The sequence below is a fragment of the Rhinichthys klamathensis genome, unplaced genomic scaffold, assembly GCF_029890125.1.
Source record: "Rhinichthys klamathensis goyatoka isolate OS25496 unplaced genomic scaffold, OSU_Roscu_1.1 h1tg000254l_1, whole genome shotgun sequence".
Taxonomy (NCBI): Eukaryota; Metazoa; Chordata; class Actinopteri; order Cypriniformes; family Leuciscidae; genus Rhinichthys; species Rhinichthys klamathensis.
In genome coordinates this window covers 1,116,048-1,188,136 of record NW_026606776.1, presented here as the reverse complement: position 1 = coordinate 1,188,136, position 72,089 = coordinate 1,116,048, and the positions used below count along the sequence as shown (strand labels likewise).

Here is a 72,089-nt window from a genome sequence, read left to right as displayed (position 1 = left end):
TAGTATTAACAGTGGGATATTGTATATATGCAGAGATATTGTGATTTACACTGGGGTGCGATGGAATAGAATACTGAATACTAGCCTAATACAAACAGTGCTGTTATTTTAACTGGGGAGCAAATAGTATCTACATGTTCAATATAGCTCCAAAAGCTTTTATTCATAGACCTGAATCATGAGACCATTGCTTGATATTAAATGCTTGGAAACATGCATTTTCAAAAAGACCATTTTTAGATAGGCTACCATTAGGCAATGTTAATTTTCTTAGCTGAAACATTTTCATTTTCACTGATACATTTTCATTCATATTCACAATCACTGTACCAATAATGATTGACTCGTTTTTTGTTAATAGATAATAATAGAAAATGTCTCACAAAAAGAAAAAAATAAATAGCCTCAAAGGACAAGATTTTTTTAATGTGTAATATTTATTTATTAAATTCACTTTTTCAAGATTCCTTTGTTTTTGCCATACCTTCCACAAATGGTGGATTTGAAAGAAACGACACTGTAAAAAATAAGTTATGACAACACGTTTTTACATTGCTTTAACTCATCAAAATACAGTATGTGTTATTTTTTAAATAACTTTTTTTTATAAGTTATACAAGATTAAACTCATTTTTTAAAGTCAGTTTTAAAATTTAAGCTGAAATGACTTTCATTTCTTTCACCCATTTTTTTTAGTATAGAATTAGAAACACTCAATTTCCAGAAGTTTATCCTTTTTTCTTTGATAACACTTTACAGAAACATTCTGTACATTAGCATTTTAGTTTCTGTAATAACATGAAATAACAATGAATAATTCTGTCATTTAAAATGTTAATTTCATATGTTAATGTATTTGGAAAGAACATGAATTAACAATGGGCAAAAGAATGTTAAGAAATTAACATGAATGTTGTAAAATTTGACACAACCTGATTTTATTACTGCTGTGTTATCGTTTCTTTAAACACTGGGTTACACAGCTGAGTCTATAGGAGGCCTTATGGGTCTGACGGTTCTTGAAAACTGGCTTCCTTGTGTTCCTCTCCTCCCTCTACTCTCTCTTCTTCCTCTTCTCTCACTGTATGATTGGTGTGAAGGAGGGATGAAGACTGTTGTGGGTCTGGACGAGACGGGCAGCATGTACGTACGTCTGGTACGTGCCGTCATTTTGGTTGGGGGTCTTATGAGTTGTTTATTGAATCTGAGGAAGAAAAAAAGGTACCAATTTAACCACATATTCATTGCACCCCCCTATTCAACTTGTTTCCACGTACAGTAGATGTATACTGTGTGACGGGTCAGACCTTTTGGGGAATGACTCTTTCCCAGAGAAATAGCACATGACTGCACTTCCACATATAACCAGACACGAACCTCCCCAACCAATGAAGAGAGCGGCACCGAGCTCAAACCTGAGAAATAAATATTTTAATATATTTTACATATTTCTACATATACATATTTCTATATTTTTCATATTTATCACATATTTTAAAGGACCATCAGACCGATTTCAGAATCAATCGATGAAGTATTTCAAAGTTATTTTAAATGAAATGCAGAATGAAATGAAATTAGTTCAATTAAATTTCCATTTCAAGTTTACTGTTCAAAGCAATATCTTTTGCAATTGAGCTTGTCAGTTTTATCAGAGGTTGGCTTGAGGCCCGTCCCCAAATGAGATGGTTTATTTTTAGTCTATAAAAACATGACTGATGTCTTTGTTGCATCATGTCTTGCTCTCTTTCAGCAAGCCGAAATGAATCTGCAGCAGTCAGGTGGTAAAGGTCAGTGCTCTTTAAGTTTCTTCTGTTCATTATTCTTGTAAAGTATGTGCTTTGAGGCACGAGGTAGTTTAACCCCTTCTCTCATGGCGCTTTTGTTTGCTCCCTGATCCAAGTACACCTGGCGAGCCAATCAGAGTAAGTGTCAGAGTAAGCAGCCCCGCCCCATTCTGCAGGCTGCAGCCAGATCCTTCTCCCCCGCTGTGTGTGTTCATGTGTTTGGGAGGAGCCGTGGCTTTAGGGCCGCTCTGAAGGCCCATCCACACTACTGCGTTTTAGTTTAGAAACGGATAATTAAAACGAATACGATCTCCGTCCACACCAGCGTTTTAGCTGCGTATTACTAGAATTGATCTCCGTCCACATTAAAACGCCTGAAAACGCGGATCACGTGACCATTCACCAACACTGGGCATGCGCGTGCCGGTGTAAACACAACTTCATTGATAAAATTATCCCACCATGCTCTGGGTTAACCCCAAACCGACGGTCCATGTACGATCAACGCCGCCGCTGCACACGGGAATTGTCACAGATCGCTCGATTAATAGCTTGACTCCGGCGCATGTAGGCAGTTATAGCGTTGTAAAATGCAGAAATTACTTGTACAACAGCTGCTAGCAAAGATATATGCCATGACTGATGACACCCAATCATAGAGCCGAGCGTGAGCCTCTACTACGTCATCGTTTCTAAAGTCCTCCGTTTTGACCTGTCTACACTAAAACGCCCTCCGGAGATTCAAAATGAAAAACGGATCGGCAGCGTTTCTAAACTTCTCCGTTTTGGGTCTCCGTTTTTGCCGTTTTAGTGTGGACGGGAGGTGCAAACGTAGCAAAAGGTCTCCGTTTTTAAACGAAAACGCAGTAGTGTGGACGGGGCCTGAAGTTAGGGTGGGATCTCATGCCTTCAAAGCTAGCTCGCTATTGCTAGCCACTCCCAAAATTGCCTACCCTACCTTTAATCGAAATGTCAACAGTCACCGTTGCTTCACAACACCACTTAGATGCATGTATGTATGTATGCATGTAGCGGCTTCATTTCAATAAATGGTATTTTTGGACTCAAAAGACCAAAGATATTTGATTCCTCTTTATATGACCCCTATAAGACCTTTGGTATATCATGACTAATATTTTACATCAACCACTATAGTGGTAAAGTAATATGACAAACACAACTGTCATAATTACGTACTTTGTTTCTAAGAAATATGGATCCACAAATTCTGAACGCACTTTATCTCCCCACCAGGAGTAGACTATCATACCACTGAACCCTGCAAAACAGACACCAGTTAATGATACTTAATTTATGCTTTATGGAAAAAGGATTATGAAGAAATATTCATACCGCATGCCATGTACGTCAATGCTGCTGCGAATGTAACTCTGGCGTTGGCGAGTTCAGAGCCTCCGATTTTGGTACATTTCATCCCAATGAGGGCAAGCACAGCTCCCCAGAACCCAAAGATCACAGAGACCACAGACAGAGCCCTGCACACATGCAGGAAAACTAACAACCACACAAAGAGAGGATTTTAATTATCCCTTTTATATCAAATCATGAAATAATGTCTCTGTTTCAACAGATGTTTTCCTCACCAGGCAGGTCCATCATGGAAGGGAAGTATTTACAGTCAGATACTCCTGTGGCGTCTGAGACACAGTCCATCCAGAGGTTGGAATAGTAATCCCCGGCGCTGAGAACGACAGAAGCACTTTCTGAGACGACCCAGAACTCAATGGCCAGAGTGGAACAGATCAACATCCAGCCACACAGACAGGACACAAAGCAGCCGATCTCCACATACATCACCACTGTTCGCTGCCTCATGCTGCCGGCTTCATGAGAGAGAGAGATGTGTGCACTGCTGAGAGGTCAATGTATGGCAGTGTGTCTCCTCCTGCCTCTGGAAAACCTCCTTTTGCATTTTACATCTGGTGAAAATACCTGGTTTTACCTCATCATCAGTTTTTCATCCCCAGAGGGCATTCCCAGGCTATCACAGATTCTTAGTATATCTAGGAAAATGGTTTCGAAGAGCTTCCAGTGCACTATAACGATCTAGATCAATTTAAAGTGAGCTTTATACAAACCAAGCCAATATTAAATGATGCCAAAGCTTATTTCTTAGTTGAAATTAATAAGAAATTAAATGAATGATGGTTGAAAATGAAATGAAAAAAAGTATGAGTTCTTTACATATTAAATAAAAAATGTTGTGCTAAAACTGACCATATGAAAATATATATAGGCTAGGTATAATGGATGTTACACAAACACTGGGTTCAGAAGCGATGCCAGTTTAATATCATATGTATATTCATGTTTTTTATTACCTTTCATTTTTATATTTTCGGTTTCATTTTAGTTTTGTGGTATTTTGTACTTTGTGTAAAAATGATTTATTTTATTTTTTAAAGATTTTTATTAAGCTTTGAATTTTATTTAAAGTTTTTGTACTTTTAGTATTGACTTAAATCGCATTTTAGCCTTATTTTTATTATTTAAGCCATGTATTTTAATAGTTTAATAGTTTTGTTAACAATATCAACACTAACTGATGCCTTTCCATCTCTGTTTACTGCTTTATAAAACAAAAAGTGTCTGTTAAATATTTCTCTAAATATTTTTGTCTGTTAATATACTTCTTGAGCCTCTTGACTTGACCCAGTTTCTGTTGACGCATTCTGTTCCTGATCGTACCTGTGTGTGTTTTCATGATCTTGTGTGTACAGGTTGTCTTGTTTTTGAAATATAATCTCTGACAGGACATCAGCTATTGAATATGAAGTGTCCTGGGAATACTGGGAGTTAAGATGTTTATCTAACAGATGCAATGTTCGCAGTGTTTATGTATAAACAATATTTGGCTATTTCAGTGCTACCAGCATAAAGGAGAAAAACAATATAAATAAATAAAGAGTCAAATGAAAAATAAAAGATGAGTCAACTTAACACTAGTCTAAATTTTGTTCGGATAAGAATCGCCTGAGGAGTGTAAACACTTAGGCTCGGTTGCGTTTTCAGCAGAGCTGTTTTTTTAATGAAGGGGTCGAGGTTTGGCTGGTTAGCATGGCCTAGTTAGTTAGTAGCCAACTGGTAGATGTTGTAACTACAGCATCTGGCTGAAAAAAAAAAAGCATCTTACAACAAGCCATGTGCTGTGCTGCTATGTATTCTATTCTGAAGAAATAAAGTTTTAAAAATGAATAAAAACGTATAAATCACAAAAATGTTATTATGCTATAATATGTTTGATCAGTGTAATCAGGACTTAATATGAAATTGAAATGATTAAGTTGATAATCAAGATGAAGTAGGTCTTAGTAGAATAGTAAAACAAGAAAAAAAAAACGTATCATAGGCCCTGTGATAAAGGAGTGTGTGTGATAGGATGATACAAACATATTTTGAGTTTGTGAAAACAGCTATTTTAAAATAAACTATTTTTTAAAATATATATTTTTTAATTTTCCATCTGGCATACCGCATATATTCCGCCAGGTGGCGCATTTCTGCTTCTCTGTAAGCGTTATTCTCCCCAGTTTTAGTGCTGTTGAAATCATGCACGTTGTTGTGGTGTTTGTGTAAGTTGTTTTCTCATTCGTGTGCACACACCTGTATCCCAAATGGCACACTTCATATGCACTATCGGTCTGGTCCACTTCATTTAGACTACTGTACCTTTAGCTTTTTATTTCTTCTGGCGACTGCATTCAGGCTTCAAAGTTCATAAAAGTTGTGTTCATCTGTGAAATTTTCTTGATGGACAAAAAGTGCAAGTAAAATAAACTTTTGTTGATCACAGAGCTTGTTTTTAGCTATAATCCAAAAGCCTATGGGAAAATCCTATTGGTTTTTTTTCTCTCTCGAGGATACCACGATACCAGTGCGATGCTAACTGCCAGTTGGCCTACAAAATGACGTCTTACCAGCACCACATTTTAGGTTTCAGAAGGGTGCTCGCGAGCGCCCCCTTGTGGTCGATATGCGCCCTCGATGCGCACTTTTGCCAGGAGACTTACAAACAATTCTACCCATAAAACATAAAATAATAATAAAATAAAGAAATTTTAAAAATAATAATAAATTACATAGAAAAAATTATACAAAAACACCAAAAGCCAGGAGACTTCTTCCCGACAGTCAAGGAAGCGGCGTTCCGTCACGAAAGTGCGGACTCGCAGGAAGACCGCGAGTGTTTAGGGTGCCATTTGAGACAGGGCCTACATTCCGAACCATAATATGGTACTTTTTATTATGATAACTTACCTCATTATTTTGAACAGAAGAAATCGCGAACAGGACATATCCGCAGTTTCCGCACTGATCCAACAGCTGTTCAACTCAACAACTAACTGATTCAACGATCCAGGGATATTGAAGGTGCGCGCGAAGGCGTGAAAGGTAAGTTAGCCTATTCATTTTAGTTGGCTATTGAAATCTTAGGTCAGTTATTTGATAACTGTTTTGTATTTGTAGCCACATATTTAGGTGGGCTACACAAACTTAGTTTTTCCTCATTTATAAAATACTATGTGGTAGCCTATTGTTTCATTGGTTTGCACACTTGAATATCAATAACTTAAATGTATATTTTAGTATATCAAAGTTTAATGTTTTAATTGTTTTTAATAAGTTTTGGTAATAAAATAAAACGTTTGCATATTATAAGCTATATATAGGCCTACTAATGCTGGCTAAACATGGTTAATTGATTAGTATTTTTTTTACTTTTAATACTTGAGTGCATTAAAAATCAAGTACTTTTGAGATGTACTGTGATTTATCTAACAAATTATTTTCTTTAACAAGTCAGGAATTGTCACTTTTTAAAAACAAAATGATACTTTAGTTTATTCTTGTTGCAGTTCCCCATTCAATTCTTTGTAGTATATCACAGACAAATGACCCAAATAAAGAGAGCAGCTTCTCCTCAGAGGAAGTTGTCAGACAGTGTCTCTGCGTTCTTCTTCATACCAGCATTCATTTTACTTGAGAAAACATTACACTGTAATAAAAAGTATTTGCTGCCTTAAATCAACTTGGATGTTTAAGTAATTTCCACTTAAATTACATTAAACTGACTTAAAAATTAGTTGAATCTGGTATAACTTGTTTAACTTATTTTGATGGTAAAGCAATACAAAAACATATGTTGTCATAACTTATTGAACCTTTTTTTTTTAAATTATTATTATTTTTTACTACAGCGTACTGCCAAAGATACATCAAAAGAGGACAGTCCGGCCTTATTTGCTACTATCCTGTCAAGCAAAATGACAGCATTTTAAATGGCTCGATCAATTCTGATATGAATCTCTGTTCATCAGTAACGCAAGGAAGCTTTCGCTGTGGGATACTTGGATATCACACTAAAGACTGCCCCCCAAAAATGAGGTAAATGTTCTTTGACACAGTCACAGATTACAATTATTGTGAGTTTAATGGCACACATTTTAATTGTCTACAATAATCAGCTCATTAAACTCTTCATTCAGAAAACATAAGAGCATTAAAACAAGCAGGGACCTACAGATTTGTTGACCTCCTCCTGCAGATCCAGGTAAGGTCAGGGTCACGCATGGGGCAGCAGGAGGAGGTCTTTTCCTTAATTTGTTCTGAATCTCATATTGTGGAAACCCTGGTTTTTAAATTTCACTCTGGCAGAATTTCAGGAGCACTGTTGCTGGACCCGTTCCAGCCAGCTAAAGTGTTCCCATTAAAACCAAACAGACATCAGCGGCCAACCATCATTTCTCAAACGACTCTTCCCGTTTTCCCTTCCTGGAATACTCAATTATCTGGCCCTTATTTAATAAAATTCAGCTTTAAAATGATCAATCTCAACATGAAGCTGCCCATATTCCTCCCCAGCACTCCGACCCCTTTTACACTGACATTTACGCACCATTTACTCACAGCACACGCTGCTGCTCGGCCACATTTACCATTCATTTAGGGCCATTTCCTCCTTAAAGGCTTGAAAACCCCTCTTTTTGAAGCATATTTGTAGAAGATAAACATTGTCCATTATGTTCAGTGTGGTGAGGTCAGTGAAGAAACTAGAAGTAGCAACAGATAAAGTCTGATCTTACCGTGTTCATTCTTTCATGGATCGTCTCAGAGCTCAAGACACACTTCATTCTCATTCCCTCCTGAAGCTGCTGAGACCCTTAACTGAAATCTGAGGTGCTTTAGTTAAGATGACAAGAAGACATGCGGAAATATAAACACACACACAGTTACATTCATGTACAATATATGATACCTTTTTTGTGCAAAAAAAAAGCAGTTTGCAGTGAAGAAGCTTCATTTGGAGGAAAGAAACGCTTCAGTAACCACATGACTGTTCACCTGTGTTCTGACAGCCACACACACACATGCATCGTGTGTCTTATTAAGACTGACTTTGGTCTCGTCAAGCAAGAAAAGAAGAAATATGAACAGAAGGGGTAAACACTCTAACCTCCGAAACCTTTTACTTTTCCTCAGTAAATATTTCTTAAACTGTTCTTAAAGGCATCACTGTATAAACGGAAACTTTCATCCTTCGTATCTTAGAGTGAGTTATGTTGCGGATGGAGTTTTTAATATCCATGTGACAACAGCAGTCGATATTTCATTAAGATGAATGTAAGCAACAGTCTAGAAATGTCCCATGACAAATCAGCGTATATGAAATAAAACAAGATGTGCAGACGGACACTGAATAACCTGCTCTTCCTCACCGCACTGATGAAAGAAATATTATCCAGATCAGTCAAGATCATATCAGTGCTGACACTCGCTCACACATCCTCACACACGCGACACGAATGATGACTTTGAGATTTCTGTGACTTTGAGGCTGTTTTTGAACAGCATTTCTCCGTGTATGAGTGTGTGTGACCTGAGAGAAGAGAAGGTGTAGCGTTGTGGAGCGTCCACTGCTGTCAGAAATGAGAAATGTCTTTGTCCATCCCAGCTGACTCAGTCCTGATGAACTAAGAATGAGTCTTATCCTCAAGTAGAGACACGGCCCAATAACATTTTATAAGACATCAGTCTCGCCTCTGTAAACTGAGGGGAAATGAACAGTTTTATTACATCCATCTTCACTTAAAGTAAACAATGTTTTGACTTGTGTTTCCAACTCATTTTTATCTTTTTCTCCTGGAAGCATCATGACGCATCACTTTGACATGAAGAGCAAAAAGTGAAAAAACTGCATGTGGATTCTTGAGACTCTAAAGCCATCATCATGATGTCTAAAACGGGTAATTAACACAGCAAACATAATAAGTGCATTAGTGGTTCTGAGTGGTGTCTTTAGATGGAGTTTGATTTGCATAATAAATGAAGTCAGTTATTCCCTCGTTTCTTCAAGACAATTATCTGTTCATCTGCCTTATCTGATCAGCTGGATTTTCCTCATGTGAAACAAGATAAGAGGAACTCGGGTTCAAATTCCCTCCAGTACCAACTTGTGTGAGAGCCATGAACTCTCTGGCTGCTCTGATATGATCGGCAGTATGAGTTTATTAAACAAGAAATTACAATTGAATAACTTCCATTTTAGACACAGTAGCCTATTACAAGTTACTTTGTCTAGTTTTGTTTAGCCAATGAAAGTAGTTCCAAACGAAGCTACAACAGATTTAACTCTGCACATCTTTGAGAAACACAGTGGTGCTTTGTTCCTGAATTAATCATTGTTTTTGAGCGTTACACAAATAGCCTAATATAACCAAATTACATTTATTTTAAACGTCGCAACAGATATTTATCATTCAGTGTAGTGCTTTCAAATGTGACAAATTTATATTAATTTATATTACAATTTGAAATAAATTAAAGTTTTAATATTTATATAAACACACATGTACTGTATATGTTACAGTTGTGGTCAGAATTATTGACACCCCTGGTAAATATGATCAAAAAATAAATCTGCATTGTTTATCCTTTTAATCTTTCATTCAAAAAATTTGCAAAAATCTAACATTGAAGTAAAGAATTGAAAGTCAGGGGGAAAATCACATTATGAAATAAATGCTTTTCTCCAAAACACGTTGGCCATAATTATTGGCACACGTTTATTAAATAATTTTTGTAACCTTCTTATGCCAAGATAACAGTTTTCTCTGGGATGAAATGCGGGATGAGTTTGGAAAACACCTGACGAGATCAGAGACATTTCCTCCATACAGAATCTCTCCAGATCCTTCAGGTTCCCAGATCCATGCTGGCGCTTCTTCTCTTCAGTTCAGCCCACTCATTTTCTTTAGGGTTCTGGTCAGGGGACTGAGATGGTCGAGGCAGAAGCTTCATTTTGTGTTCAGTGACACATTTTTGTGTTGATTTTGTTTAAGGATAGTTGTCCTGATGGAAGATCTAACCATGGCCCATTATAAGATTTCTAGCAGAGGTTTTGATTTTTTATCTGTTGGTATTTTCTATGATATATGAAACCATGTATCTGAACAAGATGTCCAGGACCTCCAGCAAAAAAATAGGCCCACAACATTAAAGATCCAGCTGGGCATGGGGTACTTTTTATCCCTGTTTGCACCAAACAATCTGGTGTGTTTGCTGCCAAAAAACAACAGTTTTTTACCGTACAAAACAGAAACGCTGCGCTGTTACGTGAACTCACTCAGAGGCCCACAGAGAAGGAAATGAATAGTTGAATAAAGTCGTTATTTTTGTGTGTTTTTTTCCGCACAAAAAGTATTCTCGTCGCTTGATAAACATAAGGTTGAGCCACTGTAGTCACTTGGACTATTTTAACGATGTCTTTACTAACCTTCTGGGCCGGCAGGTTTTAATTACAATAGAAGCCTATGGAGGAGTGATCCAGCTCTCAGATTTAATCAAAAATATCTTAATTTGTGTTCCGAAGATGAACGAAAGTCTTACGGGGTTGGAACAACATGAGGGTGAGTAATTACTGACAGAATTTTCATTTTTGGGTGAACTATCCCAAGACAAGACACACGACCTCTTTCAGGCAGATTCATAACATCTTTAGTTAATTGGAACTTCTTAATTATTGCCCTGATGGTGGAAATAGGAATTTTCAATGCTTTAGCTATTCTCTTACAGCCACTTTCTGTTTTGTGATGGTCAACAATCTTTTGCTGCACATCAGAACTGCATTCATTTGTTTTACTCATTGTGATGAATGATTAAGGGAATTTGGCCTTTGTGTTTCCTCATATTTGACTCCTGTGAAACAAGAAGTCATAGCTAGACAATTTCATATTCTTAGTCACCCAGGTGTGCTAAAAAATGTAAATATCAATGGGAATAGAGATATTTTACTCATAAAGAATTCTAGGGGTGCCAATAATTGTGGCCAACGTGTTTTTGGAGAAAAAAATTTGTTTCATAATGTGATTGTCCCCCCCCACTTTTCAACTGCTGATGGTTTCACTTTTACCTTATAGAAAAATATAATGTGGATAACCAAAGACTGTTGTGTCTTGTTTTATTTTATTTGGTTTATTTGAGCTACATAAATATTGATTCTTTAAATCTCCTCCTGTTTATTGTATTCATAAATGAATTAAAACATTTAGCAGAAATGATACTGCACCCTTTTCCCTTTTTTTAAATTAATAAATTTTCATTATGTTGTTATATTTTATTATTTATTTATTTTTCTTTTTTCTTTATTTTTCTTGATCTTTCTTGATTATGCCATTTTGCTGACATAAAAAAAAAAAAAAAAAACGTCAATGGAAATTCAACAGATATCCGGAGAGTACGGTGCAGTGAACACTGCGTAGGGAAGGGACCCTGTCAATCGGAACGCAGCTGGTCACTTGAAGACTTGAATGAGTAAATTGTTATGAATTAATCGGCTGAGTGAATAATGGCCCTGTCTGAAATGACACACCTGTGCACTTATGTTCTTGCAAAAGAGGCACTCACAAGCACCTAAATGACAAATGGGACACCCTACGGTCTTGTGGACTTAACGGACACATGCAGACGGCAGCCATTGTGAGGCCACAAGACCGTAGCGTGTCCCATTTGTCATTTTAGGTGCTTGTGAGTGCCTCCTTTGCAGCCGATATGTGCCCTTAAAGGGATAGTTCACTTTGAAATTAATTTTTGGTATGTTTTAGCTTACCTCAAGGGTATCCAAGATGTAGGTGTCTTTGTGTCCACCACAGTATTTTTAATTTTGATATTTTTAGGTCAAACCGTCAGTCATATAATGCAGGTCTATGGTCACCACCTCAAAAAGCATGCACAGAGAAGTCCAAATTAAACATGATTTAATGAGTCGTAAATGTAAGTACACATTGATGGCCTAAGACACGAAACGAGCGGTTTGTGTGAGAAAACGAACAGTATTTATATCGCTTTTACTTCTTGTAAACACAGCCACGTCCAAGTGATCTGAGGGCGCGGGCGCTTCGGTCTGCGCAAGCGCCGGAAGTGATCTCTCGCGCGTGTACGTCACTCATTGTTTACACAGAGATTTCGGAAGTGTTACCTTTCACTGTGAAGTGAATATATGTTAGATTAGATATACAGGAAATCGCAATGGAAGACGATTCCGATATATCAACAGACAACGTTGAATTTTTTTCACAATGAGTGATGTACACGCGCGAGAGATTACTTCCGGCGATTTCCGGCAAAGAAACAAAAAACAAAACACCTACATCTTGGATACCCTTGAGGTAAGCTAAAACATACCAAAAATTAATTTCAAAGTGAACTATCCCTTTAATGTGCACTTTTGCTTCAGACCTCTACCGAACTGTCAAAGCGGCATTACATCATGAAACTGTGGACTCTGAGGAAGATCGTGACGGTTGCATTTGGGACAGGGCTAATGAGTGAGTGAATGTCCCCTTTTATCAGTCGTAAAGACCATTTGGTGCCACTTACTGGCGAACTAATGTAACAGACTGACAGCATACCTGGAATGTGCAAACACCGTTCAGTGCTGTTGGACTGTATCTCAGAGACGCTTCTCCAAGATATCCAATTCAACGACTGAAAGTCATTTTTGGATGATAAACGTAAAATCTCTACACAGTGGCACCGAGTCAGCAGAGGTAACCATTTGGCCCGATGGTGGAAAAGCAATTATAGATATTATTCCTGAAATGTGGCTTAAAATCCATAAAAAGTTATACACTTTTGACCCATAATTGTTTTTATTGCTCATGTAGTAAGCCCACCTCGGGTTTGATATGTGTGAATACAAACAACTGTTTATGTCTCAAACATAAAAAACACGAAAATGTGGGCACTCTAAAGTATGTGCAAAGGGAATACTTTATTGACAGAACAGTTTTCAGAGCAAAGAAACTTACACAGTAGGACATAATGAATATTTCACTGCCGGTTGGAATGGAGAGCAAAAATTCAGTCTAATTCATCTAATGATCAGATTGCACTGAATCTTGAATCGATTTTGATTCCACAACCGCAAATAGTAGAATATTGCCCATCATGCACAATATATTGGAGTATTACACATGGTTGCATATTATTTTATACCTACACCTTCTTGCTGTAGAAAAATGTTTTGGTTCCCATGAACCTTCATGAAAATGTAAAGAGTTAGTGGTTGTAAGTTGTATCTCTCAGTGTTTCCTCAGTAATTGAGTGTTTGCAGTCTTTGATGTATACGCACGTCTGCTGAAGTTACCGAGGCAAGGCTGACATAACAAGCTTTTTCTATCTCAAAAGATACAGTCCAGAACGCTCTGCCTCCTGAATGTGTGCCTGTGCTCAGTGAAAAGGTTTTCCTTTGAAGAACTCCCTTAGGAAAGGAAAACCCCAATGTGTTTTTCACCGATAATGATTTATAGGGATTCATTCTCAACCTTCTGGCTGCTTACCTTGCCTGCTGAGATCTATAATCTTCTAAAACTCCTGTAAACTCTAAATTCCTCCAATAAACATTCATAAAACAAAATAATGACTCATAGCAGAGTTTCGACAATCTACTTCTTATTCAATGGAGCACAGGCATGATGATACAGCCTTGACATGCTGTTAGACTGAGTTTTTTTAATGATGCTTTAGTGGCGCTGCAAGCCGCAGAGGAGTTTCTGTGACATAAATGGGCTGACAGAATTTTTTTATATATATATAACAAATACTTACTGGAGGACAGGATTATTCAGCTGGAGCAAAATCACTCTGAAAGGCATCAAATACATTTTTAGAAGGGATACAGTTTGCATTTGTGGACCTAAAGTGAATTTTTGAAGGAATTTATACTGACTCTCTTGTGTAATATGCCAGTGGACAGAAATATATATTTCAGGTGACAAGGAAATTAATTCCAAACGTGGCTCACGGAGTATCCTTTAACAAATGTAATATTTTTAAAAGGCATTTTGTGATGATTTACAGAATGACTATATTCTACATTTACTAATACATTAGTACAATCAAAAGTTGTATCTGTTAACATTAGTTAAAGGGATAGTTCACTTTGAAATTAATTTTTGATATGTTTTAGCTTACCTCAAGGGCATCCAAGATGTATGTCTTTGTGTCCACAGTATTTTCAATTTTGATATTTTTAGGTCAAACCGTTCTTGTCTGTCAGATAATGCAGGTCTATGGTCACTTCCTCAAAGAGCATGCACAGAGAAATCCAAATTAAACATGATTTAATGACTCGTAAATGTAAGTACACATTGATGGCCTAAGACACGAAACGAGCGGTTTGTGTGAGAAAACGAAAAGTATTATATCGTTTTTACCTCTTGTAAACACAGCCACGTCCAAGTGTTCTAAGGGCGCGGGCGCTTCGGTCTTTTCCGGCAAGCGCCGGAAAGCACCGGAAGGGATCTCTCGCGCGTGTACGTCACTCATACAATTTTTTTTTTTTTTTTTTTTTTTTTTTTTACGACGGTTTAAACATCCCGGATAAGCGCAAATTAGTACCCTTTTAATTAGCCGTCTTACCTACAATCTCTGTTCTGTGTAAACAATGAGTGGCGTACACGCGTGAGAGATCACTTCCGGCGCTTTCCAGAAAAGACCGAAGCGCCGGCGCCATCAGATCACTTGGACGTGGCTGTGGTTACAAGAGGTAAAAACGATATAAATACTGTTCGTTTTCTCACACAAACCGCTCGTTTCGTGTCTTAGGCCATCAATGTGTACTTACATTTACGAGTCATTAAATCATGTTTAATTTGGACTTCTCTGTGCATGCTCTTTGAGGTGGTGACCATAGACCTGCATTATATGACTGACAGACAAGAACGGTTTGACCTAAAAATATCAAAATTGAAAATACTGTGGACACAAACACACCTACATCTTGAATGCCCTTGAGGTAAGCTAAAACATATCAAAAATTAATTTCAAAGTGAACTATCCCTTTCATCCTTCCAAAGACGTTGGAGATGGGTTGGCCATACCCTTCGCAAGCCTGCATCAGACATGCCCTCTTTTGGAACCCACAAGGGAAAAGGAAGCGAGGCAGGCCAAAGAACAGCTGGCGCCGCGACCTGGAGGCAGAGGTGAAGAGGTCTGGCCACACATGGGGACAGTTAGAGAAGCTGGCCCAGGATCGGGATGACTGGAGAGCCCTTGTTCGTGGCCTATGCCCAAAGTTGGGCGGAAGGCGTAAGTAAGTAAAGTAAGTATCCCTTTCATGCATTGAACTGACATGAACAAACTGTATTTATAATAACTAACATTAACAAATGTCACTGTAAAAAAATGTATTGCTCATATAGTTAGATCTAACTAATGTTTACAAATGAGACCTTATTGTAAAGTCTTTTTTTGTTTTTTTGTTTTTTTTGCACTGATAAACTCACTGCCAGAGGGCATGTGTGTAATCTCAGGCACTATGAGATTCTCATGATGTTGTGTGATAATTTATGTCTTCAGAAACTCCTCATGCTCACAAGCTTCCCACAAGCCTAAAAAAAAATCTTATGGAGGCAATCCCATAACAACCTGTCTTCCTTAGATCCAAAGGGGAGGGTACAAATGCCATCAGAGTTATTAAGATAGACTCGAGAGGATAGAGAGTGCACTTACGACACTGACACTCTGCACTCCAGCAATCTTACTGCATCAAATATAGCACAAGCATGTGTAAGGCATGTCATTTGTTAAAGACTCTCTGGCTTGGCGCTCATGGTGTGTGGCTTCCCCTATCAGTCCAGAGCTATGAAGTGTGCAGCCAAGCTTATTTCTAGATGTGGTTGCAAAATTGCAGATACCTTACAAACTGATGTGCAATACTGAAGCCCATGATGATGGATAGTACAGAACTAGATCTCTTTTTTATTGCACATTGTTGTTGCCCGCCCTCTCTCTCTCTCTCTCTTTCTCTCTCTCTCTCTCTCTCTCTCTCTCTATATATATATATATATATATATATATATATATATACACACACACACACACACATACACATACAATCCATTTGTAATTCTTTCTTGTTTAAAAAGTTTGTGAGTATATGTGTTCATGTTAACTCCCTGTTTAACCACATAACACCTATACTGTACCGCAAATGAAGGCCTCTGAATGGTCAAAACTTTGCTGGGGGTAAAAAAACTGTTGTACAATATACATTAATGCCTTCTGTCGTCTGATTTAGGCATGTTAGCAAGTAAAAGGCCTTTTAGTGTAATTCTAAAAAATGTAAACATAAGGAAAACTTTTGTTAGTAATATTTCAAAATGAACACTTACTGGACTGAAACTTAAAAAAAAACTTAAGTTTACTTGATTACTTGAAAATTCATGTTAAAACGTAACTAAAGAACATTTATCTGTATCTCTCATCATCATTGTATTGCATTGCATTATATGTTTTGATCCCAAAAATAAAAACTACAGACCACTACAACTACAAGAAATGGCATATTTTTCACATTGTTTTTATCCTAATCGGTATATGAGCTCCATATTCTGCTACATCATACTGTTCGAGTCATACAAGCCTGATGTATCAAATATTATACTTATTTTTTTCTGACTATCATTTTATTTTACATGGTGTCATTCTAATTAAAATGTGCGTTTTTTTGTAGACACGTTTTTGTACTGCCGCAGTAGTAATTCGTTTAAAAATTCAACATCTTTTTTTTTTTTCTGTGGTAAAATCAGTTTAAATTGTATTTGTTGTATATAGTTTTACGTTGTCTCATTTCCAAATGCCCAGTGCAGGATGGCATCCTAGTAACGCCACTGTTGATTATGATCAGGCCAGGCTGCCCAGCAGGGAGGGCGCAGAACTCTTGCCCGTCTGAGATCCGGCTCAATGCCACCGCAGTTCAGCATGCTGGGTGAGAGAGCTTTAATGCCATGCCAAGCCCTCCAGAGGGCATGGAGTTGGCACGCAACCAGGCCAGCGGTGGCGGAAAGCTAAGTTCTGCGAGACTGGAGGGTGGCACAGAAGCCTGAGAGAGAACAGAGCAAAGCCAGGGACAGAACCATGCGACAGGGGCCTGGTGCCAAGATCCGACTCAGAATTGGCCTGTATGGTTTAATTCAACCAAATGTTCTCAGTCGAATATATTTAGAACTATAGGAGAGTTCTGTTTTAACTGGATTTTTTGTATAATTGTTTGGTATCTGGTTATTTTGTCCAGAAATTTCCCCTGAAAACAATTTTAAAATGCCTCTATTATGCTATTTTAAAAATCTCTTATTTAGTTTTGAAGGTCTCCTACAATTGGCTTACATGCATCCAAGATCAAAAAACACTTTAATCTTCTCATAATATACATGTGTTACATGCCTGGACTCTGCCCAGCTTGCATGTATACGCTGTGAATCGAATTTAATACTTCCCTACTAGTATGCGAAAAACAGTACACCAAAAGAGTATGTCCGAATACATATTGGAAAAAGAGTAAGCGAAAATTCCCCGGATGACCTACTACTTCTGGTGAGATTCTGAAGTCATGCATTTGATGGACACTTTACTATCGCATGAGGCCACGGGAGAGGATTCATGAATGGTAGTGAAGCGACGCAACTGACGCTGGTAGGTCATGTGATAATGACAACATGGAGGATGTGGTACGTCTGGATTACATTCATACTACCCACATTCATACTATATAGAATGTACTTATTAAATAAGTAAATTCATATTTAAATGTAGTACCTACTCAGACATTAGGCCTTTTAGACTTGATTTCGGACGCAGCAACAGTCACAGATCGCCTTCTTGTTTGGACTTGTATTTAAGCTTTTCTGGCCTTGTTGTTTGTTAAATGGACCTTTTTGCAATTGTTTGTTGGAAAAGACTGACCTGAGTTTTTTCTACAGGCAATACTTTTAATAAACAAGGAGTAGATACGCAAGGAATTCAATACACTAACACCACTTCAGCACACGATGAGAACTGACAAAGGACTGTACAAAACAGAGAGGAAATATGCACAATGATAAACAGGTGAACGTATTCAGTACCCAAGGAGACTCACTAGTAGGCCGCTGTACGTGAGCTGTATCGTTCAGTTTCGTTCCGACAAACGGGGCACTACATTTTCTTTTGCTCAATATGTTCAACGTTAATAAAAGGTATCCAAGCAAAAAGTTCTCCACGCATTATCCTGCAGTTAATGAGAAAAGTGTAATTTATTGGCGCACTATATTGACTGCGTATTGAGACATATAAAACTGTTTAGCTAGATTTTCAACCAATCAGCATCGAAAATGTAAGTAGGTCACAGCCAAAATCAAGCTAATATCACTACGCACATGTAAACATTGAGGAGGACGTAAGCAGCGCATCTTCCTCTGATAGCGGCGATCAAGCTCGATTAACACCCGTAAATTGTATTCTTCATGTCGGAAAAGTTGGCGGGAAGGTCCGCAGCCCTTTACTGAACTCCGATGGGAACAAATCAAGCAATGTGCGAAGGAATGGCTCAAAACGTCGGACACTACGGAGCTAGCTATCCCATGCTGCAGGTAAGTTACTTTCATAACATATCAATATTTGTTCATTATCTTTGGGTGATGCTAATTTACAAACTTCCCGATCAGAATCCCGATAAAAACATCGACACGATGAGAGACGTTGTCCTCCGTTGCTTGATCTGTTATCTGGGTGAAAAATAGGATAACCTCATCCATGAGTAAAATGTAAGTGACAAGAATTATTCTATATATTTATGGTGTTTTGAGAAATGTATTTGTACATAGTTTTTATTTATAAAAATAGAAATTAAACAATAATCAACTTAAACAATAATCTTTTTTCTAATTAAATTATATAAAGCTAATGTGAAAATATTTAACACAAAATAGATTTTTGTCAGCCACTTATATGAAAAAAGGTAACACTTTATTTTGATGGTCCACTTTAGACATTCTACTGACTATAAGTAACTGCAACTACATGTTAACTTACTCTATTAACCCTAACCTAGCAGTCTACTAATACTCTGTGTTAGTTGACATGTTACTATACAGTTAGTAGAATATCTATAGAGGACCAGCGAAATTTAATTTCCCCCTCTACAATAGTGTCACCATATGTAATTTTAAATTTATTTAATTTTTTCTTCCTGAATACACCCTCTGTCATTGGTGAAACTGTACTTATGTTATTGTGACAGTCTTTGTGGTCCGCAAAGTGGTGGTCTTTGTGGTTTCAGTGATTACAAAGAAAATAAACTATAATGGTGTCTTAGCATTTTAAGCTGTTATAAGAAATTTTTACAACCGTACACAAATCAAGTTTATAATTATGGACAGACTTATAATGAGACAGACGAGATAAAAATACTTCTTTAATGTTTGTTTTACAGTGTGACAATGGAGATATCCTGTAGCACATAATGAAAATTGCCATCTCCAAGAGGGATTCTCAGGAGGATTTCAGCATCATCTTGGAGGGGATGCAAGTCATGGCTGGCTTGGAAAATCTGGCAAGAGCCTGTGCTGTTCTTCTTGGACTCACGTATGCACTAAACCTCACCTACCCGAAAGAACTGAGTCACACTTTTGAGGCCTTTCAGAAGCTCTTCTTGGAACTGGATGTTTGCAAGTTTTCCCCGAAATTACTAACACTTAAAAACAAACTCATGACTTAGATTGAGACAATGCATTATGACCAAGTTCTGGTGGAAAAAAAAACTGCTTTGATTGATGAACGTTTAATATTGTTCTACAAGCTTTCAGCAAGTACAAATGATTTGTTTTGCTACAAGTTATTCACAAGTTTTAGTCAAGAATGTGACTTTTCCAACAGAAATTTGTATGCACATGTTTTTGTGTAACAAAATTATTTTTCTCAATGACATGGAAAATGTTAGTATTTTTTTGCTTTTATTTTTCATATCTTAAAACTGCTGTCTTACATTTTATATAGATTTGTTTTATTTGTGCAAAAAAATACAGAATAAAAGCATGTTTGATAACAAAAAGTGCATTATGAAGTCATTATTATCTTAACCTGAAAAATGCAGTAAATGTTATAATTAAGTCAATTTCATTAATACAAACGAGTAAATTCTGCTTAATTTATTATTGAGACAACTTATATTAAAAAAGCACATTCCACACTAATAATATTAAATGCATCATGTGCCATAGACTAAATAATTTAGGAAATTTTACTTAATTTATTTGGGTAGATTTCACACAAAAAAAAACCTCAAAATCTACTCAAATATAATACGTGTAATATTGTTACCATAATTGTTTTAAGTATAGCATGTAAAAAATGTCTACATGCAGTGCAGTTACTGCTCGTGTATGCGAATTGACAATTCACCATTAAATGCGTTATTTTGAAAAGTGTTTTTTTAATATATATATAGCCTATATATATATATATATATATATATATATATATATTATATTTTGGCTGAATTCTATTTGTAATTCAGATTTTACCTCAAATATTACCTTTGAATTGGAACAACATAATGAGAAGCAATTGGGATGTTAATGCTACAGTAGAAGTTTTCTTGATAATCTTATCATATTTACTGTGCCTAGATTGCAACTTCAGGTATATCACATATTTTAAACTGGTTTATTTTGTACCTCAAGTGGTAATTCGGCATTTTTGGGTTTATATGATAAACCGGTTTGAAAGTGCAAAATTCCCTATGTTTTCCCTTTATTTCAAAATGGGCACCTTTAGCATCATTTTTCTCAAAAACTGCAAGGTTGTGTGCGGAGAACTTTTTCCTAAGGAATCTCTATATAGTTCTGATGTTAAATATAAAAAAAGTAGGTAGTGCCCCACATGGTGGAACGAAACCCTATTTCTAGGCCTCTTTTAGGCTACCGACAGCGGCCTATAGGTCACGAAAGGCTAAAACATGAAACCAACACATATCAAAACCACAACTAAACAAGACAAAACCCTGACAGCAGCTTCACCTCTTTTCTTACAGTGTCTGAAACGGTTCGATAAAAGATCCGGGGTGCTTCTCAATAGTCAATTTGATGCTTCCTCGTTTCCTCGCTCCTCCAGCCGGTCGAGCTCAGCCATCTTGAAGGACATCTTAATTATGTAATTGCAGTGAAGTGACGCTCAAGAATAGCCCAATATATATAAAAAAATAATAATAAGGGGGCGTTGTTGGATACATTTTTGTCATTGGTTGTTGCGTTAAATCTTACCCAGATACAATAGTGCTATTTTCTGATTGGCTATTGTGTAGCTCGACGAACAACACCAGAGGAAACGCGCTTGATTCACGCCGGTTCCACAGTGAGAGCGGCGCGGCCGAGTTTTGGGCGCTGCGGCATATTAAATATATTACAAATAGTTTTTCAGCGTGAGAAATACAATGTGTGGCGGGAGAGCGTGACAAAAGACCGAACTGAGTGACTGTCACGCTCAATGGGTGACACTTGAGAGCCCTGGGAAGTGCATGCAAAGTGGATTTACTCTCGCAGCACAGAAAACAGCGTCTTCTTGACATGTCGACGACACGAACCAAACTCTTCCAACTATAGTGTCTTTCATGGCGGGTCAAAGTAGACGTTGTTCAACGGCAGCCAATGAAGACCATAGGCTGCATTATGCAAATGTGTTACAACCTACGTATGTTCGAGTAGGAAGTCAGACTGGAATTCCCAACGACTTCAGAATCGGCTCTTTCTTTTGGGAGTCAATAACTCTAAATCTTTGAAACTTTGCAGACCTTTTATATACACAAACAGATCTATTACATGAAACTACATGACAGGTAATATCCAGGTAGTATGATAAGGGCACTTTAAAAGACCCTAAAAGTCTAGTCAACAGTTTAGAGCTCTGATAAATTTGAAAAATAAATAAATATATGAAAACACAGGTTACAGCTTATTGGATCCGCAGCTCAAATCTTAAGTCAGCACTGCTCTTTGTCAAGCTCACACACAGCTATCAATCATCATATTAGACCTGTCTCTGTCACTCACAGCAGAATGCTTCTTCAGGAGACCTTGGTTCAACCAACCATGTTGTTCAAATTGTGCGCAGTATTGTGTGTATTTATTGTATACTTCAGCATAACATACAATGGACTATTGTGCAATGCCATTCATTGTAGTGATGTTATGTTATTAAAGACCAAAGCAGCATGTGTGGAACATGTGGTTATGAAAAATATTTCAAATAAACAATCAAATATAATCCCAAGGATTTTTGCACAGACTGTAACAAAGAAAGCAAGCGTTTGTGATAAAATTCTTCCTAAATGGTTTTGTTTGCGAAGGTTATTAAAGCTGTTTGTTCACTGAAACAACTGTTGAAATATTTTTGAAGTGGGTTTGAAAAGTCCCAAGTAAGACATTTTAAGACAATAGAGATTTGGAGTTTATAGGAGTCATTTTACCTGTATATTATATATAGTATGCTGTTACAGATAATTTCTTTTTCAAATAAATGCTAAGAAATAAGAATTAAGAAATGTTTCTTGAGCATCATCATATTAGATTGATTTCTGACGGATCATGTGACACTGAAGACTGGAGTAATGATGCTGAAAATTCAGCTTGCCATCAAAGGAATGAATTACATTTAAAAATATATTAAAATAGAGAATATCTATTTTAAATAGAAAAAAATATTTCACAATATTACTGTTTTTATTATATTTTTTATCAAATGGTGAGCCTTGGTGAGCGTAAGATATTTTAAAAATCTTATTGACCCCAAACTTTTGAACGGTATACTGTATCAGAATCAAGTATTCTCGAGAGCTGTGTGATAAAATACAGTAACTTTTAGTGGCGTTCGATAAGGCATCACTGTACTATTGCTCTAAGCTACGGACATGAAAGTTGTGAATTTGTGATTGTTGTGGAGGAATATTTTGAGAAGGAATTGGAAGATATTCATGCAGTCCACCAGCACTTTATATGAATGTTTTGCAGAATCTCAGGGCTGTATATCTGCAATGGTGAGAGACGCTGACTCAGTGATCTTTGGTGAACCATTTCTCAGCGCGCTTGGCTGACGGCACCATAAAAATCACAGCAGAGCAGAGAGCATCATGGCGCATTAGCAGAACGGGCAAACGGCCTGCGATGAGACACACATAGAGGAAAACCGGCGGCAGCGCTCCATCAGTCCTCCTCAGCAACAGTGCATGATACCTCTCAAGCTGTCAGAGAATGGGAGAGAAGCCCAGAAATTCAAAAAATGACCCACATACAGTAGAATATCTGTTGCGTTTTTGATTCTCTCAAAATCTCTGGTACCTCTTAAAGGAACAGTACACTCAAAAATGAAAATTGTGTTATTTAGGGTGTTTACACGGCAACAATGTCCTAAAAACGGAAACGTTTTTCCTTCGCGTTTTTTAAAAAGATTCACGTACAGACGACAACAATCCCTGTTCACACGGATCCGAGAAAAAAAATACGTAAAAGACTGTATTATACATGCCAGGACAGTAGTGGGCAATGTCACTTTGTTGTTTAGGTTGTCAAGTACTCACGCATGCCTATAGACTCAAGGACGCATTCAATTGATTAAAAGTGACATGGACTTTTACATTGTTACAGAAATGTTCTATTTGAAATAAATGCTGTTCTTCTGAACTTTCTATTCATTAAATAATCCTAAAAAATGACGGTTTCCACAAAAATATTACGCATCACAACTGTTTTCAACATTGAAAATAATAAGACATTTTCTTGAGCACCAAAACAGCATATTAGAATGATTTCTGAAGGATCATGTGACACTGAAGAAAATTCAGCTTTGCCGTCACAGGAATAAATAGCATTTCAAAATATATTAAGATACAACATTTTATTTGAAATAATATTTCACAATATTGCTGTTTGTATTGTATTTTTGATCAAATAAATGCAGCCTTGGTGAGCATAAGTATATATTAAAAAAGTACGAGTGAGAGTAAATTACAATATAATATTGTTGGATGATTTTTTGGCCCTTCAAAAGTTTGTGCACCTCTGCAGGTCTGACTAAACCTGTGACGAATGATTTAATTTGAACTTTCTGAGAATGCACAAACCCCTCTTGACTTATGTAACTTCATACAAGCAATCTAGAGGAGTGCACTCCAAAAAAAAAAAAAAAAAAAAAAACAGCAAGGTTATAAACCTTAAAAGCACCAAAGGCACCGAAGTGTTAAGTGCTCCACTTTTGCAATAAGTCAGTAAACCCCCTTTGAGCAACCTCTCTTTTTCAATCACTTTCTCTGAGGCCCCCCGGGAAGTCTAATAGTCGGCATTATCAAACCACATAATCAAACAAACAAGGGAAACATCACGATTATGTATACTGGACCCTCTGCTAATGCCCTCTTCCCTCAGTAGTTTCTCTTTCTTTCTGTCTCTGTGCAGGCAGAACAAGAACACTGATTACTTCTCTCAGCTGGGGGAATGCAGGACTAAAGCTCATTGCTGCTGCATTAATCAAAGTTCTGTAAGGATGTCTCTCAAAACCGCAGGCCTACACGTTTGCAGGGTGATGCTTTGGGCGAATGCGTACTGTGAGCATAGCGGAGCTTTTATTTTGACAGTGTCGATGGTTTGGCTCTATTATGATCTCGCATAATTTCTCACTGTATTATTCGCCAGTAGGAAATTGTAGCCTATGCAAATCTGCGGCTTTTTTAGGTAAAACAGGTAATTGCGACTTTTTCTCACACAATTTTATGTTCTCGCAGTTGAGTTTACATTTCACAGACTTTTTTCTCTCTCAGAATTGTGTGATAGAAACTTGTAAACTCGCAATTCTGAGAAAAAAGGTGTTTTATTTTTGTTTTTTTGGGGTTTTTTTTACCTCAGAACTGGACTGTATGACTTACAATTGAAAGTTTATATCTTGCAATTCTGATTTTTTTTTCACGCAATTGCGACTTTATATCTCGTAATTCTGACTTAATAACTCACAATTGCGAGTTAATATCACACAATTCTGAGAAAAAAAGTCAGAATTGCGAGATGTAAACTTGCAAATACGAGAGAAAAAATATTACAATTGTGAGATAAAAAGTCACAATTACCTTTTTTATTTTTTCATTTCATTAATATTTTGAATTAGTTTTTATTGTTATATTTGCCATTTTCATTTTAGTTAAAAGTTTTAGTAATTTTGTTGTGTGTTCTTTTTAAAAAATGTTTAGGCTATGTATATAGACAAGTTGTCACGTCTGGTAAGAGATCGTTTACAAGACACAGTTTTCAACTAAAAATGGAAAACTTTTGATGCTTTTGGCCGTTCATTTACACGACAACTGCATTTTAGGGGCCTGAAAATGCTAACTTTTGAAAACGGGTTTTTAAAGTGCAAGTTTTTGGAAACAATACCATATAGGGATAAAAAAAAAAAAACGTGAGTTTGTGAAAATGCTGACATCGTGCACATCCGTATTACGTGTTCTTTTCTTTACAAAGTGACATCGCCAACTACTGGCCTGCCATCAGAATACAGCGGTTGTTTTAGTCATTTTTGCGGATCCGTGTGAACAGGGATCATTTTAAAGGGGTCATATAATGGTACATGCACTTTTACAAGTTGATTGTACTGAAATGTGTGTTGGCAGTGCCTGTACACAAACATCATATAATGATAAAAATCCATCCAGTGGTTTTGTTTTAATCTCCTTATATGTTTTCCCCTGCCTCAAATCAAGCAGTTCGACCGTGTGACGTCACACGGTCGGAAGCCCCTCCCACGATTGTTGATTGACAGGAGCGTTTCAACACAGACCCGCCCTCGCACATGAGGTAGCTGTCAATCATAGTCTGCGCGGCGCGGACCGGACCGGCGCGTTCATTGTTGATATGCTGGAGCACTGTCTATGAGCAGAATGGCGTCTAAGCGATTGTGGTGTTCTGTTCTTGGGTGTAATAACGAACACAGCAGTCATTTTAATGTTCCTAAATCCGAACCGCTGAAGACGCAGTGGCTGAGTTTTGTTTTCGAAGGGAATATTCCACACGAGCAACGTCAATGCTCTCATGTTTGCGCAAATCATTTCTCACACCAGACTGCTTTATAAACGAGGGTCAGTATAAAGCTGGATTTGCTAAGAAGCTTTGCTAAAAAGGATCGGTACCAGATATTCGTGTTCCTGCTGAACCTCCAGAAGAACGGAAGTGAGTGAAACGTTTTATTAAACTTTATATTAATATATTAATCTTTGCAAATCGCTAGCTGCACGCTTCACAATGAATGCGTCTAAGGTTTACACTCAGGGTACATCACGGCATGTTTTCTATGTATGACGTTCTCAATATAATTCATAATTCCACGTTTATACTGAACAACGCGTTGTGGTTATTGTGTTATTATGTTACAAACGGTGTACACACAGAACAGAGAGGCGGGGTGAGCGCAGCTCATGATCATTTAAAGTCATATGCACTGAAACGGCTTGCTGAAAACAGAGCTGTTTTTGACCAAGTAAAATAAGTGTTTTCTTACAATACTAATGAGAATTTTTAATTAAAGTAAATTACAAACTTTTAATTTAGACCCTAAAGAATCATATTAGCTTGTACAAAAATGGCATTATATGACCCCTTTAAAAATGTTGTCGTGTGTACGTGAAAAATACAAAGGAAAACCTTTTCCATTTTTAGTACATCGTTGTCACATAAAGCCCAAAAGTCCATGAAAACGAAACAAACAAACTGAACGTCACACAGTTTTGGTTATTTCAATACAGAAATGAAATGTTGCCTTGAGAAATGTTTCCTTGGCAACTATAGCTGAAATAAAATAAGATTAAGTTTTTTTTAAGATATATTTTAATTTATTTATTTCCTTTCAAACAACACTTTAAACAGTGACTCTTAAGGCTAACCATTAATAGCCACCAAACTGTGTCATGTGTCTTCAAAAAACAGAATAATTTCCCCTATCTTGTTGTCAAGGCTCCTGTGGTGCTTGATGACTAATGTATGTAAATGCACTCAACAGAAAGATAAATTACAGACTCTGTGTTCATGAGATGTCAACCTTTCCAAAGATAGCCGCTTCCTTGAATGTACACAGACCGAGTCATACCGTCTCTAATAATCTTAAACTTGTCAAAGCTGGATGCGTCTCTAATTATCCTGGGAGAAATTATCTGCACTTGTCTCTTATAAATGAATAAAAGTGTATTGGAATACAATTTTTTGCATATACCCTCCGCTTTTTCACAAATTAAATGTCACAAACAGAATCTGTGATCCAATTCCTTCTGATCATTCACCAAAGGTTGCATTTTAGCTTTTGTTATAGTGGAATGGGGATGATTTTGAGGTGGAGATATTATAAAGTTATTATTGATGCTATTATGTTAAGTCTGTCGGGAGAAAAACAACCGTATATTCTTCCATTTAAATGGTTTGAGGAACGAGAATGTTTTTCCACCCCCACAGACTCTACACAACGAGAAACCTGAAGATAAACACAGACAGCCAATTATAGCAAGTTCAACCAAAGCCTAATGATTGTTTTATTGTCTTATGATCTCTGACAGTTAGATCTTTTAAATGATTATCTACAATACTCAGTTAAATTATAGATCGTCTTGATAAGTACAATATATTGATTTAATGGCATGAGAACGAATCTTCCTCTATTATTGTGAGCTGTCCGTGGTGCTGAAATGCTCCCAGGTTGGCAACCAGAAAAAGAATCTAAATTTTATACAGATGTTTTTTTGTTGTTGTTGTTGTTAATCATTTTCAGTAAGAAATATGTCGTGAATGTATAGATGATTGCATCATTAGGCAAATCAAGGCCAAAAATCATAAACTGACAATCTTTTTAGTTTTCAAACAGTGCATATTGTCCTTTTACAATGGTGACGGTTATACCGTATCAATTCAATCCCGAGTTCTCATCCTTTGGAAGTGCATGCAAAGTGTATTTGCTTTCGCAGTGCAGAAAACAGCGTCTTCTCGACATGTCGACAACACGAACCAAACTCTCCAAGCTTATACAACTACAGTGTTTGAGGGTCAAAGTAGACGTCGTTCGCAACTTCGCAGACAGCTAATGAAGAGGCATTATGCAAATTTGTTACATTGTTAAGTAGGTATGTAACAGGGAGTGAGACTGGAATTACTGACGACTCGTTTCGGCAGTTCAGAATCGATTCTTTCTTTTAGGAGACAATTACCTTATTTGTTGTGCACTCGTTGATCATTAAAACTTTGCAGACGATTTACATTCACAAACAGCTATAATACACTTCATGGAAGGTAATATTCAAAAAAGCATAGAGGCACTTTAAATGAAGCAGGTGAGGTATTGCATTATTGATATATTGATATCAAGTATTATGAGCTTCTAAGTTGTTATTTGCACATATCTTGGTTACTTTGACATCAAATGCTTATGGGTTGCAGTTGGTCCCTATTATGCCTGAATGTTGTTTGTAATACTGTTTTTTTTTTTACTTTGTTTATTATCTTTTCGCCTTTATTTGGTAGATCAGTGGAGAAGCGAACAGGGAGAACAGAAGTGGGACATGACCCAGACCGAGCGCGACCACAGGCTCCACAAGCCCCAACCGTGCTTCATATGTCAGGAGCAAGACCTTCTGCACCACAGCTCAAACTATGAGCTTATTTTGAGGAAGGGGGACCAGGGAGTATTGTAACAGGTTTAGTATTTCCTTACACTTTCAATTAGGATCCAAATGCCACAAAACATGACATTATACTTTAATGGAAAACTTAGAGTGTCTCGTAGTCAAAAGCAAAAATGAAGAAATTTCATTTCACACTGAAAGCCCTATTCTGGACAAACCCTGGATTTTTTTTTCAGGCAATAAGTAATAAGTTTCAGGCATACATAAGTAAAGTAGGACACAAAGCGGGAAACTTTTTCCCCTCTTAAACAACAGAGACAGGCTTGTACTTAAATATAGTTTGAGTGTTATTGCCAATATGCTTACATAAATGTTGAAATATTCACTTGTCAAATCATCAACTTAAAGGGGTGGTATAATACCCTTTTAAGATGTAAAATAAGTCTTTGATGTCCCCAAAGTGTGTATGTGAAGTTTTAGCTCAAAATACCCCACAGATATTTTTATATTATCACTTTTTGAGGGTGAGCCAAAACGGACTGTTTTTGTGTCTGTCCCTTTAAATGCAAATGAGCTGCAGCTCCCGGCACAGAGGGCGGAGCTATAACAGCTTGTGTCCTGAATATTTCAACAACTTATAGCCTTTATGTTCAAACTGGAGTCAGACAAAGATGGAGAGACTCAAGAAGTGACAAGTTATATCTTCTAGTCATTGATTAGCATGTTCTGTCATTATAATCTATAAATCGGGCAGTTATGTAAATTTTAGGGTTCGTGATGTCACTAACCCGGGAGGAAGCTCTTGTAGTTCCTACCAGTCGTAGTCCTTAAAAAGCAATTTCTTTAAATGAAAATGTCTCCCTTTGCTTTGAACTTTGAGCATTGTAACTTTTGCAGATGTTGTTTATGCTCAAACAGCAACATTACACACTAACTAAAGTTAGAAAAGTGAAATCATAATCAACCATCCCTTTAAATAAAAAAATAATATGCTCCTTCAAATATTCATTATTATGAAACATTTCCTATACCCCCCTTCACTTCTCCCTTCTCTGATTTAAAAACATCTTGCTCATTGTCTTAATCATCTTTCCTTTTATAACATTAAATGATCTTTTACTTTATGACATTACATTAAGGTTTTACCTCAGATCTCTGTGATTTACCTGTCCTTCCCGCCAGTGGTGTGAATTGCGCACTGCCACATCCCCTCGATGTGACAACTTATTTGCTTCCAAAAGCTCTATTTAGTAATTACTTTTAACAATTTAAGCAAACTCATATGGACATAATGGGAATGAAGCCTGACTCTCCCACTTTTTTTTCAATTTTGATTAATCGTGCTAATCACATCTAACATAAAGGTTTGTTTATATAATAGCTATGTGTATGTATACATTCACATATATCATTTTTCGCGATTAATCGAATTGACAGCACACTTTACCCACCTATTTCTACATTTGCCCAATTTTAGTTGCTTTTGAATGAAAGATCAGTCAGATAGACCCAATATGTTGCTCTCATCCAATGCACCCACTGACTCACTCTCTCTCTCTCTCTCTCTCTCTCTCTCTCTCTCTCTCTCTCTCTCTCTCTCTCTCTCTCTCTCTCTCTCTCTCTCTCTCTCTATGAGCAAGTTGCAACAGGAACTCAACTTCCTAAAGCTCATCTCAGAGGAACCCGCATTAAAGCCGTGCAATAATTCAGCGCTGCCGCTCACAGCGACGGAACGGATATCTGCATGTGTTTTGCGAGGAGTCCGGATCTCCCCTGCCAAGCCTTACGTTATAATCTATGGGGCGAGGACGGGCACAATTGACGTCAAACATTAAGAAAATCAGCACTGCAAATGGGTTTTCAAAGTCCTGCACTATTTGTAATATCAGGTAGTTTATTAAGCTGCTTGTAAAGCGTCATTTCCAAGTTTAGTATGAGGAAACGCAAGGCTTGTTTTTCCATTCTGTCTACAATTTTTCCAGTCCAACTGACCTTTATGTAACTATGATCTAACTAAAGGCGCTGTGTTCTTGTTCCGTGCCGGATCAGACTTTGCCTGAGAGCATCATCCGTATAAAGCACCTGAAGGACTCATTCAGCGGCTACAGCATCACCAATGGCGTGATCCTCCGGTTCATTGTCACTGCAATGGATGATAAATCCAACAAACTCCTTTTAGTTCCTGTTTTGACCGTTTTATTTGTCATGATCGGCTATCAGTACATCTGTCCAGCTGGGAGCACGTCCTGTCGGTTTGGGAATGGAGAGAGTTTTCCGTTCTCCAAATATCCCCGAGAGCCTCCGGATCCGGACGAGGACGGTTCGTTTAGATTCCAGTCCAAATTCAACTTCACGCGCGAAGACCTCGAACGCCACGTGGATTTCGACATCAAGGGAAACGACGTGATCGTGTTCCTCCACATCCAAAAGACCGGAGGAACGACGTTCGGGAGACACCTGGTGCGGAACATCCACCTGGAACGCCCGTGCGACTGCCACTCCGGCCAGAAGAAATGCACGTGCCACCGTCCCGGGAAAGCGGAGTCGTGGCTCTTCTCGCGCTTCTCCACGGGCTGGAGTTGCGGTTTGCACGCGGACTGGACCGAGCTCACGACCTGTGTTCCTGCTGTGATGAATAAAAAGCAAAAGAAAGATGCGCCATTGAACAGGCGGTAAGTAGCTCATAAGAAAAGCGAACAAGAAATAAAAGTTCATTTGGTGACACTTTAAAATAACTTTCAGCACCAAAACATCAGAAGTTCAGGAGCGGTGTGTAACACTTGTTTTAACATCTTTAACTCTAGCACCTTTATACATTCAAACTTTAATAAAACACATATATCGGTATTGACTGATATATGTTCATTTTTTATGTTATTGTTATGGGCCTGATAGGAAGATTTGGCCGATATATTAAAGCAGATATGGATTATTTCATTCAGCTGAGACACTTCACATGTGCACTGTTCGCCATGATGTTTTTGAATTGCTTGAAATATGATTGAAATCACTTCAAAAAGGAAAATACATTAAGTGCAACATGCACAGAGCAAGTCAGTCATATAGGCTAAAATTTGGATTTAGATTTAATAGCCAATATATCGGTTATCGACTTTCAAATATAAAGAATTATCGGTTATCAGCCAAAATGTTCATAGCGGTGCAACCCTAAATAAAATATTCCCATATTTGTCTGCTATAAATTCAAATATTATTATAATAAGTACAAACAACGCTGGTGTTACAACTTACCCCATACTGGAGTGAGTTGTAACACCAATGTAAAACAGATTTTTAACATTTTGTAGCTCTACATGGATTTATTGGGGTAATCAAATTTAGTTGTTTAAAATTTAGCCTATACCGTAAATCCTTTTCTATGGTCACTTCAATCAAGAGGGTTAATAATATATAGTGATTTTACCCCTTTAACTCATTATTCGCCCTCATGTTACAAAACTCACATAAGAATATCGGCCCGTAGTTTAATGACATTTGTTGCTGATTTGAAAAGCCTGCATATGTAAAAAAAGTAAGTTGTTATAAAGTAGTGTTATATCTGCACAGTGTGACTGTGAAAGCTAAGTGTTGGTGACAGAGAATATATCTTATTTTTTTGTCGATGCTTTGCAATATTTTTGCTAGTGTCATGAGTTTGGATTCTTCATAATCTAAAAATGATCCACATCTGTGAATATCATCTCCCTGCAGTGCATGGGCCATTCTGACTCGTACAGTTTTGAATATGTGTGCGACTGAGTGTGAGAGAGCTGTAAATATTTTGCACAAAACTGCTTATGTCAAACTAAACTAAAAGGGAATGAAATGTCTACTATGTTTTTAATAAGATTTAAAGGGACAGTTCACCCCAAAATGAAAATTCTGTTACCATTTACTTAGAGAAGATATTTTGAAAAATGTGTGTGTGGGGTGGGGGTGGGGGGGATTTCACAATGAAATTCAGTGTGGTCCAATGTCATTTGGACTCTTCAAAATCTCTTCTTTTGTGTTCCACATGCAAGAATGTCATACAAATAAATTATGAATTTGGGTGAACTGTTTCTTTTAAGACTTGTTCATTGATCACAGTGAGACAGATTCGTCTTGATGGGCAGGGCCTCTAAACATTTAGGCTCATAAATCTAGTGGGCTGTGGATACACACATATTAATATGTGTTTGCAGCAACCCGATCACACTAAATGCGTCTCTATAGCACGCAGTGTGTTTATTGTGCAATTTATATGCGAAAATGAGTTTTTACGTGCATAGGATACGAAGGGGTTGGTTAGGGTAGGTTTAGTAGTGGTGTGGGGTGTGTGTGTATATTATATGTTTGGGTAGAATTAGTGGTGTGAGGTGCGTGTGTATTACACGCAAATGAACTGCGTTTCTCGTCTCAGTTGGCCTTCTTCAAGCATGTTTATGATTGTCTTCTAAAGGGTCTCTTTACCACAGAACATAAATCAATACTCTCAGCTGAGCAAGTCAAAGGTGTTGATTGACTCCACAGGGCTTGTACACTTCCATTATAATGTTATTATGGGCAAGAACAGCCAAAGTACTGTTTTGAGTTGATTTAACTCATTTTTCATTAGTTGCTTCGGCTAAAAAAATGTGCATGTAGAAATGTCGTAATGCAAAGTGCAGAAGGCAGTGGAACACTATGTATTGCACCGCAGCTTCTCACTTTTCTGCATGCAATAATGGATGTGGTTTCAATTACACGATCGTGTTACGCTGAGAGGTCTACGGCAGACAATAGTGGAAAAAAAAATCCCATCTGCTTCCACAATTCAGAATATTAATCCCCTCCCCACACATGCACACACACACACACACACTGAATCTCTCATCTTCTAAATCCTCCGTTCGTTCGCGATGCCTCGTCAAGCAGGCACTCCAGCATTCAAGCGGATAAAGGCAAAACGAGATGTGATAGACCAAGAGAGATAGCTCTGAGCTTTTTATTGGGTACTTTGTGAAGACAAGTGCTTCTGAAATGCACTTCCCCTATAATTATGTATTATTGTGTTGGCATTTGAGATACTGTGTTGCAAGTAAAGATGCAGGACTGCTGAAAGCGTGTGCATGTGTGCACTCACTGGAGAAGACATGACCTGTGAGGTGCAGGTTTCTGTGTGTGTGAGATTGGCCCTTGTGTGTGTGTGTATATGCAAAAGACAGCATAAGGCATCAGGCATGTTTGGAAATGGAGCACTACAGGCATTACATTAGCAATGCATGAAGGAGTGCAGCATGTCCTATGTGCAGCAATAGAATAACAATCCTTTATAGAGGCTGCTTTGTATTCGCACAATAGAAGCATGTTTTGTTGGTGTCTCCCATTAATATAGCTGCTTCTGGGATATTTAGAAGTCTTGCTGCATTGTCAATTTGTGTTATTTCTTTCTTTCTTTTTTACTTATCACTCCTTGAATATCTCTAAGGAACCAGTGGGAAAACCACAATGGGCTGACACTCTGACCAGAATGCAACAAAGAAAGGAACATTAAAGCATTAGTTAAATAAGGGTATGTTTGCATGACAACGATGTACTAAAAAATAATCCCCGTTCACATCTGCGAAAACGACTAAAATGCTGTATAATGCATGCCAGGCCAGTAGATGGCAATGTCACTTTGTAAAGAAACACTACACACCTTTAGACTGAACCAAGGGGGTAATCCATCAGCCGGAAGTTGAAGCTGCCTCCGGGGGCCGCCATTGTAGCTGGCTATCACCTGCTGTTAGCATCCCATTGACTCCCATTCATTTTGGCGTCACTTTGACAGCGAATAACTTTACATCTGAGGCGTCCAAAGACTCCATTTGTCCATTATTTATTTCTAAAGAAACACGACAATGTATAAAAGGCTCCATTACTTTGTATACGTTTTGGCCCCGTAGAAGCCATTCTTGTAAAAATAGGCTAACGATTGCGTCATAACCACGGGACGCTCTGTCGCACAGTAGAGAAATTACCGTATAGACAGAAGTAGAAGCTCGTCGGCAATCGTTTACTGTCTATGAGGCAATCGGGTGGACATGGAGGCATAAAGTCAAGGGAGAAGCCCATAGATAGAGAGTTCATAAAAGCAACGGGAAAAAAAATATTTCAACAACAGATTTGTTTCAGATTTCAATTCAGATTTGTCCCGGCACAGCTACTAGAAGGTCAGAACGGTTGCTCACGTGACAACTAAGTCGTCAAGCTCAGTTTGAACCTGCGCAGAACGCTTGGCTATCAGGAAGTGAGTGCCCATGTTGGGCTTCAACTCTCTCCGTTGAAATCAACGGGGTCGCTGTGTCCATTTCTTTTACTGTCTATGAGCTGGCTGAGTGCCGCCATGTTGTAGCAGAACTTCACTTGCGTTAGCATTTCCATTGACTCCCATTCATTTTGGCGTCACTTTGACAGCGAATAACTTTACATCTGAGGCGTTTAAAGACTCCATTTGTCCATTATTTATTTCTAGAGAAACACGACAATGTATAAAGGGCTCCATTACCTTCTATGTTACATTATGGCCCCGTAGAAACAGTTTTTGTAAAAATAGGCTAACGATTGCGTCATAACCACTCGACTCTCTGTCGCGCTGTACAGAAATTACCGTACAGACAGGAGGAGAAGCTCGCAGGCAATTGGGGGGACGTCCCGTCAAGGGAGAAGCCCAGATAATGAGTCCATAAAAGCAACGGAATACTTACTCCTGCTCACTCACGCCAAAGAACTCTTTGCTCAAGTTCCCCGTCTCTGCAAGATTAACGTTGGCCATTTTCACGCACAGCTACTAGAAGATTAACGTCTGTCAGACAGGTTGCTCACGTCATCAAGCTTAGTTTGAGTCGGTTTGAGTCTGCGCGTCAGGAACGGAAGTGCTCAAAAATCGCTAAAAATGGGCTTCAACTGAGGTCCAATGAGATGGCTCTGTCCACTTCTTATACTGTCTATGGACTGAACATGTAATACACATGCTCACGACGTCAGTTTTTTCACACATTTTGTAGTTTACACGGAGACAATAACAGTATTGTTTTCAAAAACGTGCACTTTGATTCCCGTTTTTAAAAATTAGCATTTTCAGGCCCCCAAAACACTGTTGTCGTGTAACCAAACGCCCAAAATGCATATAAAGTTTTCCGTTTGTAGTTGAAAATGGTGTCGTGTAAACGATTCTGCCACCATTTATACATCCTCACGTCATTCCTTCTTCATGTCAGAAACCTTTTATGGAACACAAAGATGTTTTGAAAAATGTTTATACCAATTTAAGTCAGTGGAGTAATTTTTATTAAATGGGCAAAACATCAGCTGTTTAATTATTAGTCAATTATAACAGAATTTCAATATTGACAACTCTCGAAATAGTCTTGGCATGTTAACTCTTTCCCCGCTATAGCATTCATTTTTAAGTTGCCAGCCAGCACCAGCATTTGTGACAATATTTTGTTGTGTGAATATAACAGTGAAAATAATAAAAGAAAAAACGGAGCTTCTGCCTTTAAACAAACAAACAAATATTCTAGCTCAGTAATTTTTTTTATTTATTATTATTAAAAATTGAATGTGGGTAAGTTTCATCCAAAAAACAACATTTCAAACAAAAAGCTGAGAAAATGAAATACGCGTTTTGTCAAAGACTTAATCTGGGTCAGATTAAGAATAAAGATCAAAAAATTAATTCTTGTAGAACGAGTCCATCAACACCCCCAAAGCTTGCACAGTCGTGTACCTCTTTGTGCGTTCGATATTTCATTCGGTAACGTTAGGCGGTTTTGATTTAATGCTGTTAAATGTGTGCTGAAGTCGTGTCTGCTCCTTCTGGTTTATGCAGATCATCTTCTTCTTCGCTTGTTTGTGGATCCATGATGCTGTACTATTTCAGAAGAGCATCGCCAGACTATCCTGCCAAGTGCATAGACTTTCTAGCATTAATATTAGGCAACATTTTAGTTAAGGACAGTCTTGTTTCACAAAGTCACATTTTGATTGGCACATTTGATGCACAAACTTCCCGCGCCACGAAAAATGCAGCTCTACTGAGTAGGCTAAAGGTATGATGAAATTATTTTTTTTATTTTTTTTTTTATGTTTAGAGGGCTAGTTAGCTGATTATTTCACTGTATTGTTATTGTTTGTCACCGGTTACAGTTCAGCCTGTTCTAACTTGCCACAAAGGATGCATCTGTTAAACGTGTGTGTTACGTGTTGTGAAACGTGTTTATTTCATGGATATTGATGAGTCGAATTTTGAATATGTTAGCCTTTTTTATGTAATATTATTCAGTGCTCTGCCATCTTTGCACAGCAGCTTACAGTTTAATAGTTGTAGTATGTCAATACGCACAACCGGCACATCCGGGAACTTAACTGTCAATTTCGTCCCCGCCCCTTTTGGGGGGAAAACAAACTAGACTTCCCATAGACTTCAATACAAAATAACAGCAAAAACCAACGTCCGTACACAGCCGACAGGAGTAAATAACTTAAGAAATCACTTATATAAAACATGTCAAGTAATTATATGCCATAGAGCGTAAAAGATACATACACAAACTTAATTTGGTCAATTTAAAAACATGTCCGTTTATTCTCCCAGCGTCAAATTGGTGTAACAACCCCACCCAGTGAGGTTATATATATTATAATGTATATTATAAGACAAAATATATACATTTAAAGACGTTTACTTTCAAAAACGAAGTAAAATCATTCACTGGCTTACCATATGGTGACTCGAAGTACTATACGAGTAAATGTCAGGGTAAGACCATAGACAGTAAAAGAAAGACACCTCTGGCCACTGGGTGGGGTTGTTACACCAATTTGACGCTGGGAGAATGAAGGGACATGTTTTTAAATTGACCAAATTAAGTTTGTGTATGTATCTTTTACGCTCTATGGCAGACAGGGTGGACATATAATTACTTGACATGTTTAATCTTAATGATTTCTTAAGTTATTCACGCCTTTCGGCTGTGTACGGACGTTGTTTTGTGACGCTATTTTGTATTGAAGTCTATGGGAAGTCTAGTTTATTTCCCCCAAAAGTGGGCGTGAATCTGTTCAGAGACATTATATGACGTAGCGCTGGTTGTGCGTATGGCAGGGAAAAAGTGAATGGATATGACTACGCTAATGTGTTTGGTCTCGGTGGACTATATCCGCTACACAGTCAGACACACTGCTGTGAGCATGTAAGATATGCTGCTGCTGTATGAATAGACATACATAAATCCCTTATCAGATCTAGGCAAGTGGAGCTGGGGAGGTGGAGGGTTTCAGAGGAAGAGTGACAACCGAACCAGATTATTTAAATGTTGAGCAAGCAATCTCATTGGCTGCTGAATCAGCAGAGGCACAGTTTCATGACTGAACTAAATGTGTACCACCATCTCTTTCTCTAGCCCCTTCCTTCCATTTGTGGAGCTAAATCCCATTCTACATATCAAACTTGTGTTTAAGCCCCTGTTGCCGTCAGACACCAATCAGAGTCAGCCATCGCTCCCAGCGAGGTATTCTTGTAATCTTCGGATTCCTTCAGAAAGATTAGTGCAAGAGAGAGCGGCAATCTCATCATCTGAGTGAGAGATTACCATCCAGATTTATGCAAAGTCTCGGTCTTGCTACCAGTTGTGTGTCCTCCCGCTGCTCTGGGGATCGCTGCCATCAGCTCCCGTGGTTCTATTCTTAATGTGTTTTTTTTTTTATGTCGTGCCCTTTCGTCTCTTGAGGATTCAGAGAAAGAGAGGTTTATAATGAAAATTAGGCTGAGATGACCCCCATCACTGGCACCAGCACTTTTTCAATATGCAAGCATGTCGATTTGTAATACTTAACACATTTTTCCAGTTTTATTCAGCAGAAAATGTTATTTCGCAAGCACATTTATTTCAATCAGTTCTCGGTTACGTATCAAACTTTGTCTCTGACGTTTCTTTCAAGATTTTCTTCTTGCGAAGATATGGCTGGTCTAGGTAATGAGAATTAGTACATTTACATTTTTGAGTTCATTTTTGGACTGCGCATATTTTCTTGGCACATCTGAGCATATTTCGAGACATTGTTGAAATCTCTCTAGCAGGAATAATTTGCATACTTTGATTCAGCTATACTCATAATCATTCACAAAATGGTATGGGCAAAAAGAGTCTTTTCATTGTACAAAATGAAATATATTTATGATATATATTTTATTTCAATGACTGGACACAAATGTCATCAGGGCAGTCTGAACGATTGTCCTTCTATCACTTGTGGCAATAAAATAATGTTGGACCGGTGGCACTGCGTACCTTTAAACACTTTGAGACGGCTCATATATTGTAAAGTTTGAAACATACTGCGATGTGGCCACCAATCAACTTAAGAGCCAATGCAGAGAGATATGCAGAGAGTGCAGTACACACACAGAGCTTGATGCCAGAGGTGTGTTGAATCTGGTCCAAGAGCCTTTGGGGTTTGGTGCTGGAGCTCTTAAATGCTATCTAGTTTCAGAGTCCTTGGGTATGCAAAGTCAGGAGCAGATATATGCATGAACACACTGCTCTCACACACACACACACACACACACACACACACACACACACACACACACACACACACACACACACACACACACACACACACACACACACACACACACACACACACACACAACGCCTCTCTCACTCCCTTTGTTGAATTCTCCTTTTACTCCACTTCCAGTCTTGCATCCCCTGGGGTTTCAATCGTCTTCCAATAATAGACTGCACTCAGGTCTGGGATCAGCAATGAGGCACAGTGTACGGGCTGCAGTGAAACTGATATGTGTGTACTACTATAGTCTCAGAGCCTAGGTCTCTCTCACTTTCTCTCTCTCTCTCTCACTTAACACACACACAGCTGGCTAGTTTTGCTTAAAGTTGTGGCCTCTTTTCCACTAAAAAAACACATGCCTCTCTGCCACACTACCAAAAAGAAGAAGAAAAAAAAAAAAAAGTAATAATAAAAATAATAGCTTTATTAATCAGTATTTTGTCTTGTTTTACAGTCAACAAAATATCTAAACATCCTTAAAACAATAACTTAAGAAGCACTGTAGTTTCACAAAAGGTTATCTTAAATTCAGTTTATGTACCTTCTCATTGATAAAGTGTTTTCTGGTTTTCAGTATTTAAATTCAGATTTATGATTTAAAGCTGCAGTCCCCAACTTTGTTGGGTTAAAAATTATCCAAAATATTTTTTGAGCAAGTACATAACCAGCCAGTGTTCAAAACTATCTGCTTGCCTTAGCTCGATTTTTTTAAGAAAAAAGAAAAAATCTGAATAAGAAATAATTTTTTGCTGTGAATCTGCTTGCATCAGCATCTGTTTTTTGGATATTGCTTCGACCACCTTTTTACATTTTTCCAGTCTATAAAAGCATAGAAAGTTATTTATTAAAAAACCCATTTCAATATTTTAAATGATCACTGCCTTGTATCATATTGGGTATGCACAATATATCATTACCATATTGATTATCGGACAATATTAGAGATTTATTTGATAAAGTGAATCTTTTAAAACAGTAGTAAATTAATAACAATGTTAAATGTATTCTTTAGCAAATTTCAAAAGGAATGTATATTTCCATACTGTACATTTATAATGTTGTGATACGGTCACTTACAGCTATTGACTTTATTTTTAATCGTTTTTAATTTTATTATACCAAAAAAAGTATAGAATTGTCATATCAGCCATTTATTTGGCGATAGCATGAAAATAATTATTGGCTTATGATCTAGGCCAAAATTATAAAAATATTGGTGAATCCCTATGATATATCATCATTTAAAACATTCACTCTCTGCTCATTGTGTGCATATGAACATTATTGTTTGCTGTCTATAACAGTAGTTTCTCGTGTCAGTGCCAGAGCAGGAATCTCTGAGTGAGGGTTTGGCTCAGGCTTGTTTTTCTAATAGTATAACAGATCAAATTGGGCAGCAGAGAGAGTGTCAGGCTCAGCATCTTTATGCAGTTTTTATAGTTGAGTGTCAGTCGGGAATCCAGTGCCAACCAGTTGGCATCAGCCATGAGAAATCACTTCCTTTGCAGGTCTCTTTATCAGAGAGACAGAAAGACACGGTTTTATACGTGTGTAGGTGGATAGGAGACAGACGGGGAGAGCGAGGGAGGGAGACAAGAGAAACTGACTGTGTGAGCATATATGTTTTGTAGCTTGCCGCAGTTGTATGTTGTACACGTTCCTGTCCAAAGAACATCCTTCATCAGTTGCTTACCAAAGGGATCATATCATAAGAAATCAAAATCCTGGACTCTAAAAAAATGCTGGGCTGTTTCAAACCATGTTTGGGTCAAATATGTAATGTAATGTAAGCATTTTATCCCTCAAAACTCATCTTTGATCACCAAAATGACATATGTAAGCGTTTTTTCTTCATGCCTTAAAATAGCTTGAATGTAACTCTACACCCTTGCCTTATTTAGTATATGTGGTTCTATGAATATGCAAATTAGCCCCGCCTCCACTCACTCACAGCAGCTCAGAGCCACTCGTTGATGATCACACATTGAAGTTATTGGTTACAAGGTAATTTGTGACGTCAGAAACACCAGTGGTCTTTTTTTTCACTGCAGTTTTAAAGAGAAAATACTCAGCAATGTGGTGTTGACATGAATTTTCTAATGGTTTGTCTTAAACCATATTAAAAACACCACATAGGCATATAAACAACATTAAAAATGAGATTTTCACCACAGGGGGACTTTAAAGAGGTCATCGGATACAAAATTTGCATATAAATGTGTCTTTGCGGTGTGTGGATACAACCACCATACAATGAAAAAAATCCATTCACTCGTATTTCCGCCCTCGGCCATTTGTATACTGTCCATCAAGGCAGGTTGCCAAGGCAGCACTTTATGTGTCTTGTGTCGACACCCCCCATGGAAGACAGGTGGGGTGAGCAGTTGCTCATTATCATTTAAAGAGACATGCACCGAAACGGGTCGCTGTGAACAGAGCTGTTTTTGAGGAGGTAAAAGGGTGTTGTTTTACACAACCATTGAGGAATTTTAACCAAACTATGTTACAAACTTTACATGAAGACCCTAAAGAACAGGGACGTGCACAGGGGGGTTGCTCAGGTTGCCCGGGCAACTGCCCATATGCCCTTCTCGACTCAGGTTGCCCTTCCGAAAAAAAAAAAAAAAAAAAATCGTACAATGGATGCAGAATTTCACGTAGGCCTAGATAAAAAAAAAAAAAAAATTCGCAAAGCCTCATTTACTTCCATTCGGGCACTCAGCTCAACTGTTTACGTGGCTGCAGCTCTGCACGCACATAGACTGCACGCGACCGGTGCGTAAGACCCCGCCTCCATCTCGTGTGGTCATAGCGCGTCAATTAATGTGTACAACATCCATGACAAAATGAAGCTAAACTATCCTTCTGGTCACGAAAAGAGGAAGAAGAAAAAAAAACATGAGAGTGAATTGCGGGAACAACAATCAGGTAAACTTGTGTTCTCTCCTCTCTAAGTTTGATGTCAGCAAAGTTTGATGTTTTTCGGTCTTGCTAACCTAGCTGGGCAGGCAGTGCATCTCTTGCATCACTTTGTGCCTGACAAAAGTGAGAGTAAAATACAATTATTTATTACGTTTGTTCTTGATAAACGACAAAGTGCAACGGTGATTGTTTACTGCAGCTCAGAAAACATAACCGCGTCGCCGCGTTCATATTGTCCGTTCATATGCGCGTGCACGAAATGAAACTCGCATTTTTCAAGCAGAAATATGTGGAGACCAGACATACTGTACAATACATGCACGTGAATGATGGCACTCCCAATCAAAGTACACATTATAAAACAAGACACTGATTATCTAGTCTCAGTGTAGTTAATAACTCTAAACAACTGCACTAATTATGCAAGATAGAAAGCAATGGATTGACAATTTGACATTGATTGACTATTGATTTATAGGCTATATTGAATTTAAAATGTTGATTAGCTGGACATACTGGTCAATATGGATGCACATCCCTCAGTAAATAATGACCATAAATCAAGAATTGCTTCAACATGCATAATAATAAATAACAAAATCATACTGATGCCGAAAATACCCAGGCTGTATAGAGAACCAAAGTTAATCCCAAAAGCCAAAGCTCAGGGTTATAATTTATTATTTTCTTCTTATTTATGTTTACGTTAATATTCACTTGTTATGTTAACATTCTATAGAAAATACTCTATTCAATAGGAAATATTGTTTGTTTGAACCTCATTCTGTTCTATATTGTTGTACTTATTCTTTGACTGTTTTGTTTAAAGGAGGGAGGATTGTATGGGAGCACTGAAGTGTCAGGTGTGACTGTGTGGCAATGGCAAATAGTTTACATAGCTCACGACATCACGGGTCAGGTAGAGGCCCCTTTAGCAGAAGTCAGGAGACCCCTTTCAGGTCAGAGCAACTGCCCCTCAAAATTCCTGTGCACGTCCCTGCTAAAGAATCATACCAACTTGTGGAAAATGGGCATCCGATGACCCCTTTAAACCAACTGTTGGGTTTGTCCATATTTGACCCAAACGTGGGTTGAAACAACCCAGCATTTTTAAGAGTGTGTGTGTAATCAGAAAAACGAGCATGATGTACTATTACAACATACTCTAATTTTCAGAACTCAAAACTTCCTCTATAGTCCAGAAGTAACCTGCAGAAAACAACTTTTTCTGAACTTCTGCAACTTTGTGGTGTTACAGATAGCTAATAACACTTAATAAGGATAATAGGAAGCAGGATAGATACTATTATTCCTAAACTTCTCCAGAATTAATATGGGAAAGTTCACCAAACTTTGGGCCAAATTTACTAAACGGAAAATGATCGTGAGAGCGCAATTACAAAAAAGCGCAGATGGAAGTGGAAAGTTCTGCGCGTGATCTACTGACGACGCACAAATGAAAGAACGCAGACGCAGTCAGATCATTTCCATAATAACCAACGCAATGTACTAGTTAGCGTCTGGTTTAAGATGTGCTTTTTTGGGGCGGTAGATAACTGTAAAGTAAATTGACTAGCTCAAACCTTAGTATATCACCTTGCATGATTCATTTAAATACTTAAATTTTGCATCTGAAAGGGAAACTCCTCCAAGTGCATTTGCAATAAGGTCAGCCGCAAAAATAACCCTTTCCACGCCTTTTCAGCGCTAATTTTTCACTGCGTGTTTTATCCTGTAAGTAAATCCTGACAGTAGATTTTTAACTCCAAAAGAGGGTTTGCGCTGGCACAAGCTGTTAGTAAATCTGGCCCCAAGTGTTGTTCCTGCCTGTTTAGCATCTGATGCTTTAACTATATTTCTGAAGGATCCATCAAAACAGTATGTGTGATGCATTTTGGAATGGATTGTTTTGGGATCCTGTCAATATGTAATGCAGGCTTTTCAAAAGAGCTGTTATTAAATTGGAAGATGGAGCAGTATATATATATATATATATAGATACACACACACACACTTTTTAATATACTTTTATCCAAGGATGCATTAAATTGATCAAAAGTATAAAAAAATTAAATAAATAAAAAAGATTTTTAACAGTTAAAATAGTTTACATTATCAAAACATTGTTTGTTCAGGAAGCATCTAAATAAAGTGTTAGCAGATATTAATCAGTGTTGGGCTACTAATACTCTATTGAGAGTTAGTTGACATGTAGTTGCAAAATTACTTATAGTTAGTAAAATGTCTAAAGTGGTCGAAAAATAAAGTGTTACCAAATTTTTTACATTATAACTTAAAAGTTAATGTAGTGTTTTTGTCCAAATGAACTAGACAGATGAATGATTGATACTTTTAATCACTGTCCCTTCCTTTTTTATATATATTTGTACCTGAATAATTTCATATTTAAGTGCTCTTGTGTTGGCCCTTGTGTTTTGATTGTGACAGCTCCCTAGTGAGCGAATGCTGAAGTCCTGCAGCGATAACTGTTTCAAAACACAAGTAAATAAATAAGCAATACATTATTAAACCAAACAAGGTCATGAAAGCATGAAGTGTCAAACGTCTGAGTGGAAATTTAAATTCGAGCACAGACTGTTTACTTTGGGGCCCTGGTGGCATTGAACATGAGCATTTCATCCGTCACAGTGTGACAAGCACTTCAGTACAGCTCTCAGAGTCTCATGACGATACCTGAGCCAGAATATTCATCCAGACAGTTATTTACTTCTCTAAACATCAGTGCAAACTTCAACCATGATCTGCACAATGTATAGGACGGATCAAAGGCTAGCATTTTCCTTAAATCAAAATGGACAATTCTTATTTGTAAAAATTGCGGTATTTCTTATAAATGATTTATCCATGCTCATCTTTTTTTTTTAATTCATGTGCCCTCCTCATAATCTTTAATGGAAATTAACTTCCCCCTCCCTCTTGCAACGACATCTCATATCATATCATCTCTTCTCTGATGACGTGTTTACTGGCGTGAGGGCGGGGCAACCTGTCACTCACATGAGATCCACCAATAGCTAACAACAACCATCCAATCAATTGGAATAAGTTGGAAATAGAAAGTCTCGTGAGAAGCGAGAACAAGCGAGAAACACAAACTGCTTTATGGCAATTCGACATAATTCTATGATACTGTGTGTGATGTATTACCCACCTTGGTAGACATAGCTCCACACGATAAAGTTGGCCGGCTCCGATAATAACAAATGCACATAAGCAGCGGTAGAAAGCGGGAGGAAGGCGCCGCAAGTGAGTTTTTTTATGACAGTGTTGTGAAAATATAAGCCGCACAGCTGTAGGGGGAGCTCGATGAGAAAACATGCGACAACAAAAGTGAAAATCAGCGAAGAAATTACTAGAGTTGCCAAGTTCCCCTTTAAAGAGTTATAAGCCCTGAACAAAACCAATCAGCTACGAGGTGAATCACAACACTACAAACTTTGATTTGAAGCAAAAACGTTTTAGAAAATCGGACAAAAAGACAAAGGTACAAGACTGTGTACTAAACGGTTTTAGTGAAGGAAAGAACTACAATCTCATGAAGCATTGCGAACAGCATAATCGAATTAAAAACGATGTACAAATATAAAACTATGAATTTACAAATATTGATTATATGTTTAAAAACAATACATTTTAAATTTATTTCAAAATATGCATATACAAACATTTCAGTATTTTGGAGCACGCTGCTTTTTTTGGACTCTCTGATTGGTGTAATTTTCTGTACAGCATCATGGGTAGTGTAGTTTTTCACCAGGAATTCCCCTGTTAAACTAGCCTGGTTAAAACCAGACCATTCTCAGTTGTAACTGAGTTATGGTCTGGAAAAGCGTCATAGACAAATCATTTCCAGAGGGGCGTCACCAACGGACGTCGCGGATAGACCTAAAACCAATCAGAGCGATGAAGGAGATGACGTATGCAGAGCGGCGGAGAATCTCCGAGTGTTGTTCTTTGCTCGGTTTTTAACAAAAAGGAAACGTTCAAATCGCTTAAAACAGACGCGATAGCTGATTCGAACGAGTGATGTTCGACGGCGGCATCCATCTTTGTAATGTAGGCTACAAAATCTGCTTCAAAATCAGCGCTGTCGTCATCGTGTAAAGCCCGCCCCAACGTTTCTGATTGGTGCCTCGATTTCGGCGGATTGGAAATGGGCTTGAATGAGCTCTTTCCCAGACTAACTTTCAGAGCAAATCTAAATTTGCCGGAAGTTGTCTGGGTTTTCCCAGGCTACTGTTAAACTTGATTATCTAAAAATAATGCCGGCTGACGGCTTCAACAGAAGCGAATGCCATGGATTAACAACCTCGTAGCTCATAGTCTGTCTTTAAAGGTTTAGAAGTTATCGTTCAAAATCAACTTCCTTATGGAGAAAATGAATGGAGTTTTTACTTCCGGAACCCGACTGTTGCACTCTGTTCCCCATGGACAAAATTTACATTTACATTTGTTCTAGTTCCAGAAGCCGTTTCACTTGAATATATTTCACAACAGGGAAGAAAAGACTATCGCAACTTCCGTTTCATGCAGACTTTCAAATCAGACATTTATTGGTTTAGGTTATTTTTAATCATTTTGCCCCATTCTTGAACTTCTTTATTTTTTTGTTTACTCCTCTTGTAGTAAACCTGTTAGCTGTTATACCTCTGTGGTCAAAATGCTGACACAAGCATATATTTTCCACCACATTACTTTGAGCTTTTCCATGTGGATCACAGCGGGGCGTCTTGTCTGCAGCTCATACATAATGATAACAGATCAAAGCAAACCTCCTATCAAAGCCTTTTGTTGCACAAATGAGCTAAATGAGTGAACAAGCGTTCCCCTTATCTGCCCTTTATCTTCTTATGTTAGCTTGTGTTGGAACACATTTTTCTTTTGCAGTGTCTTATGTTCCCTCAGTAGCTGCTCATTATCAAAATGTGTTTGACACATATAGGAGGAATGGCAGCAATCTTTCCTTTTTTAACCTGTATCTGTGGCGAACACATTGGTATCATATGAATAGTGGCCACTTTATGAGACATAGTTGCTTGTTAACAAACAGCAAATCACAAAACGACAGCATTCAGATGCACCGTAAACAAGAAAGATAGCAGGCCATATCACAGTGTTATTGAGTCGCTCTAAAGAAATGGTGCTATTTGCTCATAACATTTCTGGAAAATTGTTATTTTTTTCCTTTTAGAAGGGATACTGTTGAAATTTCAGGCCCAAAGTACTGGAGCTGTAATTGTCATCGACATTGGAGCACTATATTTTTGCCAGTGCTGTTACGATTAAAATGCTTTGGGTTTGAATGGGGTTGAGGATCAACGTTCAACGAGGATTAATGTCTATTAAATGAAGGTCTGTGCATAACAGGGTTGAACAGAAAGTGCAGGGTCAAAGACCAAGATACATTTCTGTCAGTCCATTCAGAACATATTATTTGCATTTCAGAAATATATGAGATTTAATTATATTTTAATTTCAGTATAAGCCAAATGTGTTTGAAAGACATCTCTTATGCTCACCAAGACTGCATTTCTTTGATCAAAAACACAAGTAAAAACAGTAGTAATATTGTGAAATATTATTAGTACAATTTAAAATAACGGTTTTCTATATTTTAAATTAATGTATTCCTGTGATGGTAAAGCTGAATTTTCAGCATCATTACTCCAGTCTTCAGTGTCACATGATCCTTCAGAAATCATTCTAATATGATGATTTGATGCTCAAAAAACATTTCTGGTTATTATCAATGCAGTTTTGCTGCTTAATATTATGTGGAAACTTTGATAAACGTTTTAAATCTTATACTGACCCTAAAGTTGAATGGTAGTGTAACTGCGTAATTGGACATGCAAATTTGATGTTTGTTTTTCATAAGAATATAATTTAATAATGAAATGAACGTTTTATTATGTATAAATGTATTTTGCTTTACACACTAAACTGATTGTCAGCTGTCAAACACTGTTGATTACATCAGTAATCAGTCATGGGGACTCACATTTCCTGAGAATTCCTCAATCAGCTTTTCAGGAGTATCAGATCAGTGTGAATGTGGAATTATTCACCTAAAGCAGTCCATGAAGCCTGTGATCTCGTAGCAAATTACAAATCTGTTGTTGCCTTGGAGGTTGAAGATTTCTGTACTCTTGGCTTCCTACATTGTGCTGTTGGGACTGCAGGCTTGATTTCTTTTAGCTCTGATCTCCGGCAGTTGTATTGACTTTTGTCCTCTTTTAGATTAGTTTTGAACTGCTACTCAAGAAGCAACTGCCGGTAGTAGGAAAGTCAGAGGAAAAGTGGCAGAGCTGTAATGCTGACATAGTGTCCGCCTGTGTCACTTCTCTCTGGAGTTTGCTAGTCGTGAGGTAATTGCGACTTTTTATTTTACAATTCAGACTTTTTCCCCTCGCATTTACAAGTTTATATCTCACAATTCTGACTTTCTCACATTTGCAAGTTTATATATCACAATTCTGACTTTATAACTTGCAATTGTGAGTTTATATCTCTCAGAAGATGAAGAAGAAGATGAAAAAATTAATTGTTTTGTCTCAAGATGCACACCACAACAGTAGGCACATTTTAAGGCACATTTATAAAATCTACTTATGTCCTATTGAACTAAGGTCTAATCCTGGCTTAAACTAAGCCCTGTCTGTGAAACCAGGCCTAAAACTCACAATTGCAAACTTATATCTTGCTATTGTGAAGTCTGAACTGTGAGATAAAAAGTCACAATTACTTTAAAAAAAATAAAAATTCAGTGGTGGAAACCAGCTTCTATAGCTTTTAGTGTAATCATCTTGAAATTGTTTTCAGCAGGTTTTTTGGTACTCTGGAAAAATATACTCTACACAAAATGAATGGATGAGACTACAGTTAATTATTTATTAGATATAAACACAGAATTTGTTTTGAGTGGCTTGTTAAAAACATTGCAGTCTGTTAAGGCGGACCCACACGAAAACATTTTTTAAATCTTATCAGATTTTCTAAATATGAGAGACCACAAACATGATGATAAAAAATGATAGTGTGTGGAGTGCCACACTAATGTGACAATGAAAGCACACCACACACTAACAGATTCCATTCACAAACAACCAGATTCCTGACTGTGAACACAGGAAATCTGGCAAAATCTCTTGCGGTCAAACGTGATTTCAGAGTAAACAAACACGGCAGACGATGGACAAGACATGTCGATAATAGTGTTTGGACGAATGTCGTGGAGTCGTGGAGACTTCCGTCTTCCGTCAGCTCGCTTTCGGATTTGGTATCGTTTGGTTCCTCCTCGTCATAATCTACAGAGCGTGCGCGTTTGTCCTCGGGGTCCCACCACAGAAAAAAATGTGATACGATAATCTAGAATCGTCAAGATAATCGTGACTTTATAGGATTGTCGGAAGGGGAGAATTGGGCCCATCGGCCTGATCATCTTAGTTGCTAAAGGTTAGATAAACAATACTTAAAGAGATATTTTCCCCAGTGTATTTCTGAACTAATATGCTGTTATTTTTAAAAGAAGAATTTTGGAAGAATGTTCTTTTCCTTACAATGACGGTTATTAGTGATGTCTGTCAAGCTCCACAACGGACCATAAACATTTGGAATGACACGAGGTCGAGTAAATAATGGCAGAACTTTCATTTCAGAACTAAAAATGTTAAAACTGACATTGGATACTGTAAATTGATATGGTAAAATGTTAGGTTTACAGTGTGCCTGTAAAGTGTATAATGCTGTGTGCTATAGTCAGCATGGCTCTAATTGGCTGCTAAGCAACTCTTGTTGGTGAATAGGTGACAGGCTGCCATCAAGTTGGATTTACTATGCTGCAATAACAATCACTATCTTGTCCTCCATGCAGTTTTGTGGAAATTAAATGAATATGGTTAGACGTGTAGTGGAAATTGATCTTGAGTTTGTTGGGTTTTCATAATGAAAATCACAATGCATCTTTTCTTTTGATATATGATGGCTTTGTCAAGGGATGCTGCAGACTGCAACTGCAATCACACCAGAACCAATTATTAACAGGATGATGACATAGAGAATGGATCTCGAGATGGAGGCGGGAATCAACACCAGTTGCTTGATGATACACATAGGCCTGGTTTCACAGACAGACAGTATCAGATTATGCCAGGATTAGGCCTTAGATCAATTAGGACATTTAAAGGGGAACTAAGTAACTTTTTTACCTTAACCGAACAGCTTTGGAGTCATGTTTATAATGTTGTAATGTTTATATTACTGATTTCTTGTTGAATGGTGGTCGTCTCGCACCCCCCTGGTGCCTGTGAGCCGCAAAACCACCCTTGCAACTTTGGGCCGCCAGCCTCAGTGTTAGGAAGTATCGTGTGATATCAGGTCTCGCGAGGTCACGAATTGCTTTACGGCAAAAAACAGATCTGATAAAATTCTGATAAAATGAGCATCAAACAGAAATAACCCGGCGCCGTATACATGTGGTGTTCGAGGCGCACATACAATTCAGACTGCCGACAGTTAAACAGGGCGCGCGCAGCTCTTAAAGGGGCCATACCTTATTTCCACTCGTTACAGCGTCCATCCTACTGAACAGGTACCAGTGTACAGGGGGAGGGGATCCGGCCGTGAGTGCGAGCCATCTCTGCGTGAGTGCCATTCAGGACAGTACAAGTACCCCACAGCGACTCTAGGGGTCGCTGTTTGACAAAAACGGAATTCCTACTTAGTGCTGCTTTAAGTAGCTTTTATAAACATGGCAAAAAAAAATATTACTGATGTGCATCTTGAGACAAAACAATGGCAGTGACATATTTTAAGAAATGTCAGTGCAAGTTACTTTCAGTTGAAACAGCTCAAATTTGCATTTTAGTCTGGGACTAGTTTAAGCCTTGTCTGTGAAACCGGAGATTGATTTGTACTAATAAATAGTAACAAAATCATCCACACTCGTCATGATAGCACTTCAGAAAGAGGTCCTCTATTAGCTGGCAGTGTTGTGCACTATTCTGAACAGGGAATGCCTTTTGAATTCCTGAATCTGAATTGAGCAGATAACAAATAGTGCGCAGAATTTGAATTTGAAATGAAACTGAATTGTGTTCCCCAAAGAACCTTTCAGTGAACAGTTCTTAAAATAATCTTTTTTTTTTTTCTTAGTGCAAAGAACATTTTAATAATCTAAAGAACCCTTTTCCACTATATAGAACATTTTGTGCAATGGAACGGTTCCATGGATGTTAAAGGTTCTTCATGGAACCATCAATGCCAATAAAGAAACTTTATTTTTAAAGAATGTGTGGATATAGATAGATAGTATTGTGATAATGTGGTTTATTAAAGCTGCTGTCCGTAGCTTTTTTTGGGTTAAAAATCATCCAAAATACATATTTGATAAAATACATAACCAGCCAGTGTTCAAAACTATCTGCTTGCCTTAGCTCGATGCAAAACGGTAAGCTTGTAATAATGTTTTTAATTTTAGTGGTACTGGTGGATTTCCGCGGGAGATTCGAGCATGTCTTTGCGTCATTACGTCACATCTGTACACATAAAGAAGGAGTCTCGGCTAGTATAAGCTATATTGCGTGTGAGGATGTTGGAGGTAGAGATTTATAGCCTTTTCTCACAGCACTTGATATAATTAAACTTATCAATTTGATGGCGGATCCAGAAAGGTTCAAACGACGATCATCATCAGTGACAACTAGAGACTCACCCGCTGTAAAATGCAAAAGACTTCGTTCGGACTTCGGAGTGGCTACAGAAAAAAAGAAACTGCAACCGGACCCATGCGAAAACAAGGATAATATCGGAAGGACATTACATGATGTAGTCACGCAATGCTTGCTGACGTTGTTAACATTACAGTTTTTTACAATCATTTTGTTACTATTTTCAGAACCTTGATGCCATTTTTCACAACTCTAGACACAAAACTCACAACCAATGATCAAAATGCACATTTTTCAAAACTCTAACCCTTTTCTCAATTGCTTGGATACAATACACATAAAACTTAGATCATTTGTTCATTCAACAAAAATCACCTGTTCAATATGACACAACTTAACATCAGAGTACTACTTTCAAAAGGCAATTCACACATTACATTTCAAATGAGTGTCTATTCATTTCCTTACAATGATCTAACTATCAATTGATACAACTGCTCAAAATGATAAGTAACTGTTGCATTACTCTTAATGCATAGTTGTATGGAAACAGACACACAATCTTCCATGTTTACAGTAAATCATGACAGTTTCAAGATAACGAGATTCATTGTCACCAATTAGCGTGGAGCATGAACCAATTAGACAATATCCATGGATAGCCTACAGTAATATTTATAATATTTTTGCTTTGATTCCAATAAACCTGTGATTGCACTGTAGTTTTTTGCATCAATATTACACACTTTGTTCAGTGATTCCACTATGTGTGTATTCTCTCTACTACTGCAGTGCTTTTACAGAGATGTATTTACTGTACATGTAGACCATAATGAAACCTGGATCACCTATTTTGTTCTACAATATTTAATGATTGTACGAACAATGACACAGTGAAACTATCGGTTGCTTGTGTGTGGGTGATCTATAGTTATGTTTCAATGGTATTTCACAGTAAGTTTGTTTTTTGAACCAATGATTGTGCAAGTGCAAGATTTCTTTAAAGATGTGAATGCACAATGCAATGTTTTGAACATTAGACAGCCTGTGTTACAAGTGATAACCGTTTTGAGTTTTGTGTCTAGAGTTTTGAAAAATGACATCAAGGTTCTGAAAATAGTAGCAAAGTGATTGTAAAAAACTGTAACAATTAGAGAACATAGTATAGCTACTTTGCACGGTTTTGCGTGAAATGATAACTTATAAGCAATTGTTAGATTTAATCAGCGCGATTTACTGCAATGTCAGAACCAGAACAAAAGTGAATGTTTCTTACTAGTTCAGATGACATTTCCCGGTGAAAATTCTTATGTTGGTCATACTTCCAAAAAGAATAATCTGTGATTCTGAATGACAATATCCACATCGGCGCGGTGACTGACAGCTGCACACTCTCCTCAAACACTGTGTTCATCCGCGCTGTGCCGTGTCGAGGGTGTTGAACTACAACCCACGTAAAGTTGATAATTCCGCGAATGACTGCAATTGCAGATTTCGAACAGAGATGGCGACAAAGAGGAAAAATGCCGGACTGCAGCTTTAATATCAGTTAGAATTTCAAATAGTTTCACACTAATCTGCTTTTTTAATATTGTTAAATACTGTATGTGTATATGGTGTTTATAATATGCTTTAAGACAAACCATGTGCAAATTCATAAGTCAACACACCATTGCCTATTTTTTTCTCCATCTAACTGCAGTGAACCAAAGACAGTCTCAAAATGCTGTTTGAAATCTCTGGTGTTTCTGACGTCACAAACGACCTTATAACCAATCACGTCCACGAGTGGATCTGAGCTGGTGTGAGTGAGTGGAGACGGGGCTAATTAGCATATTCATAGAACCGCGTATACTAAAAGAGGCAATGGTGTAGACTTACATTAAAAGTTTTTTTTTTTTTCAAGGGAAAACCATTTAAGTATGTAATTTTTGTGTTTTAAGGGATACAATTATTGACTACAGGGGGACTTTAAGTGAATACAGGATGACAGAGTTGTCTATAGCTTTGATTTTTACCCTTTCGTATATTTTCTCCATCTACACCCAGTCTTATTTGATACAAAAGCCTGAAGCAGTGGCGATAACGGCAGCGAGCGGCCGATGACTCAGCACATCGAGACAGAAACGGCCTGTGAGGCGTTCATGCTTTTCTGTCTGTATGGAAATGGCAAGCTGTTCCTGCCACAGCCTCTGCAATTGATGATATGACTAGAGCTGCCGCATGCCTGATGACTGCAAAATCTGCCATCTGCTTTCCTTAAGTGAAAATGCTATTGAAAGTAATGCGCACTTTCCGATTATGTAGAGGAAATACAAAAAACAGCACAGTTCCCGAGCCTGTCGTAGAGAATATCACACAATTTTTCGTACGTTTTAATTTCAACTGTACTTTGTTTGCCAAAAACAATAAAGCAGTTGTTTAGATTTCATTTGATTACATTCTATAAGGATTAAATTGTTAAAGTTTTATGCATTCTTTTGATTACCAACATTTCTGATGATACATTTGTAGTAAATCATAAAACACAGAATCCAGAAAATTTAAACAGGCAACAAAAAATTTCCAAACACAAAAAATTTCATATATCACTTATAAATTCAATTGATTGGATACCCTTTTTGATCAATAAAATTTAATTGAACCATTAAAATTGAATCCAGACAAAATGAAACGACAAAATAATTTGTAAAAATATAAAACGGGCCCTATAATAAGTCAAATGGACTAACTATTGGTTCTTTTATAGTGTTTTTCCGTCATTTTTGAAGCTTGAAGCTCATTTATTATAACTGCATTGAAAAGTTGAACATTTCCTTAAGGAAAGAAAGTCATACGGGTTTGGAACAACTTGACTAAATAATGACAGTTGTTTCTTTTTTTGGATGAACTATCCCTTTAAGGTCCCTTTTGCAATACCCTCCACTAAAGTGGACCATCAGAGCAGTTTAAATGTGCTGTGAAACTGCTTTCCATTCAAGCAAACACCCTGTTTAGTGAAACGTAAGATATTAAAATCATCAGTTAATGTTAACCCAGTGGAGCACGAAGCACCAAAGCAGATGTTGCTTCTGAAAGATATCCTTAAATGAACCGCGGTGGCCGCCTTAAATGTGGCTGATTTTCTCAGGGATGCTCGTTGCTTTAGAAGGGCATGTTGAAAGTATGCTAACGTAAGCATATGGAACCTGCTCTTTAATTACGCTGCTGGCCTAAATGGTAATGAAATAAAATTGTTTTGGCACTTATCGATTTTCTGTGGTGCTCCGCTCCTGATGCAAAGAGACAAAGCATCGAGTTTAGTCGACACTCGCCCTGGTCGATAAACCCAGTGTGTGCGTCAGACTGAGGTGAAATGCTGATTAGGTCAAGCGAACAATTGTGATAAATTGTTCCTCAACAGGAAATGGCTTAACATGTGTTAGGGTTTGTTACTGCTGTTCTTGGACCAGCCTTGCAAGATCCTTGTGCTGTATTTTGAGACTGCTACTTTTTTGCATTTATTTTTATATCAGGGGTGTGCAAAAATTCATAATTTAAGAATTGGCTCTCTTTTATCTGTCTGTCGGTCTGTCTGACTGTCTCTCTGTCTGTCTCTCTGTCTTTCTGTGTTTGTGTGTCTATCTGTCTGTGTGTGTGTGTGTGTGTGTCTGTCTGTCTCTCTGTCTGTGTTTGTGTGTCTATCTGTCTGTGTGTGTCTGTGTGTGTGTGTGTGTGTGTCTGTCTGTCTGTCTGTCTGTGTTTGTGTGTGTGTGTGTGTGTGTGTGTCTGTCTGTCTGTCTGTCTGTCTGTCTGTCTGTGTTTGTGTGTCTGTCTGTCTGTTTGTGTGTGTGTGTGTGTCTGTCTGTCTGTTTGTGTGTGTGTGTGTGTGTGTGTCTGTCTGTCTGTCTGTCTGTCTGTCTGTCTGTCTGTGTTTGTGTGCCTGTCTGTCTGTCTGTCTGTTTGTCTGTTTGTTTGTGTGTGTGTGTGTGTCTATCTGTGTGTGTGTGTGTGTGTGTGTGTCTGTCTGTGTTTGTGTGTCTATCTGTCTGTCTGTTTGTGTGTCTGTCTGTCTGTGTTTGTGTGTGTGTGTGTGTGTCTGTGTTTGTGTGTCTATCTGTCAGTCTGTCTGTGTTTGTGTGTGTCTGTCTGTCTGTCTGTGTCTGTCTGTGTTAGTCTGTCTGTGTCTTTCTATTTCATTTTCATTTTCATTATTTATTTATTTATTTATAAAGCACATTTAAAAACAACCCATGGTTGACCAAAGTGCTAAACAGGACAATATAATCAAAAACAAAAGTTCCAATCGATACAATTACAGACAAAAAATTAAATAATACATTAAATATATTACGATTCAAAATGAAAAAAAATGCATTAAAGATCCACAGTAAGAAAATGTGTTTCAAGCTTTGATTTAAAAGTGGCAAGTGATGACGCCGCTCTGATAGATAGGCTATTCCATAGTTTGGGGCCTGCTATTGCAAAAGCTCGGTCTCCTCGATGTTTCAATCTCGATCTACGCACAGAGAGCAATCCAAGGTTGCTAGACCTAAGTGACCTGGAAGGATTGTGAGAATGTATTAAATCAGATATGTACCCTGGTGCTAGGCAGTGTAACGATTTAAAAACTAAAACTAAAACCTTGAACTCAATTCTCCGTTTGACGGGTATCCAGTGTAGCTCCTAAATTAAAATAGGAGTGGTGATGTGATCGAAATTTTCGACTACCCGTCAACAGCCTGGCAGCAGCATTTGAACTGATTGAAGACGCCCGATAGATGATTGGTTAGCTCTAAAATAGAGTGAATTGCAATAGTCAAGTCGTGAGGTGATGAAGTCGTAAGCATGAATGACTATTTCGAAGTTCTTTGGAGAGAGAAAAGATTTGACTTTTGCAAGATGTCATAAGTTAAAGAAACATGATTTAACGACGGAATTAATTTGTTTATCAAACTTGAGGCCTGAATCAAACAGAACACCTACATTTTTAGCAGATGGAGTAACATGAGAATTTAACTCACCAAGGTCCGAAATACCAGAGTCATAGAAGTCACTGGGTCCGAAGAGTTTTACTTCAGCTTTATTCTCATTCAGAGCTAAAAGATTGTGTGTAAGCCATAGTTTCACTTCCTGAAAACATGCAAGCAGGACTTCCAAAGAGCTTGAATTATTTTGTTTAAATGGGAAGTACAGTTGGGTGTCGTCAGCGTATAAATGAAGTTATACTCCATATTTGGAAAAGATGGAACCCAGTGGCAGCAAATATAAAGAAAATAGTACAGGAGCAAGAATAGATCCCTGCGGTACACCACAGGAAAGATGTGCTGCTGAGGAAGCATGATTTCCAATGCGCACAGAAAATCGTCTGTTGGTTAAAAAAGAATGGAACCAATTTAAAACGGTACCCTGAATGCCTACGTAATTCTTCAGTCGAGAGATAAGAATTGTATGATCAACCATATCGAAAGCAGAGCTGAGATCTAAAAGGACCAGAGCAACAGCACTCCCGTTATCTGTAGCCAGCATAATGTCATTAGTAACTTTCAATAGAGCGGATTCGGGGCTGTGGAGTTTCCTAAATCCTGACTGGAAAGTATCATATAGTGAATCTGTACTCCGAAAAGATTGTAATTGAGTGAAAACAACCCTTTCCAAGATTTTTGAGATAAATGGAAGATTAGAAATTGGTTTGAAATGAGCTAAGTCAGATATATCAAGATTGGATTTTTTTTCAGAAGGGGGGTAACTGAAGCATGTTTTAGGGAGTCAGGGACCGTACCAGTACTCAAACAAATGTTAATAAAAAATAGGAGATCAGGTCCTATGATATCGACGATTTGCTTAGAAAAGTGTGACGGAATAATATCGTATGGACAAGAGCTAGGTTTTAGGTGTTCAACAATATCTCTGCGAGTATGTAACGGATCGAACATGCTCCAGGTAGATGAGCACCTACACTTCAGATAAGACATGAGAAGTCAACAGTGTTTGTGGTCTTGACCTTGATGTCTTTGCAACAAAAAAAGATAAAACGTTTTCACATAAAAAATGAGACACAACAGGGAAAACATCAACCACAGGGTTTAAAATATAGTGGAAAATAAAAATCTTGGTCTATAATGATTTTTTGAGACAATCAGAGACAATTTGAGATATTTCTATCTATCTGTCTGTCTGTGTCTGTGTGTTTGACTGTGTCTTTCTGTCTATCTATCTGTCTGTCTGTGTCTGTGTGTTTGACTGTGTCTTTCTGTCTATCTATCTGTCTGTCTGTCTGTCTGTGTCTGTGTGTTTGACTGTCTATGTTTGTCTGTCTGTGTGTGTGTATGACTGTCTGTGTCTCTGTCTGTCTGTCTGTCTGTGTTTGTGTGTCTGTCTGTGTTTGACTCTATGTTTGTCTGTCTGTGTCTCTGTCTGTCTGTGTGTGTGACTGTTTGTGTCTCTGTCTGTCTGTGTCTGTGTGTGTGACTGTCTGTGTCTCTGTCTGTCTGTCTGTCTGTGTTTGTGTGTGTGTGTGTGTGTGTGTGTGTGTGTGTGTGTGACTGTCTGTCTGTTTTTGTCTGTGTCTGTGTGTGTGACTGTCTGTGTCTCTGTCTGTCTGTGTTTGTGTGTTTGACTGTCTGTGTCTCTGTCTGTCTGTCTGTCTGTCTGTGTTTTGTGTGTATGTCTGTGTCTGTGTGTTTGACTGTCTGTGTCTCTGTCTGTCTGTCTGTGTTTTGTGTCTGTCTGTCTGTGTGTTTGACTGTCTGTGTCTCTGTCTGTCTGTCTGTCTGTCTGTGTTTTGTGTCTGTCTATCTGTGTGTTTGACTGTCTGTGTCTCTGTCTGTCTGTGTCTGGGTTTGTGTGTATGTCTGTGTCTGTGTGTTTGACTGTCTGTGTCTCTGTCTGTCTGTCTGTCTGTCTGTGTGTTTGACTGTCTGTGTCTCTGTCTGTCTGTCTGTGTGTTTGACTGTCTGTGTCTCTGTCTGTCTGTCTGTGTGTGTTTTGTGTCTGTCTGTGTCTCTGTCTGTCTGTCAGTCTGTCTGTGTTTTGTGTCTGTCTGTGTTTGACTGTCTGTGTTTGTGTGTCTGTCTGTCTGTCTGTGTGTGTCTGTCTGTCTGTAAGGCCTATAAACCTATAAACGTTGAAAAATTTTCAAACATAATTTTGTCAAGCCAACATACGAAGTTTGTCTTCTTGACTTACGGCTTCTGTGGCTTAACTTCAGTGATATATATATATATATATATATATATATATATATATATATATATATATATATATATATATATATATATATATATATATATATATACAGTATATATATATATATATATATATATTTATATTTATTTAACTTTATTTCAATTCTACCGCTTGTGTTAAAATTGTAATCACTACTCTGCTCTTGTTTGCTATCAACTGTAATTTATTTCAAATTCAATAACTGAATTTAAGTCACTCTCTATTCAGTTTGGAATGGTGCACGTCCCTGATTTTAAGTCAACATGAAAGAAAAATGTACTATTTACAGAGTAATATTCAAATAAGCATCTTATCAAGCGTGATAAATGTCATTCAAAATAAAAATAATAAAAAAACCTCTTTAGCCTTTAATCAAAATTTATACAAACTCTTTTTGGCTCATCTTACTGTTGGGGTTCAAGCAGGACACTTTATGTAAGTATATGACTGTGGGATTGTATGTTTCTTGATCAATAAACCACACAGAGGAACTAGAAATGTCATTTTATGACCTGTAGGCTATAATATATCTCATCAGAAATATTCATATGGCCTGTGGTTCTTCTGATATATTATCTATCCTATGAATAATTGACACACAGATATCACATATTATCAAATGCCAGAGATAGCAATGACATCTTGTGTTCTGCGTTAGGTAACCGTGTTCTTGTGATACATTTATCTACAGAATGACAGCTGTCCCTGTGCGATGACATCAGCAGCGGCCGGTGAAGATTAGAACAGTATCATTTTTTTTTTTATTAAAGGTTTCAGTTTACATATCTGTAGCCTATCTGGAACTGAGAACTAGTCCTTATTCAGAACAATTACAAAAAGAAATGCCACCTGGTGTCTTTGTTTCCATTAACAGTTCTTTGATGCTGCATATGGAAAATGCTACACTAAAATATCGGACAGTGTTTTCTGCATCTGTCTCGTGCATTGCTCTTTTTACCCAGTTCTTTTTAACAAATTGTTTAAAGTTATTAGCAGTGTTTGTTATTAATGATTTATCTGTGCACATCATTATTTTTTTAATTCCATGTGCCCTCGTAGTATTTAATCAAAATAACGTTCCCTATTGCAGCGACATCTCTTCTCTGATGATGTGTGTGTATTGGCACGAGGGTGGGGCAACCTGTCACTCACATGAGATTGACCAATACGATTCAACGATACAATCAATTGCCAATGGAACTTGAAATTTTTTTATTGTTTCAAGATGTCATTTCACTCGGATATACTTCAGAAGAAAAAACGATCACAACTTCAGTTTCATCCTGACTTAAAAAAACAAAAACAAAAACATTAGCTGTGAACTTCCGAGTTATTGGTTTGAATCAATCTATGCATTAATTAATCTAAGCTGGTAGCATGTGTTTTGGAACATGTTAGGCCTATATTATACTACTAGCAGTGTTGTTATTGTGTGTTAAAACTAAAACTATTAAAAATAATTTTCATTAATTGAAATAAAGCTGAAATAAAATAAAATATAAATTTTCTATGTTGTCTTGACAACTATCTGAAATAAAATAAGTTTAAATCGAAGTGCTAAAATGACTAAATCTGAAATAAAAATAAATTAAACACCATTTTAAAAACTTAAACTATAATTAAAACAAATATTAATAAATACTATAATGGTATATTAATGATAAGACTGATGGGATATTTTCCATGCACTTTCCATGCCTACTTGTCTTGCAATAATTTATCCAATAGGTTACTTGCTATTAGACGTCTATTATGTTTCAGTTAGCGTTAGCATAAAAACGGAGCTGGCATCTTGCACTCTGCTTCCTGAGTAATTCAATTCATTTGATATTAGTGGGTGTTTTAGCTGTACAGGAGGCAGAGAACACATTATCCCTCACTCCTCTGGTCATTTAAGTAAGTGGTCTAATGTGCTAGCCGCTCTCTCAGCCACCACACACATACAGACCTTCTTTCTCACTAACCAAATTAGCATCTGCGATAGACCACTCAATTAGGCCTGCACAAACTAATGGACTTCTGAAATTTTCTCTGCCTCTCAGTTTTGAAATCACTCTGAATTATTCAGTGTCAATCAATGGCAAACTCAGGAGCACTTCATATTTATAGAACTTTGAATATATACAGTATTGGAATTAAATATGATTTGTTATGCTGCGGGGGTATAGCTGTCACCTCGTCCACACCAAATTTATGAATATTTTCTGCAATAAAAAGATTTTCTGTAACATTATGTTTGGAGTCACTGTAACACCCGCCAACCCGCCTATTGTTGGTGGATTTTGGCAGTGGCGTGTAACGCAGTCACTCCTACTAGCCAGCTTGGCAGGTTGAAAGGTTGCGCATCATTTTACTCATTCCTGCAGATTTTGCGCTCAAAACCAAAGTGCGAGCACATTAAGCCGCCTCTCAGTACTAAATTTAGTTCTGCTTATTGCGCTTAAACAGTCAAATACACACAACATAATGTCAAAAGGCCGGTCTTGGCGAGTATTCATGTAAATACAGTCAGTTATGTTTTAAGCGAACGTAAACCGTTGAGAAATAAAATGCATGTGTATGGATCCGTGTGTCAGGTCTTAAAGTGACAGCAGCCTAATATATCTGCTGCCAAATATGAGATAATATTAAAAATATTTATATGGCAGTTTTTCCCCATGGTATCGATGTCAAAATTGTAGCCAGTGAAAATGCTGTGTGGCTAGTAACTTTGAAAAACCACTAACCACAGTGGCTGGTGAGCAAAAAAGTTTATGTATATAGTATTAATGTATATACTTAATTAGTGGGAATGAATCAGACTGTAAAAAAATATGGACGTAGTGTCCGTGACATCACCCGTAGGTTTTTGAAGAGCGTTTTTGAAGCACAAAGTGGGCGGAGCCGTCCGTCGCCATCTTGGTAGCCCGTCACTCCCAGATAACCTAAAATGGGTAAAAAGGCAGGATTAGCTGAGGTGACGTGACGCAAACTGACAGCGGACAAACTGCTAGTAGTTACAGCAGCGGCAATCCACCTGTCACTCAAGTGGCCACGCCCTTAATTATGCAGAACTTTAAGGCTTAATATAATTTAAACGGATGAGTTATAAAAAAATTCACCCCCCTCACAGTTGTCATGAAGGGCAAAATTAGCTATATAGACCAAAACCACTTTTTGTACCAGGCTGTAAACTGTACATTTTTCTGTCTAAGTCTATGAGATTGACTCTCTTTTGCAGCCTGTCTCTAGCGACCAGTCGATGAATTGCAATTTAAGTCACTTCCTTGTTGGATTCAAGAGAGAGATTGGAAGGTTTTCCGCTTGTTGGAATGAATTCTTAATTTTAATGGACAAACTACCTCATACAGTGTGACGACATGCCCCATGCGGTCATTGTGTGTTCAATGAACTGTATATACAGAAATTAAAAAAATAAAGCTACCCTGAGAAATATTCACAGCTAAACGTGCGACAAATAGCACAAGTTCCCTATATATGTGTTTACTTTAAAAATAGTAAAAGTTTATCAGTGGATGTTCAATGAATTGATGAAGTTCATTATAGTGATGCATTCCTGTAATCTGCTAGTCTGCCAGCCGGATAGAAAGTATTACTGTCATTGATTGTATATCAGTAATGAGAAGAGGCTGCCTTCCTCTGAGCAACACTAATAGACTCTGAGCTGAGTAATTAAATAGTGCGCTTAAAAAACAATTTCACGAGATTAATTAGCACACCTCCGTGGAGATGGGGAGGAAGCTTTTACTCTGTTTTAATAGATTGGACATTTTTCTTTCTCTCGCTCTGTCATGCTTTTAAAGGGCTTCCGCAGTCACAGAAAACTTCAAGGCCTGGAAAATAAATGGAAATTTAGCTTAGATGGATGGAAATGTCTGTTTTAAATATATACACATTTCTAGATGTGCTCTGCTTTTAACTCTTTCAGGTTTCGAGCTGTGGTACTGTGGGCTGTTAATATATAATAAGAGCCGTTCATGGGACACGCTTTAAAAAAGCCCGCACACTCTAACAATGAAGGGGAGCCACCATTGAAGATAAAACCACTACTTTAATGAGAAAGTGGCAAACGTTTCGTTCACATGTGACCTTTCTCAATAAGTGTGTTTGACTTGAAGAGGCGCTGCACAGACCCATCTTTGTATGACATCGAAAGCATAAACCAAAACAGCAAAACCGTTTGCTCTCTTATTGCTTTCACTGTACTTTGATGCCATACACCGATCGGTCTGTGCAGCGCCACTTCGAGTCAAACACACCTAATGCCTCAGTCCAGGAGCAATCTTAATAATACATTTATATTAAATTATAATAAAAAAAAAACTTTCATCAGCTAGATATTGCTCTTTGTTAGTGCTTGTGTAGTGTGTAAAACATGCTCATAAACCAATACATTCCTTAGTAACTGTCCTTGTGAATCATTGCCCAGCTAACAGATTTTGGTCATAAGAACATTCTGCAAACATTCAGGTTTGGTTATGGGAATGATAAAATGTCTGCGGTATTGCGCACAAAAGGCATTCTCGTCACTTGTTAAACTTAAGGTTAAGCCACTGTAGTCACTTGGACTATTTTAACGATGTCTTTACTAACTTTCTGGGCTGGCAGATATCAATTACCTTGCAGCCTATGGAGGAGTGATCCAGCTCTCAGATTTAATCAAAAATATCTTAATTTGTGTTCCGAAGATGAACGAAAGTCTTACGGGGTTGGAACAACACGAGGGTGAGTAATTACTGACAGAATTTTCATTTTTGGGTGAACTATCCCTTTAAAGTGTGTTCTGGTACAGTATGTGGTGCATGAGTTTGAATCCCATTCAGTCCTTCAAAATTGAATTACATCTAGCAGGCATAACTACAAGAACTTACACTTCAAAAAGACTAGCCCAAATCCATTTCAAAAGGTTCTTTTTGTTGAAGGCTTAATTGCAAGGAAAACCTTTTAAAGAAATAGTTCACACAGAAATGAAAATTCTCTCATCATTTACTCACCCTCATGCCATCCCCGTTATAAAAGCAAACGATAGAAAGAAGAAAAATACTAATATTTTAAACTCTTTTAACTATAAACCATCGTTTCCGGTCAACTGTCCTGGGTGCGTTCCCAAGTTCAGCTTGACATAAATGTGAGTGCGTTGTGAAGATAATTTTTCCTAAAAAAAATGATTTTGTTGAATGCATCATGGATGGCATGAGGGTGAGTAAATGATCGAATTTTCATTTCTGGGTGAACTATCCCTTTGAAAATTATTTTTGGAGTACTTTTTGAATGCTTCATGCAGTAACAGACTGACCTCTGAGCAGCCTGTGATCAGCGATCTGACCTTCATTATCATATCATATCCTGCTCGGCTTGACTGTATTGAGCGGGTTAGCATTTGACAGTGCTTCTCCAATAGGTCAGTGCTGAAGAGCAGATGGATTACCTTAGTGGAGCGTTATTGATTTCACTGCATTATAATGCCATAGCCAGTATGACATTCTGGCCCGTAATTTGATCGTGATGTGGCAGATCACTCGATAGATCTTAGACCAGTTTCCAAGCATGACATCACATCCCAACATATCCCTTTACCCAGAAATTTTAACTGCACCCTGCAAGCCAAAATGTGAAATTCATACCCAAGACCACCGATTTCCAGTGCTTGTTTTTGCCATGTTGCGTCTCTTGCCACATAAGACAATATTTGCTCAAATAGGATGTAAATGAATGTTGTTTTTCTGAGTTCTCGTAGTTGATTTGTGTCCATGTGTCAGTGGCGCTCCTCTCATTGAGCTTATTGGAAATAATGTGCTCCTCACGCAGGAGGTAACAAACCCAGCAAGAGGAAATGAGACAAATGATGAGGAACTCGGTGACAATGAGCAGACCACGTCTCACAGCGCGTTCGCTCCGGCATGAGCACGCTATTCTGAGCACAGAGCGATCTCATTGCCGAGATAGAAAATTGGATGTTTTATCTGGGTTGTTTTTCTCATTTCCAGATAAATATCACTTGTAAACTTGTTTTCTCTTTGAGACTGTGAAATATTAAAGGACATTTCTTGGCTATCACCTGTATCATTTCTCTTCTACATTCAGACTATGGGAATATAATGTGGTCAGAACCAGGCTGTCGTAATGAAGTATGGGAGAAGGTTTCTCTGTCTGAATGATTAGCTGTACTTATATAATTAGCAAGAAATGCTATGCTAATGGTCATTTTAATGAGGAACGCTGCCAAAAATACTATTTTTAATCAGCATCTTTGTCTTGTTTTTCAGTAAAACTGCCTAAACATTGTCGGCGCTCTGACACTCTGTTGTTTTTCCACTTATTCTAGCGGCCATTAGAGAATGTATAAAAATGTGTAAACATCCTAAAAAACAAAATAATTGTTTTTTAACTGGGGTGATATAGGGGGTCTGCAGAAAGTTTCAGCAAAACTTATTAAAACTTAGAAAATAAAATGTTGCAATTTACATAATTTGACAATTATTGTTTGCTCTGTTTTATGAAGACTGGGTGAAAGTCATGAGATTTATTATAAATATATATTTTTCTATTTACAGTCAAAAATTATTTCTCTTCAGGTACTATACTGTAATGGTGGGTCGAAAAAAGATACAGGTACACTGTCAAGTAAATATTTTCCAGATAATATTTCACACACATTTATAACTATAATCATAATATATTATATTTAAATATCATATGCATGTGATGTTTATGTCATTATTTACACTACCATTCAAAAGTTTGGAACAATTTTGATTTTTTTCTTCTCAAAAGTTGTTTTTTAAAGAAGTCTGTTATGTCCACCAAGGCCTCTTTTATTTGATAAAAAACAACAACTCAGTAATATTGTGAAATATTATCACAATTTAAAAGAACAGCTTTCTATTTTAATATATATTTAATTCATTCCTGTGATGTAAAGCTGAATTTTCAGCATCATTACTGCAGTCTTCAGTGACACATGATCCTTCAGAAATCATTCTGATATGCTGATTTGCTGCTCGAGAAACATTAATTATTATAATGTTGAAAACTTATTTTTTGTGGAAACTTTTATAATATAAACGTCTTCATTTGATCAGTTTAATGCATCCTTGCTAAATAAAAGTGTTCATTTCTTATTTACTTTCTTTCAAAAAAGAAAAATCTTACTGACCCCAATCCTATGAATGATAATATGTAGCAGGTTTAGGAAGAGAGTCCGTCCCAGCAAATCATTATATTTGGAGGTCTGTGGCTGACTTACAGTAGAATAGAATAGAATAGAATAGAATAGAATAGAATAGAATAGAATAGAATAAATCTTTATTGTCCACCGGGGTGGACATTTTTCTTTACAATTTTGTGAGGTCTACATCCTTAGGAATAATTCACCTAAAAGTAGCAGTTCTGTCAACATTTACTCAGACAGAAATTTTTTTCTAGATGCCTCATCGTCTGTGTTCTCTTCCCAGGAACTTCTACTACATCACGCTGTTGCGGGACCCCGTGTCGCGTTACCTGAGCGAGTGGAAGCACGTGCAGCGCGGAGCAACGTGGAAGACGGCGCTTCACATGTGCGACGGGCGTCCCGCCACCCCAGACGAGCTGCCGTCCTGCTACAGCAGCGAGGACTGGACCGGCGTGTCCCTCGAGGAGTTCATGGTCTGCCCCTCAAACCTGGCCAACAACCGGCAGACTCGCATGCTGGCCGATCTCAGCCTGGTGGGCTGCTACAACCTGTCCTCCATGAGCGAAGAACGGCGCGCCGAACTGCTCCTCAGCAGCGCCAAGCGCAACCTGCGGCGCATGGCCTTTTTCGGCCTGACTGAGTTCCAGCGCAAAACGCAGTTCCTTTTCGAGAGGATGTTCGGCTTGCACTTCATCGCCGCCTTCACTCAGATTAACGGTACCCGGGCGGCCGGGGTCACGGTGGGGACGTCCACCCGGAGGCGCATAGAGGAGCTCAATGCACTAGACGTGCAGCTGTACGAGTACGCCAGGGAGCTTTTCTCACGCCGCGTGCAGTACTGCCACCATCAGGAGCGACAGGAGGAGAGGAAGAGGAAACGAGAGCAACGCAGGAGAATTAAGCAACAGAAAACCTCACAGATTCAGCAACAGGAGGACGACGAACGAAAGGATGCAGAGGAGGAGATGGAGTTAGCTGGGGTGACGGAGGACTACAGCAGTCAGGTGGTGAGGTGGTGATGCCTTGCTCTCTGGTTATGTTCAGAATAACATACTACTCTTAGCATGTCTGCAGTATATAATATACTGCTTACCACTACAGTTCTCAAAGGCTCTGTTTACACCTGGTGTTTTAATCCATCTCCTTTTCAACCACTTCTGTCCTGATTTCTTCGAGGGGAGGGTCTATAATGTACGGGCTTTTTCAGATCTTTCAATCTAATGGACGAAATAAGCTTGCGCAATTTACAATATGAACACCCCCGGAGACGACGGAAAAACATAAGGAGACTAGCAGCTTTCGTTTCTGCTCTGAGAGCCGCAAGATGACGCCGAACGCTGTGAGTGTGTGTTAGAAATCAGGAATGGTGAGAGAACATTGTGCTTAGTACGTTTTTCATCTTCAAACCAAACTTGGGTCTTCAGCCGACAAAGTTTAAATCCCGTCTCTCTAGAGCGGTTACCATAATGTTTATGCATTAGGTCAGTAGGTGGAGAGTAGACGGTCTTTTGTGGCTGTTAGAACACATTCGACCAAATGAGCGTTTACACTACGAAAGCAATCCGGTCTAATGCGTTTTCAACTCTGGAAGTGGTCGAAAGTGGTCAAGCTCAAAGCGTTTTAGACCCCGTTTACACCTGTATTTAACGTCGTCCACTTGTGATCCGATCGACCAAAACACATCTTAATACCAGGTGTAAACAGGGCATTCAAAATAGATGTGGTTCATGAAACAAAACCGGACATAAAGAGACAACTAAAAACAGCACCAAATTTGTATATTGTATGAAAGCAAACAAAAATGTTCTTAAGATAAAACATTTAATGTAACTGCATAACCAACAATATGCACAATTATTTAGATTATTCCTCCGAGAAACTTTGCGTTCACTCAAAAAGAAAACAAAAGTTGTGTGAGCTTTACTTACTGTTTATAGTATACAGCATACTGTATATTGCGCAGTATTCATTTAGCAATAAGCTAGTATTCTATTCTGAACATAACCTCTGTCTGTTTCCATTCATCTTCATCCTCTCCAACAGGTCTCATCCTCCTCCTCCTCCTCCTCCTCTTGCGTCTGATGGTCAGTGAACCCGGGCCCATTTAAGAACATCACAGAACTTTACCAGCAATTGTAATGTTTTAATCCATTCTGATGAAATTGGGAACTTGTTTCACCCTACTGTTTATTGTCATCACAATATGGTGGACTTATTATAAAAACTGACTATAATAGCCAATGACGTGATCTTAGAGGAGCAACTACTGAATGTTATTTGACTGAAAACCATTTTGCAATGCCAAACAGCAATTTTCTCTGTTTGTTTTCCTGGTTTTTGGAAAATGTTAAAATAAGGGACATGTATATATACAGTGGACACACGTCCAAAAAGTCTGATTGACCAGTATGTCTACTTGAATCTTTTTGTGTTTGCCTGTTTTCCTCAGTTTGTAAAGGGTGTGAGATTGTTGGATTATACAAATGAAAAAAAAAAAAAAGAATGAGAATGATGTTTGCATGGTCACAACTAAATTGATTTGTTTTACAAGTGTACTTATTGAGTCAAATAAAGAAGTATTATATATCTGAAAATAATTATCATCTGTTCATTTAGCTCAAAACATGAATTTTTTTTTCATCAAAAGCGGATCTTTTCCATACAGTTAAAATGTATAATTGTTTATAAGAAAAATTATATGTTACATCTTGGCTTTGGCTACATCACATTCTCTTGTCTTTAAAGTAGTGCATATTTACAGTACATATATGAATAATCATTTGAAGCATGTTGTATGTTTTACACACAGCAAGAATAGCCTATATTTGACTGAAATCCCAGAATTGTCAGCAAGCTGACTATCTATAGCGCGATGAATGTTTATTCACCAGAGAAGCGCACTGCCATCTTTAGAATTTTGTGTTTGAACTTTTTTTTTTGCAGTAGCTCTATATATTTCTATGGCATCGCTGTTAAACAGTAATTAGCTAAAGTGGATTTACTTATTTTAGAGTTAACAAAAGTTATCATGAGCACTATAATATTTGATGCAGATGTCGGAACAAATAATTATGTCTACAGTAGACGTTAAATAACTTGGCTATAATGCGATTTTCCCAATAAATGGCCGCCACACCTGAGCCTCTTCACAACATGGCCGCCACGCCAGAGGATCCCCCTCTGATGTCGGCACGTGCAGCCAGCATCCCAAGGCTTGGGCTCTCAAGCCCACTAGCCTCAGCGCTCTCAAGCCCGCCGGCCTCAGCACTATCTGCCCCGGAGGTTGTTCCCGTGTCTTCTGTGCTCCCTGTGATGGCGGCAGCCATTTTGTGTGTTTGGCCCTGATACAAATAAAGAGGTCACCCTAGAACTCTTTGCCTGCCCAGATACAACCATGTAGGTCGCTACCTAACTCCCTGCCTGTTCTGTCTCGAGTTCCCTAGTCTCGCCGACTCCCCTGGAGTGGTCTTCAGTCCCGCCTGCACCTCTGTGGTGGTCACCAGTCCCATCTGATCTGCCGTGGGGATCTTCAGTTTTTTGATATCGGGAATTACATTTACACTAGTAAAAATGCTAATTCTTGATATTAACAATGACGTCATCACTTGCAGAAATACATATAAAGATCAAGAATTAACCACCACGTGCTCAGCCTGATCCGCCTTGGCCACCTGACCAGCCAGCTCTGTCCTGGCTACCTGCAATACTTCTACCTCCAGTCCTTCCTCCAGTCCATGGACCAGACCTTCCATTCCGCTCTCAGCTCCACATCTACTCCACCTCCCTCTTGGACTGTTTTGGAGTGTCTTGAAGTCGCTCCTGTCAAGTCAGGTCAAGTCACATTTATTTATATAGCGCTTTTTACAATACAGATTGTTTCAAAGCAGCTTTACAGAGATAATAGGAAAATAATGCAACAAAGTTTGTTTCCAGAAGAAAATATGTCATGCTATGCAAATAGGGCTATACCGTGATCCCGGTCTCTGCTCCCATGTCTTGGTTTTGTGTTTATGGACGCCTGATTTGAAGTGTGTTCTGTTCCCCATTGTTTCTGTGTTTACTTCCTGGTTCAGTGTTTGTTGCCATAGTTGCCCTCATTGGTTGTCATAGTGACTAATCAGTTTCAGGTGTGCCTTGTCAACTTCTTGTTATCCTGTGTATATATTCCCCTGTGTTTCAGGCTTGGTTTGTCAGTTGTTGTCTTTGCATGTAGTGTGAAGCTCTTGCTCTGTGGTCTGTTTCATGTTCCTGGTTTTACTCTCAGTATGGATTATCTTAGTTTTGGTTTTAAATAAAATTTGCTTCAACTGGATTCTCACCTCACTTCATCCCTGCCCAAACGTAACAGAAATAAAGAGTCAGCTGTGTGTGTGTGTCTGGACAGACAGAGGGTCTGGGCAAGCAGAAATGTGTCTCTGGTGAGCTGTATGTGGTCATGTACAGAAGAGCTGTTGAGCTGTTGTGAGCTTCCAGCCTCACAGCTCTAATCTCCTGAAACCTTCAGAAATGGGCTCCCAAAATAGAACGCAGAAGCGAGCTCTGAAACAAAATTAAGGCAGATGAAAGGAAAATTAAATTCTGAATGAGGAATTCCAACAGCTCTGCCAATTCTGCAGCAGTGTGTGACATCTTTACTGATACACTATGGTGGAAAATACTGGAATAGCCAAAGCTTGAAATAGAGTATTCACATACTTTTTAAACACTATCATTCAAAAGTTTGTGAAGAAGAATATTTTTGGAAGAAGTCTCATATTCTCTCACCAATCTCAAAAATCTAAAAAACATAATATTGTGAAATGTCATTAAAATTTAAAATATATGTTTTCTATTTGAATATATACTTTCAAATGTAATTTATTCCTGTGATGCAAAGCTAAATTTTCAGCATCATTGCTCCAGTTGTCAGTGTCACATGATCCTTCAGAAATAATGATGTTGATTTGCTGCTTATAACTATCGATGTTGATAACTGTTTTTTTTTTGTAGAAACCATTTTTTCAGAATTCTTTAATTAATAGAAAGCATTTATTTGAATCAGATTTTTTTTTGAAACTGTGGTAAAGTATTTGTAACTTTCAATCAAAGTAATGCAACCTTAAAGAACAAAAGTATTCATTTCTTAACAAAAAAAAAAAGACCCCAAACTTTTCAGTGATGTTTGTTAACTGCCTCTTTAAAAATGTAACTCAAATGCTTGCAGTCTTAAAGGAACAGGACCTGGAAATGTTGTCAATCCAACTCATTTGGCTTTGTTCTGTGAATCTCTAAAAGAGATATTTTACAGAATGTTCACACTGCTCTCCGTAATACAAAGAAAGCATGACCAGAGGCTGTTAAAATCCAAAAAAAGCATGACTATATATGACTTGTGTGCTATATTGCAAGGACACTTGAGAATCAGGCATTGGGTGTCACCAAACTGCTTCACATGAAAGTTAGAGCTGAACATAAAATAGGTTACAGATGACATTCCAGAGGATGTGCTCATCATGAATATGGAGGACAGAATGTGAGCCTCTCCAGTGGCGGCCGCATCCCATACAGCCATTACTCACAGCCCTGTTCTCTGTGTACAGCGACAGGTTCAGGTGCTCTGGGAGTTTTTGGTAAAATGCTGCAGTGACCCATTCCTACACAGAAACATCCGTTTTGAGTTTATTTAAGACTCCTGCAAAAGAAAAAAAGCACACTCTTGACTGGCCCTATGGTTTACCTTTTTTATCTATACCAACCTGATTGTTTATTCCTATTTACTA

At 37.9% G+C, this 72,089-nt stretch overlaps 2 protein-coding genes across 2 annotated transcripts; one reads left to right on the top strand and one right to left on the bottom strand.

The window, feature by feature from the left end:
• Positions 1-861: 861 nt before the first annotated feature.
• cldn10d (claudin 10d) lies at positions 862-3,641 on the bottom strand. Its single transcript, XM_056266971.1, has 5 exons — positions 3,392-3,641; positions 3,141-3,302; positions 2,985-3,066; positions 1,308-1,415; positions 862-1,204 (listed from the first exon to the last, which is right to left on the bottom strand). The coding sequence occupies exons 1-5, from the start codon at positions 3,621-3,623 to the stop codon at positions 976-978; spliced, it is 813 nt and encodes a 270-aa protein (XP_056122946.1). The 5' UTR covers positions 3,624-3,641; the 3' UTR covers positions 862-975.
• Positions 3,642-30,396: 26,755 nt separating this feature from the next.
• Positions 30,397-67,441, top strand: hs6st3a (heparan sulfate 6-O-sulfotransferase 3a). Its single transcript, XM_056266967.1, has 2 exons — positions 30,397-31,433; positions 66,614-67,441. Exons 1-2 carry the CDS (start codon positions 30,910-30,912, stop codon positions 67,347-67,349), a joined length of 1,260 nt encoding a protein of 419 aa, XP_056122942.1. The 5' UTR covers positions 30,397-30,909; the 3' UTR covers positions 67,350-67,441.
• The last annotated feature ends 4,648 nt before the right edge of the window (positions 67,442-72,089 follow it).

Bases quoted from the DNA above. Each gene is read 5' to 3' on its own strand.
- hs6st3a (XM_056266967.1), top strand. From the start codon at position 30,910: ATGGATGATAAATCCAACAAACTCCTTTTAGTTCCTGTTTTGACCGTT. The intron at 31,434-66,613 runs GTAAGTAGCTCA...TTCTCTTCCCAG, and splicing joins GATGCGCCATTGAACAGGCG to GAACTTCTACTACATCACGC.
- cldn10d (XM_056266971.1), bottom strand. From the start codon at position 3,623: ATGAGGCAGCGAACAGTGGTGATGTATGTGGAGATCGGCTGCTTTGTG. The intron at 1,416-2,984 runs GTACGTAATTAT...TTTATTTCTCAG, and splicing joins CCATATTTCTTAGAAACAAA to GTTTGAGCTCGGTGCCGCTC. The intron at 1,205-1,307 runs GTCTGACCCGTC...TTTCTTCCTCAG, and splicing joins AAAGAGTCATTCCCCAAAAG to ATTCAATAAACAACTCATAA.